This window comes from Zingiber officinale, chromosome 8A (genome assembly GCF_018446385.1).
Source record: "Zingiber officinale cultivar Zhangliang chromosome 8A, Zo_v1.1, whole genome shotgun sequence".
Lineage (NCBI taxonomy): Eukaryota > Viridiplantae > Streptophyta > Magnoliopsida > Zingiberales > Zingiberaceae > Zingiber > Zingiber officinale.
The window spans coordinates 21,231,099-21,302,143 of record NC_056000.1 but is presented as its reverse complement, the minus strand read 5'-3'; the positions used below and the strand labels follow the sequence as shown (position 1 = coordinate 21,302,143).

The window sequence follows — 71,045 nt, the reverse complement described above, 5'->3', positions numbered from 1 at the left end:
TCCATATTTGTCTTCAAGTTGTTCATATACTTGCATATCTATTGTGATTGCCCCATAATAGATGCATAACATAGAAAGATAGTGGGCAAGGAAATTGGAGGGAGAGAAGGAAATAAGTTCATGGCACATTCACCAGCGAAGAAAGGGCCAAAGGATTCTAGGAGATTTGAGTGTCGCTTACATTTGACAATATTGCAACTACTGAAATTTGTCGTTATTTACAATGTGCAAGACTTTAGCAATTAGGATACTGCCATTACAGCACACCATCGCAAATGTTGTAAATATGTTTACGATGATAAATACCGTCACACAATGTGTTGTTTTGTAGTTAGTTACTCATTGAGACCAAAGTCATAAAACTGATCTCTGTGTAGGACGAAATTCGAATGTCTAGGCAACCGTGACAATCAGCTCACATATTAGAACAACCTCCAATGAATAAGAACTAAGAAAGTATCACAAATCCATAAAACTTAATAGTTTTTAAGCAATCATTGAAAAAAGGACAAACCTGCAAAACGATTCTCTAAACCTTGAAGCCCAACTCATGCATTTCCTTGTCATATTTCTTCATTTCCCCTGACAAATTCCTTATCTTCCATGGCGTGTATATCAACAAGAAAATAAACAAATCATAGAAACTTAACATTAATGCCATAAGAATGTATAAAGGGCGAAGGCAGAAGATCTTGATGTCGCAGAAATCTTGATTGTGCAGAAGATCTAGATGTCGCAGAAATCAAACAGGTATTAGGATGCAACCTAAATAGTTGCAAATGCATATCTGAGAAAACTATCATAACTTACCAAATCCAATGGATCACAGAGTATGTTCAGGGGCATGTAGATCTAAACAGGGACAGTGTCTTCTAGTTTCAGAAACTAACAGCTTTTCATAAAACAGAACTAAATCTCAAGGATGAAGTAAAAGCGATAACTTACCAAAGAGTATCCGTGATTGCTTAATTCATGATCAGCCATCCTAAAACATCTAGTTGTCTCAATGAAAGGCAACAGTTTAGAACATAAGAGAAGATATCACCGCCTTTCCCCAATTCTTCAAATAGAAAATCTGAAGACATTCAGCAGTTAGTTTCCACAAGCAACTAAAGGGGTGGAACATATCAAGTATTTCAGAACATGTACCAAGTCTAATTTATGCCAATAACCATGAACTGTTTAATTCTCTTGGTGATTTTATCTTTGCTTTAGCTACCAATAATCCCCGCATGAACAATCCCCATCCTTGAAATGGTGGAAGCGGTTCAAATCCCTAACAACTATCTCCCTTCCAACAATCCTTGAGATATATTTTGTTGCCGTATGACAATCAACACATACTCGAAGGTTCTTTGTTACTCTAATGGTAGTTCCTGGAGGAGTTCTTATTATGCCAAATGCTATTGCAAGCCTTTCACTGTGACCGCATAGCATATGCCTCTTCTGCTCTTCTTCAACATCATGCAGCACATCCTCAGTGTTAGGTACATAACCATCACGTTTCATTAATTCCATTAAAACTTCTAATGCCTTCATTATCTCATTATACCATGGGTGAGATGTATCATGCGCCACAAATCCATGTAAATCATTTTGCACTTCGATCCAGCTACAAGCCGGTTGCTTCTTCATCCCCTTGTGTTTCATCGTCATTCTTACTTTGGTCGCTTCTTTCCATCTACCAGCAGCTGAATAAATATTTGACATGAGAACATGCGATCCCAAGTTTCTGGGCTCAATCTCAAAGATTTTTTGAGCTACTTTCTCAGCTAATTCGGCATTCTTATGAACCCTACAAGCTGCCAGCAAGGTAGACCAAACACTTGCTGTAGGTTTTATGTGCATAGTGGAAATAAAATCATAGGCTTCATCCAGCTTCCCAGCTCGACCAAGAAGGTCAGCAACAGCTGCATAATGCTCCAATCTGGGAGTGATCCTGTAATCCTTAGACATTCTATGGAAGTAATCCCAAGCCTCGTCGACTAAACCAGCATGGCTACAAGCAGTTAATACTGCCACAAATGCCACATGATTAGGCTTCACATTTTCCATCTCCATCTGCTGGAACAGTGATAGTGCTTTTTTTGCTGGTCCATGCAAGGCATATCCCATAATCATTGCAGTCCATGAGACGATATCCGGAGATTGTATCCTGTCAAAGACTCGCCGAGCAATACGATTATTTCCACATTTCACATACATATCAATAAGCGAGCTGGCTACGAAAGCATTCTTATCGAATCCACCTCGAATGACATAACCATGAAGCTGCTTTCCGAGATGCAATGTAGTCAAGTGAGCACAAGCAGGCATGATGCTTGAGAAAGTCACTGACATTGGCTTTATCTGAAGAATCAGCATCTTTCGGAACAATTTGAGCCCCTCATCAAACATGCCGTTTTGTACTAGACCAGCTATAATCGAATTCCACGATATCGAATCAGGGTTGGGTAAATTATCAAACACACGGCATAAATATTCCACATTTGTGCAGTTGCCATACATGTCGATCAAGCTACTCCCGATGAACACGTCTGAATCCAATGCGTGCCTTATTGCAAAGCCATGAATCTCCATTCCCTTGTAATCATCAACATATTCAGCAAAGATTGGAAGAATGCTCGACAAAGTGAATGAATCAGGCTTCAGACCAGAGACGCCCATGTTCCTGACCATGGATAAAGCTTCAAAATACATCCCGACTTCCGCAGCTCCTGCAATCAAGGTGTTCCACGAGACGACATCTCGTTCAGGCATTTCGTCGAACACCTTTCTGACGCTTCCCAAACAGTCAAATTTTGGCAAGCATTTAGAAACACCATCTGTGGTCGTCCGCGCGTGGTCGTCGGCATCATGGCATAATTTGCAGTACGTGTTCATGAGGGCATTGGAGGAGAAGAGGTCGGAGAGCCAACCGGAGCGAATCAAGAATCCGTGAAGGGTTTCAGCGAGGCGCGGGTCCCTAAGGGCGGCGGAGGACTTGAGTACGGAGGGGAGGAGGGCGTGGGGTAGGGGAGCACCGGAGGAGCGGAGGCGGGCGAAGACGGAGAGGGAGTGGTGGAAGAGGCCGCGGGCGGAGGAGCAGCGGATGACGGCAGCGTAGCAGGCGGGGGAGGGGGCGGGAGGAGAGGCGAAGGCGCGGAGGGCGTCGCCGACGAGGCCGAGGTAGGTGTAGAGGGAGAAGAGGAGAGGAGAGGGGCGCGGGTGGCACTTGAGGAGGAGGGCGTGGAGTTGCCGAGCGTGGGATCTGGTTTGGACGGCGTCGGAGGAGGAGGATGGAAGGAGGAGGAGGAGGGAGTCGAGGAGGGAAATGGAGTGGACGGCTGAGTGCTGCATTTTAGAGATGTGCGTTGCCCACGCTGATATGCAAAAACGAAGAGGCGGACGCTCTTTTTTTTTCAAAATAAATCAAAAAACGATCTATAATATATTTTGGGCAAAAATGACGTCCATCGGTTGCTGCGTTTTCGTCACGTGGGCATTTCATTTTTTTAATTAAAGGCAAATGAATTGGGCATTTGACCAGATAGAGACTAATTGCTGGCGTCTGTAATAATAATTTTTAACATTTTAATATTGTTTATTTAAATAATAATTTAATTAAAATAACATTTTAAATAGTAAAATAAATAATTAGGACTCCCTGATACATTTAATTGTTAAATATGAAACTAATTGCTAGCTTCTAATGATTTTATATCATTTTAATTTAAAAAAATGAATGATAACTATCTAATATGTACAAAAATTAATTGCTAGTTTTTAGTAATTTTATATCATTTTAATTTTAATTTTAATTTTTTAAATGTTAATTTGATAGGGATTTCAAGACATTCATTATATTTTAAATGAACATAATTCAATAATTTAATCATAATCTAATATGTATAAACTAACATATAATTTACAACTACTTGCTAAATTATACATATGTTATAGAAACTAACCAATAACTTCTAAATCTAGGGGTATTTTTAAGATAAAATATGAGAGGGATGTTTATTTAATTCTTTTTTTTAAAAAGAGACCCTAATATGATATTTCTGTTACTTTGAGGGGTATCTATCCTATGTTGTTCAAGAACTTCTAAATTTATCCAAATAATCATAATTTTTAGTCACAATTATTATCATTGACTCCTTGATTTCATCCTCTTTAATCTGGTAATTTTAAAAATAAAATTGATAAAAGTTAAACTTGACCGTATCGATTATGAAAATACTCCTCAAAGAAATGCTACTTTAACATACAAACAATGGCATCCACTTGGTCAAATAAATTTAATTAAGTTCTTATGTCAATCTCTCCAATCTAAGATGAAAATCAATCAAAAGGAGCACAACATTCTCAAAATATATCTGCTTTAGGATCTCTCTCCAAATCAAAATTGGACTTGATATCCATGGCCGACTTAATCCCTTGAAAACTTGATAGGCAAATATTACCAAATCTAGCTTAGATTTTTTTTGAGTCATCCAATGTGAATATCATATCAAACCAAGCCTTCTAATAATATTTTCTCACCAACTCTACCCCTCAAGGATCTACAACCCATCCCTTTCGAAAATTTAGGTGATGAATGCATTAGAACTCACATCTTTGAATCATCCGATTAGACAAGTCTTATACACCTAAATGGGTCCCTTCTTTTAGGAATTTTTGTTTACCAATAATCAAGAGAGTTTTAAACAGAAAATATTTGGAATTCAGATGTTTTGCTGATCTCTGAATCAGAAAAATATTAGTTCCCGAGAAAAAAGAAAATTACAAACAGGAATGGAATTAGTTTTCCTGGATAAGAATCAGAAAAAATTCATTCTGCAATGCAGGAAACAGCCTGAGGCTCTGAACCGTGGAAACAGACCTGAATACCACGAGCAAAATGTCAAGAGTCATGGGTCACAAGAATACATTGTAGGCCAAGCTCTCAGAACTCAATCGAGTCAATTTATTTGTTGCAAGAGGATCCTTCTTCACCAACTCTGCTATATAGGTATACCGAGGTTTTCGTAAATAAGAATGAACGCATAGCTGACGAGAAGCAGATATATTACCTAATTCACAGTGGCTTTAACAGCTTTTTCAGCTGCATCATCCAAATCTTCTGCTGTGATCAATGTCATTCCACTATCCTGTGAATCAGTACAAATCTCTCATGTCTCCTTATTTTACTTCTACTGTATGCAAACAGGGGGAAAATAATATGGGAAACAACTAATACCTTGAGAATTCGCTTTCCTTGATCTACATTTGTGCCTTCTAAACGAACAACAACAGGTACTTTAAGTGAAACCTAAATAAGTAAAGTCTTAGGCATATCAGAACGATGAGTAAGACAGACAGACAGACAAAAAAACAAGCACTAAAATCTTGAAGCTCTGGAAACTCCAAAAGAAACAAGACGTATTCATCATCTCAAGCTCTGGAAGCTCCAAAGTAAACATTCTACCAAGGTGCTTTGCAGCAATATAATAGACCCAAAAATGCAGAATGTAATGAGATCCACCAACCTGTTTGGCTGCATTGACAATTCCACTTGCTATCACATCGCATTTCATAATTCCTCCAAAGATATTTACCAAAATGGCCTTCACTTTATCATCAGATGTTAATATCTTGAATGCTTCAACCACCTGAGCAACAATTTATATCTCAATTAACATTAGGAAAACAAACAAAAATTTGAGAATATAATCAAATAGTTGCGACAAGCAAGTGACAGGAGACGGATATTAGACAAATAAGACAAGAAACTTCTACAAGTGTTTACTAAATAAGGATATGATTAAGCAATAGAAGAATGAACAACACATGTTTACATGAGAATTCACACCTGGCCTTCTGATGCATTACCATCAACATCGAGAAAATTGGCAGGTGAACCACCATGCAGTTTTATTATGATTAAGCAATAGAAGAATGAACAACACATGTTTACATGAGAATTCACACCTGGCCTTCTGATGCATTACCACCAACATCGAGAAAATTGGCAGGTGTACCACCATGCAGTTTTATTATGTCCATTGTAGCCATCGCCAACCCAGCACCATTCACCATACATCCAATCTCTCCATCAAGACCAATATAGTTGAGATCTGCTTTGGCAGCAGCAACCTACAGAGCATAAGAATAAAGAATTAAAATCTAAGATTCAACCATCTTCAATTTTATCAGCAGCAAGGATGCAAGCACAGTAGAAAGTGTAACTCAAGGAATTTCATCTAGTATGAAATCCTACACTTGAAGTTGTAAATAATTCATGAGATGACCAAATTACAGCCAATAATAAATTTATTCAAACCTCTCTAGAGTCTTCTTGTGATGGATCCCGTAGTTCAAATATTTCCTTATGACGAAAAGAAGCATTGTCATCAAAGTTCAACTTTGCATCAGCAGCTACTAATTGTTTATCCGCAGTCTCAGCAATTGGATTTATCTAATCAAGGTCCTATAGTTTAGCATTCAGGAAATAGCAACAAAAAGGGAAATAGAGAGCACTTAAATGCACTAGCAGAAAGGAAATTTGTCCAGCACACCTCTAATAACGTACAATCACATTCACAGAACAGTTGATAAAGTTTTTTCACTTGTTCTATTGAAGCACTTCTATCAGCTACTGTAGGTGCCAGCCCATCAACAACTTTAGCTGCATCTTCATCAGTAATTCCCTTGAAAACATCAATTGGGACCTTTGCATGGGAAGCATAAAGTTAGATTCTGAAACAAAAAATTTATCAATTTTTAAAGGAAAAATATAACTTTTTATTGTGATGAACAGAACCCTTTGAGTCCTATTAGAAAACAATCTTCCTGAATCAAGAAAAGTGGCAAAATCACCTTAATAATCATGTCAGGAAACTTTTCTGCAAGGTCTTCAATGCTAGTTCCTCCCTTTTTACAGGCTATAATTATCTGGGAAATCATAAAAACTATTTAGATAAAGATGTTTATTGCTGCAAAGTGATGTCAGTATAAAGACTTTATGATCAATTATAACTAAGAGTAAATGTCCATTGAGATTCCGTGTAGCAGTTGAAGGATTTAAGCTTGTATTCAAACAACCTTGCAAACAATATAGGGATTAGGGCCCACAACATATAAGCTATTACTTTGACTTTTAATCAATATATTTTATCAATGAAGAAAATATTTGTAATAACTAGCATAACAATTATTATGATTTTTTTTTCTTTGGCTGCTAGAATTGGAGCAATATCACTGTCTAATCTCCATAGGCTAATTAACAATGTGGGTAAACACTAGGAAGTAAAATTGTCCTTTATTTTCCTAATAAAAAACTGTGGCAATGTTATATTATTCAGTTCTGAGGAAGGACATATTGACCATATTTAGCAATAAATCATAGAACAGCAAACAAGTACTATAAACAAAACTACATCAGTCAGAAACCTGTCCTTCCTTTTCTTCCTCAGTCTCTCTCTTATGCTCTATCTACATGATTATGGAGTCACCACAACAGCCAGATAAAAAGCTTTAACAGCTCAAATTTGATTGAAAGCAGCCATAGCACCTTCAAAACAAGATTAGCTGAGTATTTATCCCACTGCCTATTCTCTTATAAAAGGACACATCTCTACCTCTATATGAAGACTCCCACTTACATGCGAGCTGGTGGACTTGATAGGAAGCATTGTTTGAAACAATTGACTGACACAAACATTTGGACTGACTCAAAACCTCCTGTTTGCACTTCGAACTTGATTGGATGATCACTTATCCCAAATTATTGAAAGGATTTCTTTCAGAATGAGGAAGAGAGATGAAATACAAAAAGAAGGGTATAGGATTAGTAAAAGAAAAGAAAATATGAAATGGTAACAGCATAACACAGATATCATATGACTGTACTGGGTGCCCGACACTGTTTAGGCGTTACACAACAACTACCCAGCGAGAAGGATTTTTCCATTAAAAACTTAATGGCCCATTACTCCAGTAATTACTAATACTACCCAACACATAAATCATCTGTAAGGTAGGCAAACCCACAGTATAAGGCCAATCGAATTATTCATATACCCCTAGAAATACAATCTTTTTGTTTTTTGGTCAAAGGGAGGTTATCCCTCAACAAGCAAGGTGTTTCTGGGTTGCTAGCAAAGTAACCATCTGCAAGGTAGGCAAACCCACACTATAAGGCCAATCAAATTATCCATATACCCCTAGAAATACAATCTTTTTGCTTTTTGGTCAAAGGGAGGTTATCCCTCAACAAGCAAGGTGTTTCTGGGTTGCTAGCAAAGTAACCATCTGTAAGGTAGGCAAACCCACACAATAAGGCCAGTCGAATTATTCATATACCCCTAGAAATACAATCTTTTTGTTTTTTTGGTCAAAGGGTGACCAATAGGCCTATCTGTAACAAATCTTTAAAATTACTAACAATTAGAAAAAATGAAGTGATAGCAAAAAAAAGGAAAACAACACAGGCCTTCTCATCTTCTCCTCACTACCAATTCTATTCTTATTATCAGCCACCTAAAATTAACACAGCCCATTATGATTGAACCTGAACTTTCTTAATGCTAATAAGTATGGATTTGGCTTTTTTATTTAATGCAGATATTTGGGTTGGAAGTCCAACATGTGTCTATTCAACTTTTACACCATCCAAATCTAAATTCAGCTAGAACCAATTAGCATCCCATGACTCCATACAAATACCCCTAAAATGTTCTGAAATGAGAAAACAACTTCATATCATTCTACCCAAACAACGAGTAACCATCCTAGAAAAAATCTAATACAAAATTTAGTAACCACTGATGTGATTTATTGTTGTTATATTGAATAAAAATCAGTTCACGACTCTTATTAATTAAAAATGAATACAAAATCTGTAACCTACTCCTAAAAACAGATATATTATTAACTATATATACAGATTTAAATTGAATTAAATAATCAAAGTTTCAACACTGAAAACATACTGGACCAGCAGTACTACGGTCAAGGGTGATAGCAAAGTACATCTCATTTACAAGGGATAGCTTCTCACAAAGGTAAACCTGCAAAAGAAGTAAATATATTACACTGGAAATCTTTGTAATAGCTGACAACACTAGCAGAAAAATGCTGATCGACTTCTAGTAAAGAACCTTATGATCACCAACTTAAATTTTAGGATGAAATGCATCAAAAGGAGAACTGAATATCATCAAGAACAATACTACTTCCACATAAAACTCAGCCAGAATACATTTAATCCCACTAGAAGTTTGACGCCCTTCTTCAAGCTCAAATATAGTGGGAGAGTGACTCAATACTGGGTCTATACTAAGACACAATGGCAATTCCCACTGTATAAAGAACAAGCTTTGATAGAATTTATCATGACGGAAACCAGCCAAATGAGAGGAGGTCAATTAACTTAATAAGAGTTGAACTATTTGAGCTGAAATGCCTAAGTTACAGTTGATGATAGTTCTGCCATCAAGGCATGCAACGTAATTACACAACAATGTTCCCTTTGTGACTAAACTAGGTGTGTCATCTTCTCTTTGAAATTTTTTTATGCAATTCAATCATTAGTTTCATTATATGTGAAATTTATTTGGCAAGGCAGTACATTTTTAGACTACACCTGATTGCAAATATGTTTCAGTTGTCTAAACTAAAAAGTACTTGACAATGCAAGTATGCAACAAACAAGACAAGATGATTATGAAAGTTGAGAATGATCACCAGGTAATTTAAACAATTTGTTTTCAGCACATCACTTAGCTTTAAATGAATTAAATGAACTTCTAACCTTGCTCACAATCTTTCCTTGAGAACCAGTTTGCTTGGTAACAAGGATCTGGCCGAGCATTTTTTCTGCATGCAATATTTAGTTATAAATAACATGCAAATATCTTATCCAAATATTTGAATACCTACTTAACAAAAAGTATCCACAAATCTGATTCTTCAGAGTTACATTTCATAAAGCGTAATAAATGAAATAATTAACACATAAAAAGAATTAAAAAAATTTCAGAAACATGAAAGGACATATAAGTCCACCAACTCTCCCAAGCTTATTAGAGAATTTTTGAAACAGTCCCAGAAATACTACATTTAAATAGTCAAACTAGTAGTCGACAGTAAATAAAGATCGAAAGCTTGTGAACTTTAACTGGTACATCATTGAGCCATTATTGAAAAAAGCTAAATATCAGTAACAGAACTATTCTTATACCTACTAAAAATACTTTATAAATGCACATAAATGATGCATGACTAGATGAGAAAAAGGGGTAGAGAGGTAAGATACAAAGGAGGAAGTTGATTATATAAGAATTCAGATTTTAGACAGATGCTGCTTAAATTTTAAACCAATAAACTACCTGCTAGCGAAGACAACTCACTGCCAACAAAGCAAAATACTCCACAAATTTTTGAAATTGGTTATTAACTAATTAATCAAGCCACCACCACATCAGTAACACGCTATGAGAAAATGTTTAAGGCTTTATAAACATCACACTCACTCATTATATCCACAGTATCACTTAGCAATCAGACTCCTGTTCCTGTATTGTTATACAAAATCAAATACGAATGATGTATGCTTAACATCAATCTAGCTTGATTCTGCTCTTTCTAGATTATCAATGCAAAATAAACATGTTAACTAAATGGGCATAATCTTTGAGCAAAAAGAGCAAAAAGAGCAAAAAAAAATTGTCAGTTACCAGCTATGCCTGGAACCTCTTCAGTTTTAACAATATGCACTCCGCCCTTTAGTCCACTTTTAAAGGTCCCCAAACCTCTCCCGCCAGCAAGAATTTGACTTTTGACAACAACCTATGGAAAGGCCACAGAAGTTCAATTTTAAGTGTTGTATTCTTCAAGTCAGTCTGTAATTCTGTCTCCAATTGCAAAATGAGAAAATTGGGAATGCAAATGATTTAACAATAAAACAAAATCATTGAATCTACACCAGCAATATCTTACCTAGCAAAATCTCTTTCACCATATATATGATATTAAAAAAATTCCAGCTAAAATACCATCTCATTATTTCATTCATGGGCATTTGATTTGCTGCATGAGTGCCAGCAACCGATAAGTGAATTTGTTTAGAAATTATAGCATAAAGTATCAGATAATGTCATTGTCATACCCAATGTTTGAAAAAGTGTCCTAGGTGGCTGCCTAGGTAAAATGGACCAGGGGTCACTTTGCCTAGGTGGTAGGCAGCACCTAGTAAGTGGACTATTTAAAAGTCAGTCTAGCTGGATCACCAAGGTAACCAAGGTAGACTGGTTTGGGAAGTCCAATCAGGTTTAGGATAAAAAAAGTGTTTTTCTTAAGTGATAGATTCATTTGTCAAGAGAAACTAACATTAACTATTCGTAGTTACAGTTGGAATTTTCAGGGATAACAAGACTCCCTCTTCACATTAATTTTCTGGGCAGGATCTCCTCTTCTCTAGATTTATTCTTTTTCTGGGCAGGATCTCTTCTCTTCTCTAGATTTATTCTCCCTCTTCTCTTTTTTTTTCTCCTCATATATTTCTCACATTTTTCAGAATTTATTCTCATCCCTAATTTTTTTCTCAAATTGGTGACTATTTTACTTCTCTTTTTACCACTATTCTCTTATTAGGTACAATGTGAAATATGATGCATTTTGTTATTATTACATGTTCTTACAATGTGGAACATGATTAAGAATTTACAATTGCAAATTTGAGTATACAACATTTTTAATAATATTTTAATGATGACTACCTAGGCCCCTGCCTAGGCACTAATAGTGGAATGATCGCCTACCACCTAAAACTGTCTTTTAATATCTTGGTCACACCATTTACTCCCTACTTCCAGATTTAGACAACAACAAGAAGTAAACTACTGGTTAATATTTTTTTTGTTACTGCCCTGTTTCAACCAACTAATCACTCTCACTAGTTGACTAAAAATAGTCGACTGATAATGAACAGAATATCCCGAAACAGATATTTCAGTGACATCACTGCTTTTTAAATTCTCTGTATTTGTTTCATGCTTTTTATTTCATACTAACCTCATAGAACGCAACACAAAGTGGATACCAATCAACTGATCACTCTCACTAGTCGACTAACTACATGAACATAGTAGACTGACATCATGACCAGTCGATTGAAAATGAACAGGATGTCCAGAAACAAATATTTCAGTGACAAACTATTTTTCAATTCTATCTATTTTTGTTTCATGTTTTCTATTTCATACTAACCTCACAGGACCCAACACATAGTGGGTACCAAATGTATCTTAGGATTATTTTATTGGCAGATAAGAAGCAAGAGCACCAAAAGTGAATGGTTGATCAACTGAAAATAAATGTGTGCGGATTTAAAGGAGACGGAGAAAATAATAATTGCAAAATCAACTGAAAATACTAATCTCAAAAAATAGCTTATAGTGATCATGTAAAAGTTAGTCTGCTTTGTCTTATTTATGAGCACACCTCTTTCTCGTTTGGGAAAACAGATTTGACAGCCTCCTTCACCTCTTCAATAGATGCAACAGCCACTCCCTTTGGCACATTTATCCCGTACTTGCTCATCAATTCCGCACCCTGTCACAGAAGCAAAAGGTTTTTTCTGCCGTCAACAGATTCAAATTCGTCGCAGCATTTGATCAATCGTGTAAAGACTAAAAAACGCTAGTAAAAGGATGAAACTATAAAAATGGCCAATGCAACCTAATATATCATATTAACAAACCAATACTTACTTTAAAAAAATAGATTTTTTTTTACAAAAGAAGAAAAAGAAACAATCTTGATTATCACACACGTAATACAAAGGATCAGGCTTTTTCCCTCCATGTTTTCAGATCCGAAGCAAAATAAAAACAAACAAGACAAATCAATTGAAAGGAATAAGGGAATGACACGAGAATAATTAATCAAGGAACCTGGTACTCGTGGATGTTGAGCCGCCGCAGTTGCTGATTCTGCCATCTCCCGGCGATGGAAAGAGAGCCAGCAATGAGCTTCCCTAGCGATCTCCTCATCCTTCCTGCCAAGTGGATCAAAGCACACAACAGATCGTCAAAAGAGGAGGTGAGACAGAAGACGGAACCGCAATAAACTTTCCGTATCGCGATTCACTTTTACTGAACACGAAGTTGGAAGAATCGTGCGAACGCGACGAAAACTAGAGAAGAAGACTTACAGGCTTCGCAGGAGCTTCTTCTGGGCGGGATCGAGGGGAGGATGCGTCGCTGCGGCAGGTCGATGCAACCAATAAGTAATTAGGTTTTCGTAGATACGTGTCTTTTAATTAATTAGGGATTTTTATAGTATGTGATTTTTACTATTATACCGTGCTTAATTTATAATAATCTACCGTAAGAAATGTTTAATTATATCATCGCTTTGTTATAATAATATTAGGTGGATTTGGGTAAAGGGTATGGGGAATGCGGAATTAGGTTCATTCATGAATTTTATATTTGGCGGATGGAAGTGAGAATTAATATTTCGGTAATTTATCAAAACACGTACTACGGTTAATGTATTTATCAAAAAAACATATCACAGTTTTATATTTATCAAAAGGCGGAGTTTACCAAAATCAATCCCCAGATTACCCCTCTGGCTAACCTGGCAACCGCCTTTTTCAAACACACTTTTCCAAGCATCCAAGCCGAAAGTAGAATACAAAAATAATTTATGGTTCGGATACACGTCTTCTCACCGTCTCTCTCCCTTCGTCCCTCTGTGTGGTGTTATAAACTTTGAAAGAAAAAAAAATATGAACCCTGCGCTTGCCATTACTGCTCGTGGCGGTTGACGATTGCAATAGACCAGTTAGGTTTATGACATAATTGCGTAAGAGTTGCTAGAGGAAACCAAGGACAAATTAAGTTAAGAAGGTCAGCCGAGAAGGACAAACTTCTTGCAAGAGGGAAATGAGTAGAAGCACACATTTAAAGATTTAGACATGTATGTATGGATTTTTTTACTGTAAAATAGGGTAGTGAAGGTAAATAAAAAGTACACCATTTGTCTGTGAAGGGTGGCAGCAAAAAGTGGTATTATGGTTAATTTTGGTTGTGTGGGGAATAATATTCAATAACACCTGAATTATGATGTAATAGAAGACTTAATCGATTTAATTCATGTTAGTTTTTGACGTTGATAGTTAAGTTTGGCTAGGGTTTAGTCAGTGGTGGTCCTAGTTTACAAGAAGTATCTGCTTCAAAAGTGGCTTGATATCTATGAGATCAGGCCCATCGTGGGCCTGATATCATAGATATCATGCCCAACGTGGGCCTGATATCATAGATATCAGGCCTAACGTGGGCCTGATACCTATGATATCAGGCCCACGTAGAGCCTGATATCGATAATGTGTTATGTGGTTAAAACTTTACTTTTACATCAGACCGTTCCTAGTTTGAGCAAAATTACAATTTAACTACAAAAAATGATTATGTAGTTGCAAATTTACTAAAATAGTTTTTTAATTTATTTATCAGGGATGATCATATAACTGACGAAATTCTATATGAGATATGGAATACTCTTGATGCAACTTCTAGCATTGGACATGCAGATAATGTAGGAGAAGTATCCAGAACAAATATTCCATCATCTTCACAGTATAATTGTGTGCATAACACAAATAGAAATACGAGCAGTAATTTCACATTTGATCTAAATGAAGAAGCTAGTATTCAAGAAGATGAGGTTCTGAACCCGTGTGCAACACTTGTTGATTACTATGAGCCTAGTTGGAGTGAGGAGGAAGGGTATTATAACCGAAATGGAGAGGAAATGCAATGCAATACAAATGTACAAGAATTCTTTGCTGATGATATGCAGATTGAACAATATGAAATATCTCAAGAGCAGTATAGTGACTTAGAGGAGGAATTCCCAATAGCTGATGATCCATATATTCTAAATTCTCGATTGCTCCAAAGGCCAATTGAAGAGGCAACAGATCAGCATGAATTTTTTGTAGGACAGATATTTCAGTCTCGACAAGAGTTCAAGAATCAACTTGTGAAGCATGCCATGGTTAAACATATGAGATATAACCCAGTTGACACTAGAAAAAATAAAGTAAAAGCTGTCTGCTTCAATCAACCGTGTAAGTGGAGAGTAGTTGCCAGGGGGGATGTCGAGTTCATTGTTACGAAATATATAAAGGAACACCAATGCGGCACCATTAGGGAAAGTGCTGATCATCAAGCATATTCTTCATCCTTTGTAGCTTCTTTTGTTGAAGAGCAATTTCTTGCTAATGAACAATACAAGCCAAGTATGATTATAGCAGATATAAAAGCCAGGTTCGGAGTGACCATATCCTACAGAAAAGCTTACATAGCTCGAGAGAAAGCGATGAAGAAAGTTGTTGGAGATTATGATCAAGCATATAGAGATCTTCCACTATATCTGCGTGAGTTAAGAGTAAGAGATCCTGAAACCTATGTTGCACTACACAGGAATGGGGATAATCAGTTCCAACGATGTTTTTGGGGTTTTGGAGCTTGTAGGAGAGTATTTAGGTCTTATCTGCGTAAATTAATTGGAATTGATGCCACACACCTAAGAGGCAAATATCCGGGTGTGTTGTTGATGGCTACATCAATAGATGCTAATGACAATGTCCTCCCAGTAGCCTTTGGAATCGCTGAAGTTGAATGTGGGTCTGCATGGGAGTGGTTTCTGGATCATATGAAGAGATTCTTTAATGTTGATCCAGAGTCAATGAGTATAGTATCAGATAGACATTGTGGCATTATAGCAGCAGTTAGGAAAGTATACCCTACTGCCCATCATGCTTTTTGTTGCCACCACATGTCTTGCAATATGGTAACAGATACTGGCAGTAGGTCAGGTTTAGGGTTGTTTTGGGCAGCTGCTCGAGCAAACACAACACTACAATATGATCTCATAATGCAGTCCATGCTTGAAAAACATCCAGATGCTCATAAGTGGCTTCAGAACATTGACCCTAAAAGATGGGCTAATGCACACTTTAGTGGGAGAAGGTACACAATGCTAACCACCAATTGTGTAGAGAGTTTAAATGCTTTGTTCAAGGAGACGCGTGAACTTCCGATAAACAGGTTAATTGATAATACCAGAAGAAAGGTAGCTCAATGGTTCTATAACCGTAAGGAGGAAGCGTCGAAATGGTATGTAGCGTTGACACCTCATGCTACCAAAGAAATGCAATCAAGGAGAGAGAAAGCTAGACGATATAAAGTCCACCCCTACTCTCAATCCGAAATGGAAGTAGAGACATGGGGTGCTTCATACATTGTTGATTTGAAGAGAAAATATTGTAACTGTGGGGAGTTTCAAATTTCAGGATTGCCTTGCTCACATGCAAATGCCGTCATAATTCACCGGAACATGGATACACTCCCATATTGTGAGCATTACTTTCATTCACATAATTGGAAAACGACATACATGGATCGTATTTACCCCTGTCGAAGCAAAGAATTTTGGCCTAGGGGTGTCAACAACATTATAGTGCTATATCCACGTAGCCTTGTGCAGCCTGGTAGGCGAAAGAAGGCAAGGATCGAGTCAAAACATAATGGGAAGGTAAAAATCAAATGCAGCAGGTGCAAACAACTGGGCCATAATCGGAGGACCTGTAGAATGCCGCCAGCCCCTGGATCTTGACTGAATTGTAAATTCGAGGAGTTGAGGCATATGTTTTGTATGAAGTACATAAATAGGTTTGTAAGACAAACAGTTGTTAAAAGTGATGTTTCTGTTATATACGTTTATGGAGTATTTAGTTTGTGTTACAGTTTTATGGTAGGTATGAGAAGTGTAAACCATCACCTGCAAGGCAGAAATAATACTTCACACCATATCTCCATTGTGTCAAATAAAAATGTGATACATTTCAATTCAACAGGAAGGGGTTCGTAATTTCAAAGTCACATTAATATGTAGTGAAATATAGATGTGTTAAAACATGCACAAAGGGAGTGTAGTAATCGATTCCATAGGGTAGAAAAGAAAAGGTGTGGACTGTTCCGTGCCAACTGGCACGGAGCCATACTTCGTAATCCATGGTGTATAAATTATGTTTGACAGCATAAATACCATCTGCCCACCATGACCTTCACAGGGACTTGATTTCATAAAATCCAAGGGGAGGGCCATCGGGTTTTGGTCAAACTCACGATGGACCTGACACACTGATTGGACCCATATCGCTAGTGGTATTCAGGTTGCAAGGACTCGAATCCGGTGGCAAATAAATGTTTAAATATTTATAGGTCTTGGGAAAATTTTAAAATACAATCAGCCTCCGTTGGACCTGATATGCTTGGATATAACGTGGGCCTGATATCCAAGCATATCGAGCCCAAAGGCGCTTATAAATGGCAACTGGCACAGAGCCATAATTCGTAATCCATGGTTTATAAATTATGTTTGACACCATAAATATCATCTCCCCACCAAGACCTTCACAGGGGACTTGATTTCATGAAAATCCAAGTAGGGGAGGGCCATCAGTGGGTTTTGGTCAAAACCCACTGATGGACCTAGACACATCGGATTGGACCCATATCAGCGCTAGTGGTATTCTGGAGTTGCAAGGACTCAGAATCTGGTGGCAAATAAATGTTTAAATATTTATAGGTGCTGGGAAAAATTTAAAATACAATCAGCCTCCGTTGGGCCTGATATGCTTGGATATCAGGCCCAACGTGGGCCTGATACGCTTGGATATCAGGCCCAACGTGGGCCTGATACGCTTGGATATCAGGCCCAACGTGGGCCTGATATCCAAGCATATCAGGCCCAAAGTCGCCTTGGCACTTATAAATGGCAACTGGCACGGAGCCATACTTCGTAATCCATGGTTTATAAATTATGTTTGACACCATAAATACCATCTCCCCACCAAGACCTTCACAGGGGACTTGATTTCATGAAAATCCAAGTAGGGGAGGGCCATCAGTGGGTTTTGGTCAAAACCCACTGATGGACCTAGACACATCGGATTGGACCCATATCAGCGCTAGTGGTATTCTGGAGTTGCAAGGACTCAGAATCTGGTGGCAAATAAATGTTTAAATATTTATAGGTGCTGGGAAAAATTTAAAATACAATCAGCCTCCGTTGGGCCTGATATGCTTGGATATCAGGCCCAACGTGGGCCTGATATCCAAGCATATCAGGCCCAAAGTCGCCTTGGCACTTATAAATGGCAACTGGCACGGAGCCATACTTCGTAATCCATGGTTTATAAATTATGTTTGACACCATAAATACCATCTCCCCACCAAGACCTTCACAGGGGACTTGATTTCATGAAAATCCAAGTAGGGGAGGGCCATCAGTGGGGTTTGGTCAAAACCCACTGATGGACCTAGACACATCGGAATGGACCCATTTCAGCTCTAGTGGTATTCTGGAGTTGCAAGGACTCAGAATCTGGTGGCAAATAAATGTTTAAATATTTATAGGTGCTTGGAAAAATTTAAAATACAATCACCTCGTTGGGCACGATATGCTGGATATCGCCCAACGTGGCTTTACGCTGATATCAGTTCCCAACGTGGGCCTGATATCCAAGCATATCAGGCCCAAAGTGGCCTTGACACTTATAAATGGCAACCGGCACGGAGCCATACTTCGAAATCCATGGTGTATAAATTATGTTTGACACCATAAATACCATTTCCGCACCAAGACCTTCATAGGGACTTGATTTCATGAAAATCCAAGTAGGGAGGGCCATCGGTGGGTTTTGGTCAAAACCCACCGATGGACCTAGACACATCGGATTGGACCAATAACAGTGGTATTCGGAGTTGCAAGGACTCGTAATCGGTGGCAAATAAATGTTTAAATATTTATAGGTCTTGGGAAAATTTAAAATACATCACCTCCGTTGGGCCTCGATATGCTTGGATATCGAACGGGCCCGATATCCAAGCATATCAGGCCCAAAGTCTTGGCACTTATAAATGGCAACTGGCACGGAGCCATACTATGTAATCCATGGTTTATAAATTATGTTTGACACCATAAATACCATCTCCCCACCAAGACCTTCACAGGGGACTTGATTTCATGAAAATCCAAGTAGGGGAGGGCCATCAGTGGGTTTTGGTCAAAACCCACTGATGGACCTAGACACATCGGAATGGACCCATTTCAGCTCTAGTGGTATTCTGGAGTTGCAAGGACTCAGAATCTGGTGGCAAATAAATGTTTAAATATTTATAGGTGCTGGGAAAAATTTAAAATACAATCAGCCTCCGTTGGGCCTGATATGCTTGGATATCAGGCCCAACGTGGGCCTGATACGCTTGGATATCAGGCCCAACGTGGGCCTGATATCCAAGCATATCAGGCCCAAAGTGGCCTTGACACTTATAAATGGCAACTGGCACGGAGCCATACTTCGAAATCCATGGTGTATAAATTATGTTTGACACCATAAATACCATTTCCGCACCAAGACCTTCACAGGGGACTTGATTTCATGAAAATCCAAGTAGGGGAGGGCCATCAGTGGGTTTTGGTCAAAACCCACTGATGGACCTAGACACATCGGATTGGACCCATTTCAGCGCTAGTGGTATTCTGGAGTTGCAAGGACTCAGAATCTGGTGGAAAATAAATGTTTAAATATTTATAGGTGCTGCGAAAAATTTAAAATACAATCAGTCTCCGTTGGGCCTGATATGCTTGGATATCAGGCCCAACGTAGGGCTGATAATATAAAAAGTAATATTTCAAATTAATAATAAATAATCTTACACATAAATCGAGGCGATTAGATAAAATAAATTAATGAGATATCAGGCCCAAGTTTCAATCTGCAAAAGCGCACACTCTCCTGCTTCGTTCTTCATCTTCTTCTCGAAGCCATTCAACGCAGCTCCGGGCCAAAACCCACTCTTCCTTCACCGGCGTTCAAGAATCATTTCCGTACGGAGGTCGGTTGCTCATTTAGGTAAGCTTTCTATAACCGGTTAACCTAGGGTTTGTGTGGGTGTGTTAGAATAAGAGCGTAGAGTTTTTCTGTGTTTGGTTATATAGTACGTAGGTTCGCAATGGCAACAAAAGAAGTCTCCACAAGTCTGTGTGCTGATCGACCAACTTATCAAAGTTACGTCAACAGAGGAAGAACTAAAAGAATGAACTGGAAAAGTACCATTTGCCACTTCAGAAAGTTTATCTCTTCTGTTAACCCGACTTCAGAACAAGAACAGATGATTCGAGGCACACCTTTTTCCTGGATCCTCGACCTCCCTGATAGTTCTTTTGTAAGAGCTCAGGTACAAAATATGTTTGATAACTGGGATCATGAGGAAAAAAACTTTATCTTCCATGGGAAGAAGCTCAATTTTACAAAGGTAGATGTGGGACTGATTCTTGGCCTACCCGACAATGGAGATATAGTTCGTCTCGATTTAAATGAGGCTTCAAGCGCACTGTACATGGAGTTTTTCCGAGAATCGGATTGTTCTGCCAAACATTTAGAGAAACTGATTAGGAAGTATAGATCAAACGACAAGCTGTACTGTCAGCTTTTTATCCTGTATTTTTTTACAACAGTTCTGTTCTGTGGGAGTAGCAGTGTTCTCAGAATACATGTGCTCTCCCTAATTGACTGTGTAGATGATTTTGAGAACTTAGCTAGGTTTAACTGGTGCAATGCAGTATACAGTTTCATGGCTCAACAATTAGGCTCCATTGGATTGGAGCTTACATTAAGACCAAAACCACAGGTTGCTGATGCAACGCCCAAGGCCCCCTTGCTAAACGGATTTCCAAATATTTTAGCTGTAAGTCCGATTACATATATAGCAAGATATGTGTAAAGAATATGAATTACTTTTATAATCATATTGTAGGTATGAGTGTGTGAGCACATCAGCATTATTGATCCAGACCATCCAGAAAAATTGCCAAGAATACTACGATGGAGGTGGCCTAACTATCATGTTGACACAGTAAAAAAAATGATAGACCGTGTAACTGCAGATAAAATTTTAGTAGAGTTAATTCCGACAGAATCAGAGTTTAATTTACTACCAAACCGGCCTCAGCCATCTGAGTATCTTGAGTTGGTTGGCCAAGGATCTTTACATCAAGCCGAAGAAGGCCAACTCCAGTGTGACGATACCGTAGATTGTAGTTTGTGCAAGGAAAAGGATAACAAAATTGAGAGTTTAAAGCAAGAATTATATAAAGCTTCTCAAAGTTTGGAGGAAGCTAATAAAAACCTGGCAACGGTGATAGAAGAAAAGGATAGTCTAGTAGCAGCAAAGGATATTGTGATTGCTGATATGGAAGCTATGTGATCCGACGGTAAAAATCCGGAACCTCGTAAAGAGTCAACGCTGAGGGGAGGTCAAAGGGTCCAGTGGCTCGCCGGAAAAGGGCGAGCCGACCGGACTCAGAAGAAAGGGAAATCTGATAGTAAAAGGCACCCTGGTAGGGACCAGGGGTCCGACGCTCAAATAAAGCAATGCGTAATGACCGAGCGGAAGGAGGTGCCGCCCGGACGGCGTAAAGAATCAAGGCCGTCCGGACGGCGTTCATCGCCCGCCCGGCGGGCCGGGCACCCCAGTCAGACGGTGGGTAAAAGACGGGGACATCTTCTGACAGCCGTCAAGTCGTATGGCTGTGCCATACTTCTAGTCCGACAACGAAGAACATGCTCGGACTGTGGCAGCATGGTGTCGTAAGCTCTCCGACAAGTGCATACCGTGGTATGGGTTGCTGACACGTACGCACCTCGGTGGGCGTGCATCGGTTCCTTCTCCATCCTATATAAAGAGGCTATTACTTGGCGAAGGTACGCCAACAAATTTGGGCACCACTTTCTCCACCACTTACGACTTGCGCGGGGACACCCCCGCCCCCCGGCTCGGTTTTGTTGCGATTCACGGAGCACTCGAGGATCCAGCAGAGCGCCACGTGCCTAGCGTCCGTGACTCTTGGTTCGACAGATCAAATTGGCGTCGTGGAACGCCTCCGCATCCGATCAAGACAATGGGCGAGGCGGACGACAACACACGTGGCGCTTTCAACGGAAAGAACTCGATGCCACAGGTCGAGATAAGGGCCGCCAAACTCATGGAGCAAAACAAAAAGCATCCGAGCGGCAGGAGCAACAAGCAACATCTGCGTCGGTGGCCGAGCGGAAGCACCTCCAGCCACCGTCGCATTCCATCGGCCTTATTTCGCACCCGAAGCCATACCCGAAGAGATAGAGGATCTTCCTCGGATGAAATGCCAAGGCGGGATGACAGGGGAAAGCTCCCCGAGCGGACTCCTCCCGAGCGGATCAATCGCCAATTTTCGGAGGCTATCCTACGAGACCCTCCGCCCAAGCACTACGTGCCTCCGACGATCGGCGAATACAATGGAACAACAGACCGGGAGGATCATCCGGGTAAGTTCGATAACACAGCACCTCCATCGTATACAGATGGAGTAAAGTGTAGAGTCTTCCTTACCACCCTCTCGGGATCGGCTCAACGGTGGTTTCGGAGGTTGCCGGACGGATCCATCACGAGCTTCAAGGATTCGAACGGCCTTCCTCCACCACTTCGCCAGTAGTCGGCGTTATCAAAGACAAGTGTCAACTTATTCGCCATCAAGCAAGAGCCGAGAGAATCGCTTCGAGGTTATATTCACGATTCAACCAAGTGGCGATGGATATCCCCACGACCACATCGGAGACGATGATGAATGCCTTCACGCAAGGCCTTGTGGATGGGGACTTCTTCCGGTCACTTCCGAAAGCCGCCCGAGATTATGATCACATGCTACATCGGGCCAACGAATATATAAATGTAGAAGAAGCATGCTTCGGAAAAACTCGGTAGGCCAAGACTGCTCATGCCGAGCGGAAACAAGACACCGCTCAGACCACCCGGAGGACCGAGGCGAAGCAATTCGATCCTCACGCCGGATCGCACGCAAGAAGTGGTGCCGCCTAAGCCAAAGAAGAGGTGGACCCCTATGTTCGCAAATTCCACCAGACGGATACGCACAACACGAGGGATTGCAAGCCTTCCCTTTGTGTCCAACCCTGTGAACGACGGTCACCTCCCATCGACAGGAGACGTAGGACTCATGAAGCTGACCGGACCCGCACCGAGGGGCGACATCAGCAGACACCCGATCGACACTGATCTCCGAGGCAGGAGAATCGCCGGGCGTCCAGAGAACGGTCACGACCGTCCGCTCGAGAGGAGGAAAATAGGAGCAATACTTCCCGGGGTGAGATCAACGTTATTGCTGGTGGGCCGACCGGAGGAGACTCCAACCGAGCCAGAAAGGCGGGCGTCCGGCAGCTGCAGATCCACGCGGTCGGCTGCAGCCAAGAGCGGGCAAGTGGACCGGAAATCACTTTCGGACCCGGGGACTTAGAAGGAGTAGAAGTGCCCCACGACGACGCGCTGCTCATTAAAGCGGTAATAGCAAATTACACCATTCACGCATATTTGTTGACACAGGAGCTCGGTCAACATCATATTCAAGAAGGCGTTCGATCACCTGCAAATGAGCCGAGTTGCGCCCATGACGACCCCGCTCTATGGGTTTACGGGCAACGTGTCGGTCGGGCAAATCCGGCTGGCCACCTCACCGGGAGAAGAGCCGCTCAGAGGACCAGACAATAAACTTCGTGGTGGTCGACTCTCCTCATCCTACAACGTCATTTTGGGACGGCCAGGCGAATTCCGAGCGGTTGTCTCAACCTTCCACCAAAAGATAAGTTTCCCGTGGAGGACAAAGTAGGAGAAGTGCGGGAGATCAGCTAGCAGCTCGGCGGTGCTATATAGAGATGATCCGAGCGGAAGCTTGTTCCGCTCAGGCGCCCGACTTGAGGTACACGCCATAACCGAGAAACCTCCGCTTTAATTTATGATGAAAAGGAGGAAGTCCAGATCCATCCGACCCGATCGGAGGCCACGACTTTTATCGCCTCGATCTGGAAGAAGAAGGAGAAGCGATCCAATGCCTCCAACGAAATCATGATGTCTTCGTCTATCACATGAGTTACCCGGAATTTCGCCGAGCCTAGTGCAACATGAATTGCATGTCCGATCGAGCTCGGCCGATGAAGCAGAGAAAAAGGGACTTCAGTGCCGAGCAGAATGCCATTATCCGGGCGGAGGTGGAAAAACTTCAAGGCCGACAGATACGCGAGTGCCCGAGCTGGCTGGCCAACGTAGTCTTGGTCTCAAGCCGGGCGGCAAGTGGAGGGTCTGCATCGACTTTCGAGATTTAAACAAGGCATGCCCCAAGGATTTTTATCCGCCCCGGATAGATCATTTGGTGGACTCTACGGCTGCGAATTAATTTGCATGCTTGACGCCTACCAAGGATATCATCAAGTGCCGCTCGCCCGGGAAGATCAAGAAAAAGTAAGCTTCGTAACGGCCGACGGCACATATTGCTACAATGTGATGCCGTTCGGATTGAAGAATGTCGGGGCCACCTATCAACGCTTGATGAACAAGGTGTTCAAGGAGCAGATCGGGCGGAATCTGGAAGTTTATGTGGACGACATTCTTATCAAATCCGTCCGAGCGGCCGATCTTTTCAAGGATATGGAAGAAACCTTCCGAACGCTGCGCAAATATGGAGTCAAGCTAAATCCCCAGAAGTGCCTGTTCGGAGCCAAAGGAGGGCGTTTCTTGGGGTACATAGTGACCGAGCGGGGAATCGAAGCAAACCCCAGCAAGGTTAAAGCACTGCAAGACATGCCGCCCCCAAGAAATACAAGAGAAGTGCAAAGGTTGACCGATCGGATAACTGCTCTATCGAGATTCATCTCCAGAACCGCCGACCGGAGCCTGCCATTCTTTAAGATCCTGCGCAAGGCCACTAAGTTCCAGTGGGATGAAGAATGTGACCGAGCATTTGAAGAGTTGAAGACATATCTTAATTCTCTGCCAGTGTTAGCCAAGCCGGTCGGGGGTGAGTCACTTTATATGTATCTATCGTCAACTGAGCATGTTGTAGGCTCAGCACTTGTGAGGGCGAACGGCGAAGAACAGCCGGTGTATTTTCTAAGCCACATTTTAAAAGATGCTGAATCTCGTTACACTGGGCTCGAGAAGTTGGCCTTTGCTTTGGTTCTAGCCGCTCGGCGCCTGCGACCGTATTTCTTGGCTCACACCATTATTGTCCGGACAAACAGTCCACTCGGAAGAGTGCTGTTGAATCCAGAAGCGTCCGGACGGCTTATCAAGTGGACGACAGAATTAAGCGAATTTGACATCCAATATCAGCCCCGCTCGGCGATTAAAGTCCAATCCTTGGCTGATTTTGTGACCGAAGTGCAAAGGCCAGAGCCGGAAGCTATGTGGAGAATATATGTGGATGGATCCTCCACTCGGCTCGGAAGTGGGATCGGAATATTACTACTCTCACCTCAGGAAGAAAAGATGCACCTATCCGTCCGGCTAGATTACAAAGCTACTAACAATGAAGGGTATGAGGCCCTCATGCCGGATTGCGGCAAAGACGATGTGGGAGGCGGTCGGGTGACACTCTATTACGATTCACAGGTTGGCCACTCGGCAACTTTCCCAAGGCACCTTTGAAATCAAGCGTGTTCGGCTCAAACTCTATTGAGGCCTTTGAAAACTCAAAGCTACTTTCCGAGAGGTGCTTATTCGGAAGATCCCACGCGGAGAACCAGGGCCGATGAATTAGCCAAACTCGTGAGCTCAATACCGGTCGCCATTCAGCAACCAATTGAAAACGCTGCTGGTGGCGCATGTCGACCTGATGCAAGGCCTCGCGTTTCCAAGTGATTGGAGGACACCTCTTATAGAATTCCTCCGTTCAGGCACCACACCATCCGATGAATATGCAGCCCGGCTCCTCAGAAGAAGAGCCGGTCGGTTTACACTCATCGGAGATCAGCTTTACAAGAAAGCTTTCTCGCGCCCTTTGCTGAAATGTGTAAGCTGAGGACTCAGCTTACATCCTCCGGGAAGTACATCAAGGATCATGCGGGGTCATCCGGGCGGACGCTCATTGGCCAAGAAGATCCTTGGTCGGATACTTTGGCCAACTTTACAAACAGATGCTCGGACGGTATCTACATGCCTTTCATGCGGAAGTATCACAACTTCTCCCACCGACCGAGGAGATGAAGGCATCAACCATCTCATGTCCGCTTCGATCAATGGGGAATGGATATTGTGGGTCCATTTCCGATGGCGGCAGAGGAAATTTTACTAGTGGCGGTAGACTATTTCTCCAAGTGGGTGGAGGCCGAGCGGCAAAGATCACCGAACAAATGGTTAAAAATTCATCCGGCAACACATCATTTGTCGGTTCGGTGTCCGACAACGGGTGGCAGTTCATAGGGAAGATGTTAGAGGATTGGTGCAAAAGCTACGGCATTGAGCAACATTTCACGTCCGTGGCCTATCCTCAAAGCAACGGTCAAGCTGAAGTCGCCAACCGAGAAATTCTTCGTATTCTGCGTGCTCGGCTCGACCATTTGGGAGGGAGTTGGCCGTCGAACGACGCCAAAAGAAGGGACGGGAGTCACCCCGTTCCATTTGGTATATGGCGGTGAGGCTGTCATACCGGTCGAAGTCGGCGTTGAGTCAGCCCGGATCCAGAGCTATGATGATGACAACGCCGAACGACGAAACATGGAGCTGGACTTGGTAGAAGAGGAGAGGGCAAAGGCGTCCGTTCGGCTGATGGCATATCGTCAGCGGATGAAGCAAAACTACAACCGGCGCGTAATTCCCAGATCGTTCCAAGTCGGCGATCTTGTCTGGAAGAAAGTCAAGCCGGTCGGCGACGTCGGCAAGCTTGAAGCTCCATGGGCAGGCCCTTTCAAAATCATCGAAAAGCTCCGCTCGGGCGCGTATTATCTGGAGGACGAGGACGGACGGCAGCTAGATAGGCCGTGGAGCGCGAACCACCTCCAGCCTTACCGGGCAGGGTGAAAGGTGTATCACTGTAAATCACCCTGTGTATTTCATTTTTCGACTAAATACTTGAAATGCAGAGATGAAAAGTCAAAAGAGCGAATATAAGGCATTATCATCATAAACCGAAGGCCCCCGAGCCGATCGGCCGGGAGGTTTATATCCGAGCCGGGAGAATATAAGCAGCGTTCGAAATCGAAGACCCCGAGCTGTTCGGCCGGGCTGCATACTAGTGTGGCAGGAAGGAAACCAAAGCCTGGCGCTGTTCAGGATGATAGAGGGAGGTTGTTGCCTGAAGCAAAGGCCTGAGCCGGTCGGCCGGGTATATGGTTTTCCGAGCCAAGTGCTCGACAACGAAGGCCCCGAGCCGCTCGGCCGGAGGTATACGGATCAAATTGGCGCCAAGCGCTCTAAAAACGGAAGCCCCGTACCATTCGGAAGGGGGTATATTATCCGAGCCACAAGCTCAAAGTCGAAGGCCCCCGAGCCGATCAGCCGGGAGGTTTATATCCGAGCCAGACTCGGAAGCGAAGGCCTGAGCCGCTCGGCCAGGTACATTTTAGCCGAGACTACCTCGGGGAGGATTATATACGAGCCAAGCGCTCGATGTGAAGGCCCGAGCCGGTCGGCCGGGTATATGGTTTTCCGAGCCAAGCGCTCGACGACGAAGGCCCGAGCCGTTCGGCCGTGTATGTAGTCTCACTTGGAAAACCGACGAGCACCGTCGTTAAAAATCGAGAGCCGCGCCGATCGGCTATAAATATCCGCGCCGTCGAGCTCCGACGATAAATATCGAGAGACGAGCCGGCGTCTATAAATAATCCGAGCGGATGAACCGACGAGCACCGTCGTTAAAAATCGAGAGCCGCGCCGATCGGCTATAAATATCCGCGCCGTCGAGCTCCGGCGATAAATATCGAGAGGCGAGCCGGTGATAATCCGAGCGGATGAACCGACAAGCACCGTCGTTAAAAATCGAGCCGCGCGATCGGCTATAAATATCCGCGCTCGGCGAGCTCCATCGATAAATATCGAGACGTAAATAATCCGAGCGGATGAACCGACGAGCACCGTCGTTAAAATTGAGAGCCGCCGATCGGCTATAAATATCCGCTCCGAGCTCCGGCGATAAATATCGAGAGACGAGGCGTCTATAAATAACCGAGCGGATGAACCGACGAGCACCGTCGTTAAAATCGAGAACCGATCGGCTATAAATATCCGCGTCGAGCTCCGACGATAAATATCGAGAGCGAGCCGGCGTCTATAAATAATCCGGGCGGATGAACCGACGAGCACCGTGGTTAAAAATCAAGAGCCGATCGGCTATAAATATCCGCACCGTCGAGCTCCGACGATAAATATCGAGACGAGCAGGCGTCTATAAATAATCCGAGCGGATGAACAACCGACGAGCACCGTCGTTAAAATCGAGAGCCGCGCCGATCTATAAATATCCGCGCCGTCGAGCTCCGGCGATAAATATCGAGAGAGCCTATAAATAATCCGAGCGGATGAACCGACGAGCACCGTCGTTAAAAATCGAGAGCCGCGCCGATCGGCTATAAATATCCGCGCCGTCGAGCTCCGCCGATAAATATCGAGAGACGAGCCGGCGTCTATAAATAATCTGAGCGGATGAACCGACGAGCACCGTCTGTTAAAAATCGAGAGCCGTGCCGATCGGCTATAAATATCCGCGCCGTCGAGCTCCGCCGATAAATATCGAGAGACACTTAAAGTTGGGACGAGGGAAAAATTTCTTGCTAAAATAGAAAGGAGCAGAAGATTATCTAATATGCAAGCCAAAAAAAGTCATTACATAGATAAGTGGGGCCGAACGGCGGGAATTCAAAAAAGTTTACAGAAACGCTCCTCACACATCGAAATTAAAAAGAGCGTCGGGGATGGCATCCATCACGCTCGCCAGATCCTCGGGGGGGATAGTCAGCTCGGCAGACAGGTGACCTTTGGTCTTCAGATAGCCCACCGCCGCCTTGATGGCCTCCTCGAACGTGAGGGATATCTTGTCGGTAAACTTCTCTCCGAAGTGTTCCGAGCGGAGGAACGCCTTCCTCACTTCGTCCGAGCGGGCCGACTCCCCCTCTTGATACTCCTTGAGCGCGGCATGGGTAGCGTCGCTAGCAGCTTGGAGATCCTTCAAGTCTCCATCGAATCTTTGGAGATCAGCCGAGCGGCTCTCTCTTTCGGTGGCCAGCAGAGCATCCAGGTCCTTGATGCGTTGCTCCAGCCCCCGGATCTCCACCTTCATGTGGTCCATATCGTTGATGGCCTGTTGCTTCCGAGTGGTCGCCGTCTGGATCTCCTTGTCTCGCTGCTTAATCATTGTTTCAAGCCGAACGACCTTGCTCGCCAGATCAGAGGCTCGTTTCCGTTCGGCTTCTAGCGATTCCTTGGCCTTCTCCAGAGCGGCCGTCGACTGCCTGGCGTCCCCCGCTGTTTTTTGTTTCTTCAGTTCCTCCTCCAGCTCGGCCAACCGATCGCTAATGGCGATCTGCTCCACCCAGTTCTACCAACAAATGTCCACAGGTTAGAAACCTAATTCGAATATGCAAATAAAGAAAAGGAGAGCATACCCCGGTGGCCTGTTGAAGGTTGCTATCGCCGAGCTGCCCGGGAGTCATCTTGGCTATGCGACGCCGAGCATCTATCCATGCTTGGGCGAGAGGGCCCGTCAGAGTAATCTGCTGCTCGGGGACCACTGGCCGATCAGTAGCAGCCATGTACGCCTCTGAGGGGAGGCGCAGAACGGTCTTTATCAAGTTTTGGCCGCTCGGCTCGCTCTGAGAAGCAGCGGCCTTATCGGACGGCCCACCGGCAGAAGAGGAGGGAAGCTCACCCATACGCCTGATACGGCGCAAAGTTCTGGAAGGGCTGGACGGCGGCACCTCAGAGCTGGCCCTCGGAGAGCCCTGAGGAGTTGGGGTACTCTCGAGGGAAACCGTCCCGGACAGCACCGGTGCGCCCGCGCTCCACTCGGGCAGTGGCTCATCGAGGTTAGAGGCAGGGGCAGATTCTGGTCTTCGGCGTTTCCGAGCGCGCAGCGGCACATCATCGGCCGAACGGCCCTCCACTTCAGCTTCACTCGCAGGTTCTATATTGCCCGTGGCCTCATCAGGAGGGGCAGGGGCGTCCGGGGCTTCTGGGACCGTTGGCGTCCCCTCACCTTCTTCGCCGGCCGGATCAGCCGGAGCAATGCCCCGTTCGGCGGCCTCCTGGCTCGTCACCGCCTCAATCCGAGCGGCCTTCAGTTTGAGCTTCTCGGTGGCTCTGGCCCGCCACATGACCTCAGCTGCAGAAGCAGAGAATAAATCAGTTAGAACAAAATAAAGGGGAAGATAGGGAAGCTTACTCATGCTACAAGGCAGATCGGCTGGTGTAGAAGACAAGCCGAATATATGCATTACTCCTGGGAGAAGCATCTTGTCAATGTGGTAGCGCTGACCGACTAGCTGTTCGGCTGCATGGAGATAGTCTGCGTCACCTCTAAACTTGCCGAGCTCCGGTTGCGCAGGCATAGCCGTCTGCCACTTGGTGCGGAAAGTGGGCCGCTCGGGAAAGCGTATATAGAAAAAATGCTCCTTCCAGTGTTTGTTGGAGCTCGGCATATTATCGAAAAGGACGAAGCCTATCCTAGATTGGAAAACAAAGGTGCCCCACTCGGCTTGCTTGGGATAGTAGAAGTAGTGGAAGATTTTTGGGGTTAAGGGAATGCCGTTCAGTTTGAACAAAACTACCACTCCGCTCAGCAATCTAATAGAATTAGGAACTACTTGGCCGAGCGGAATGCGGAAATAGTTGCAAACTTCTAAGAAAAACTTGTGAGGAGGAAAACGTAGTCCGGCCAGGAATTGATCCCGGAAGAAGACAACAGTGATCGTTAGGCCGATCGGAAGGCGTGGCTAACACTATTTCGTGGTCGGTCGGTAGGTCATATGCTCGAGTGAGGCGCATGGTGTCTTCCTCGTCGAATCGACTTTCCATGTTCGAGTACCAAAGACCCGGAGCACCGCCGGTTGACTGCGAGGTACTGGTCATGATCGAAAGGCCAGAATGCGGGATAGAAGAGGATGGTTCAAGCAATGGAAGAAAACCGGCTGAAAAGGATGATTAACAGAAAGAAGAATGCGTCTGAAGCGAGAAAAAGGCTCTTACAGGCGAGGAAGATGACCGGAAGAAGCCGTGTGATCGTCGGAAAGTCTGAGAACGAAGTCGCCGGCGAGAGGGTGAATGACAGGAGTTTGGAAACGAAGAAGACGAAATGCGGCGGAAATGAAGTCAAGGGTCTTATATCGCCGGCCGGAAACGATCTCCACCGTCCGATCCAGGTCGTCGATATCGAGGTTGTCATCGGATCGTCCGTTTCAAACGGCGGCTGTCCCATCGGAAGTGACGTAACCTCCATACTCTGACAAATGCACGGTCGCCACGTGTCAGCCGATTACTAGCCGCATTTAATGAGCTCCCCTTACCGTGCGCAGAGCACGTGAGGGGTAGTGTGGGAGAACAACGAACATCGATTCCCAGAAAATACAAGGCATGGACAAAGTATCGCCGGACAGACAGATATCGCCGCACGGATGAGCATCTTTATGCCTGGCCGAGCGGCCTAAGGCAATGATCATTGTTCGACAGATCGGCAGTCCAGTCAGTCGGACTTTGCCTCCTTCGACTAGACTCGAGAGGAAGGCAAGTGATCCGGCGGTAAAAATCCGGAACCTCGTAAGGAGTCAACGCTGAGGGGAGGTCAAAGGGTCCAGTGGCTCGCCGGAAAAGGGCGAGCCGACCGGACTCAGAAAAAAGGGAAATCTGATAGTAAAAGGCACCCTGGTAGGGACCAGGGGTCCGACGCTCAAATAAAGCAATGCGTAATGACCGAGCGGAAGGAGGTGCCGCCCGGACGGCGCAAAGAATCAAGGCCATCCGGACGGCGTTCATCGCCCGCCCGGCGGGCCGGGCACCCCAGTCAGACGGTGGGTAAAAGACGGGGACATCTTCTGACAGCCGTCAAGTCGTATGGCTGTGCCATACTTCTAGTCTGACAACGGGTGGTCCTGCCGTCCCATCAAAGAACATGCTCGGACTGTGGCAGCATGGTGTCAGGTAAGCTCTCTGACAAGTGCATACCGTGGTATGGGTTGCTGACACGTACGCACCTCGGTGGGCGTGCATCAGTTCCTTCTCCGTCCGAAGGTACGCATAATACAAATTTGGCAGCCACTTTCTCCACCACTTACCTGACTTGAGCGTCGGAGGACCGTCACCGGGGCACCCCTCCCGGCTCGGTTTTGTTGCAGGTTCGCCGGAGCACTCGAGGATCTAGCAGAGAGCGCCACGTGCCCAGCGTCCGCTGACTCTTGGTTCGGACAGGATCACTATGCTTAAAGAAAAGGATCAACAAATAAGTGAACTGCGTAAAGAACGGGATACGAGTGGCAACAAGGCTGACACTATAAATTCTGACGTGGATAACAGAATTTTAACTATAAAAGACAAAATCATAGCCGATGCCGAAAATAAGATTAAAGAGCTCCAACAAGTCATACAGAGCATATCAGGGGAGCCAAGAGCATCAGAAGGCATAAACCAAGCATCAGAAGGCATAGACCCTAATCTGCTTATAATTCCAACTAATTTTCGGGTAGGCCCCAAAAGAAAGAGAACCCAGAGAAGGTTGATATCCCAATGCACCAAAAAAAAAGGCAAACAGGTTGTTCTTAGTGTCGAACCAGATGCTCCTGCACCATCAAAGACAGAAAATACAAGTTCATCACAGATAGAAACACAATGTCATGAAATTAACAAGGTCAAAACCAAAATATTGAAGGTACGGTCGAGAGTAGGTAAGTTGTTATTTTAGAATCCTTAATGACATAGTATTATTTTAATTATCTCAGCAAGCAAAAACATTTTTTTAAAAGAGCAAAGATGATGTGATAGCCGATGCATTGTTGAAGCTCAGTCAGTTAAGGTAACGTAGTTGTCAACCTAAATTCTTAACCCACATGTCAACAAAGGATTATTATTGGAGGTTAATGATAATTTTTTTATTTTCAATTTATTAAATACCATTGACTGTATACTTGTGTGTAGAGTGACGGTGCAACCAATATGGGCAAATGATAATTTCTCCTTAGATATGCAATCTTTTATGACAATATTTGATTGGACACAATATATCAATGGGGATTGCATAAATGTTTATTGGAATATTCTTGCTAATGAAGCCAAACACTCTAACTCACCATACCACCCATCCATATTTTGTGGGGTTGGATTCCCAGTATGTCCCTTATCTCATTGTAAATTGTTTAAATTATATATTGGATGCAGTCACCATAATAGCTCTATTATTTGTATAGGACTTGTTCGGAATGATGCACGTGGATGCATTGAAACAAACTGCAAAAACAGATGACGACAAGGACATTAGATATATTTTTTGTCCTTTACATAACCAAGATGATCATTGGCATCTAATGGTCATGGACCTGGAGGAACGACAAATAATTCATTATAACTCTCTTGGCACCACAGAAAATTACACTTCTGTTTTTAATCAAACTGTAAGTAACAAATTTCTTATATCCAATAATCATTGTTTATGTATTAATTACTATGGTTTGATATTTGTAGGTGTTGTTTTTTAAGGAGCTGAACTGGCCATACTATCACATATGGCATAAAGGTTTAGAACCATTCTCCGGGAGAGAGTATAAAACGATGCAAGTTATTGGCCCCACACAAAGCAAATCGTAAGTATTAGTGTATGTTCCATAATAATTTTATTTGCCTTTTCTATGATGGATTGTGCATTTGTTTTGTAGGTTGGATTGTGCTTTTTTTATAATGCGCTATGCAGAGAGTTTGATGTTCCGGAGATCTACAGACTTTGTACAAGCTGATATGAGAGCTTATAGATTTAGACTTGGACACAAAATCATGTCTGACAAAAATTTTAAACTATAGAAATAGTGAACAATTGTAATAATTTATTGTAGTAATGATTTACTGTTTGTGTAACTAAAATTTATGGTGAATAAAATTATTGTAAATTAAATTTATAAGAAAGGATACCATACCAAGGCCGCTTTGGGTCTGATATCCAAGCATATCAGGCCCAACGGAGGCTGATTGCATTTTAAAATTTTCCCAACACCTATAAATATTTAAACATTTATTTGCCACCAGATTCTGAGTCCTTGCAACTCCAGAATACCATTAGCGCTGAAATGGGTCCAATCCGATGTGTCTAGGTCCATCAGTGGGTTTTGACCAAAACCCACTGATGGCCCTCCCCTACTTGGATTTTCATGAAATCAAGTCCCCTGTGAAGGTCATGGTGGGGAGATGGTATTTATGCTGTCAAACATAATTTATATACCATGGATTACGAAATATGGCTCCGTGCCAGTTGGCACGGAACAGTGCACACCTTTTCTTTTCTACCCTATGGAAGGTGACTATTAAAATTGAAGTTATTTTATTATTTTGATCAGGCCCCTGTAAGAATGCTTGGAGTTTATATTAGGGGGAGATAGAATACTGCTTTATTAAATGATATTCATATCAGGCCCACGTTGGGCCCTCCCCTACTTGGATTTTCATGAAATCAAGTCCCCTGTGAAGGTCTTGGTGGGGAGATGGTATTTATGGTGTCAAACATAATTTATAAACCATGGATTACGAAGTATGGCTCCGTGCCAGTTGCCATTTATAAGTGCCAAGGCGACTTTGGGCCTGATATGCTTGGATATCAGGCCCACGTTGGGCCTGATATCCAAGCGTATCAGGCCCACGTTGGGCCTGATATCCAAGCATATCAGGCCCAACGGAGGCTGATTGTATTTTAAATTTTTCCCAGCACCTATAAATATTTAAATTATTATTTGCCACCAGATTCTGAGTCCTTGCAACTCCAGAATACCACTAGAGCTGAAATGGGTCCATTCCGATGTGTCTAGGTCCATCAGTGGGTTTTGACCAAAACCCACTGATGGCCCTCCCCTACTTGGATTTTCATGAAATCAAGTCCCCTGTGAAGGTCTTGGTGGGGAGATGGTATTTATGGTGTCAAACATAATTTATAAACCATGGATTACGAAGTATGGCTCCGTGCCAGTTGCCATTTATAAGTGTCAAGGCGACTTTGGGCCTGATATGCTTGGATATCAGGCCCACGTTGGGCTTGATATCCAAGCGTATCAGGCCCACGTTGGGTCTGATATCCAAGCATATCAGGCCCAACGGAGGCTGATTGTATTTTAAATTTTTCCCAGCACCTATAAATATTTAAATATTTATTTGCCACCAGATTCTGAGTCCTTGCAACTCCAGAATACCACTAGCGCTGAAATGGATCCAATCCGATGTGTCTAGGTCCATCAGTGGGTTTCGAGCAAAACCCACTGATGGCCCTCCCCTACTTGGATTTTCATGAAATCAAGTCCCTGTGAAGGTCATGGTGGGGAGATGGTATTTATGCTGTCAAACATAATTTATACACCATGGATTACGAAGTATGGCTCCGTGCCAGTTGCCATTTATAAGTGTCAAGGCGACTTTGGGCCTGATATGCTTGGATATCAGGCCCACGTTGGGCCTGATATCCAAGCATATCAGGCCCAACGGAGGCTGATTGCATTTTAAATTTTCCCAGCACCTATAAATATTTAAATTATTATTTACCACCAGATTCTGAGTCCTTGCAACTCCAGAATACCACTAGCGCTGAAATGGATCCAATCCGATGTGTCTAGGTCCATTTCGAGCAAAACCCACTGATGGCCCTCCCCTACTTGGATTTTCATGAAATCAAGTCCCTGTGAAGGTCATGGTGGGGAGATGGTATTTATGCTGTCAAACATAATTTATACACCATGGATTACGAAGTATGGCTCCGTGCCAGTTGCCATTTATAAGTGTCAAGGCGACTTTGGGCCTGATATGCTTGGATATCAGGCCCACGTTGGGCCTGATATCCAAGCATATCATGCCCAACGGAGGCTGATTGCATTTTAAATTTTTCCCAGCACCTATAAATATTTAAATTATTATTTGCCACCAGATTCTGAGTCCTTGCAACTCCAGAATACCACTAGAGCTGAAATGGGTCCAATCCGATGTGTCTAGGTCCATCAGTGGGTTTTCACCAAAACTCACTGATCCCCCTCCCCTACTTGGTTCTACCTGAAATCATGTTCCCTGTGAAGTTCTAACTGGGAAGATGGTATATTTGGTGTCAAAACGTATTTATACCCCATTTCTAATAAGGTATTGCTCCGTGGCAGTTGGCACGGAACCTAGTGACGTGCTCTGGAAACCTCCGTTGGTCCGAGCCTATTTGATTTTTTAAACAATCCCAACCGTTACCATGATTTCAGTTTTGAGAAGATAGAAATGGTGCGCATTACAACTTATATACATTGTCTCTTTCCACTGATAAGCACCAGCATTGCATTTTGTATTTTGTGATTTATATTTCTGACTAATCACTATGCAATATTATTAATATTCCAGTGACAGTTTCTAATCTTCTCATACACTACATACCACCGTATTATACAACAAAGACTACATACAAAGATATTAAAAGTCCTACACTACGTAATAATTGCATTTACAATCTATACAAGTTTTTGCCTTACAAGACTGGATATTTAATCCAATGTTTGAAAATATTTATCCCTCAAAATTGCTACCATTACATCAATTCTAATCTTTTTCATGTCTCCTTGTTTGAAGTCCATCTTCATATCATATAGGAGACATCGAATGTATTGCATCACAAAGAAGCCACAGTCAACGCTGTAAAGAACAACATTTTAATTGTCAATAATTTTTATCAATTATTTATATTCACACCTTGTGCTCGATTTACCTTGCTTGTTGTTGTGGACATTCAATTGTGCGAGAGACCCATCTATCAAACGGATAATGTCTTTCCAAGTTTGGATGAATAGCAGCAACGTGCTCACGACTATATAATTTAAAATCTGATACCTGAACATTGAAGAGGAAATTTTCATTTTCCATCAACTAGCATTTATATTAAAATACAAACAATATCATTATTATTAGATGCTCACCGCTGCTTCAAATTCATATTTGTATTTACTTCCACTTGCAAGAGAATTGTACTGATTGAACGTCATTGATTTGGTGTCGACCACCAGCAAGTGGAAGTGTGCATTATCACTGCACAAAGGTATAAATATATACCTTACCTCTTCATCTCGTCTATCCGTCTTTATCATGTGTTCGAAGGCAAACTTACTTGACGATTTCATTAATGACTACAAATATGCAAAGTCATACATACATAACCAACTAATAAAAAGAATTCTATTTTTAACTATAATCAAATCAATTCCTTACTGTGAAGAATGTTGAACAATATATTGACTTGTTGTATGTGCTTCCAGACGGAATGCCCCTAAATAAAATTTTACAATACGTGTCGATTACATCCCCTCTTGTCAACATTTCTCCATTCACACCAGATAAAAGGGAATACAAATTTAAACAAAAGGGTGGTTCCTCCCAAACTATATCATTTGTAAACCTATAAAGTAAACAAATCACAGATTATTTTTACAAATTCCTTTTTGATAACCTTAGCCCAAATATGTAATCAGATATGCATATATTATACTTTACTATTCAACTATTTAATTTACGTACTTTATTTCCTCCAAGGCTTTTAACAAGTACGCCACCTTTTCGTCTTGTTTTTTTTTCTTGGAAGACTTAAATTGCTTCTTCACATACTATGCATACAAACAAAAAAGGCAATTAGATAATCCATTATATCTAACAAATTGCAAAGAAATTTGCATATATCGTCTTACAGCAATTGCTTGTTTCCTCATTTTGTCATATTTGGCAAACATTTCTACATCCTTGTCTGCCTCTTCATCAGATTTATCTTCCATCATTTGTACAATATTAATTTCTTCTTCCATTTCATCCAAACCTATTTTTCCTTTCCCCTTGCCCACAACAACATATTCTTTGACAAATTTTTTTCCTTCTCCTATACTTGTAACTTTTTCCGCAGGCTCACTTATATGTATATTTCTACGCTGCCTCTTAGGTAAAGTTTTGAGCCACAATGGACTATCAATTGGAGTATCCCTGTAATCATAGCAACTTCTGTCACGTCCTCTCCTACTTCTTGTTGTAACACCTACAGGTTCAATTTGAGGATCGTCTACATACTCGCTATATTGAGATTCCATGCCTTTTTTTTCAACTATTTTAAGTAACTCTTTCACCCTCTCCTTCAATTGCATGTTCTCCATTGTTAGCTCTTTATTTATGTTTGCTTGCATAATGCAATTACAACAATCCTTATTAATCTGCATTCCTCCTACACTCACTTCAATTTGTGATGCCTCCATTGCATGTGGACTGTCCTCAACGCCAGCAAGGTTCTCAACCAATGATCTTTCATCTTGGTTAGGGATTAGGTTAATTACAACCTGTAAGAATATTAAACCACATGTTAAAACCATACTTTTTTACCAAACTATAGTCAAAGTATTCTAAATTTACCTCTTCAGATGAAACTTGGTTAATCATTTCTCTCACCTTACTAATATGTGAAGGAATATTCCTCCACTTATTTATTCTGGCTCCTTTTATTTTGTATGGTTTTTGGATTGGAACATGCTCCAAAAACCATGCCTGATTCACCATGACAAGGGTTAACTATTTTATAATTGTTCGCAAAATATTAAAAATTTTCACACAAATTAAACACTTACTGCCAAAAGACCAGCAAATCCCTTTAGGTAAGGGAGGTTGGTGTTAGCATGTTTTGTCTCAGTTGATGAAAATATGTCCCCAATCTTAGGTAATTGTGGAGCCATAAATTCATGGATTGATTCAACCCAGTTGAATCTATCAAGATTCTCAAAATCATCTACTATATCTATAAGACTTAACGGGACCTTATATGTACTAGAAGAAAATAAGACACAAACAAATATATACAAAATATAGAATTTGCAAAATAATAAAACATCATCTTCGACTTCAACGCGATTGCCATAAAATTTAAGCAACTCCTCAATTCTTGATCTAGTAGCTTCTTTTTTGTTTGAGAAGTAAGTTAGAAAAAGGTCACTGGATGCTTTAGCTGAATCAATCGGAATTGAAGCTCCTTGGTCTGCAATACCGAGCAGCAATGAAACGTCTCCTCTTGTGAAGCAAACCGGAACACCTGACCAAGTTAAATTATTATTAGAATTCTACCAACACATACAAAAGTATTAGGAACACCGTGGACATGATACAATGTCATATCAAGAACTGATACTCCATCGTATCAGGCCCACGTTGGGCCTGATAAGATGCCGTATAGGGCCCACGTTGGGCCTGATACGATGTCGTATCAGGCCCACGTTGGGCCTGATACGGCATCGTATCAGCCCCAAGTTTAGCAAACGCTTAAATTTTACTATACAACTACTTTGTAATTAAAATACAAATTTATAAATTGTACCTGAGAATCTAAAAGTTTGACTACTTGAATCCCAATTTTTAAATATATTTACCAAAATCCCACGGATGTGCTGCATATCTTCTATGTCCAAAAAAATACGAAAGGGTGACTGTTTGATCAGCACTATGTGTCGGTCATGTAAAATAACACCGCCTCCATGCGTTCCTTTCTTCGTGGATGGTTGAAAAAAACTTTTAAAGTGACCGAGGACACTGTTCCAATGCAGTTTCTGTCCAACATCAACTGAACCCTATACTTTATAAAAATAAAAAAATTTAAATCATACTAGTTCAACTTCTCAATATCACAGAGTTTGTAAAATGATAACCTTTACAGCTAATTGATGTGGCGAGGATGATGATTCGCCCGATCGACGTCTTTGCGCCATTATGATACTAGCTGATTAATGTAATGTAAACCCTAGAATCCTTCACTGATGGCTCATGAACACTCTTGGTTTTTAATTAAACTGAAATGCTAGCTAGATGGCGCTTAAGAAAAACTCGAACTGATGGCTCACGAACACTAAACTAGGGTTTCACAAGACCGAGCTACACTCGCATGTCACGAAGGAGGGAAGTACCCTAATGATCGTTTTTTTTTTAATATCTAAGTTTTTTAAAAATGTGGTTCGGATGCCTGGGAATTGATGACTGATCAGAGGTGTTGGTTGGCGGTAGGGTTATATTCGGTAATATACATCACTTACCTGCGCCTTTTGGTAAATACAAAACCGTAATGCGCTTTTTGGTAAATACATTAACTGTAGTACGCCTTTTGGTAAATTGCCGTTAATATTTTGAAATAAAATTTAAAATTTTGAATATTAATGAAATACATCTCCACAGTTGATTTCACCATAACAAAAAAAACTTGAATATCATGTAAATTATTTTGGATGAAAATACTCATAATATATTTATTCAATTTTTCTTTCATATTATTTTCTTCTTTTTTTTTTCTCTCATCATACTTAGATCCTCTCTTATAACACATTCTCTCTCTCTCGTGTTCTCTCCCATCACATTTTCTCCCTCATTATATTTTCTCTCTCCTCATCCTCTCATCACACTTTCTCACTATTGGTGTAATTTTCCTAAGTCAAGATTAACCAGTTTAACTAATTTTGAGTTGACTCAAGTTTGAGGCTTAATGTTTGAATTTTGATATTTGACAATATATTAAGATTACAGATCTAATCGTCCGTTTGAGGAGATTGTTGGTGTAATATCTCTCTAGTCAAGGTTTGACCAGTTTGATATGAAGAAGAGTCAGTGGATCAAGGTTGACCAAATACTTGACTGAAAAGTTTTAACTGGAGGTTAGGCAAGGGTAAAAACAATAGGATGGTTGGTAGAAGAAGAAGAATCGAGTAGGTTAAGGTTAATTGGATAATTGACTTGAAAGCCCTAGTTAGTGAAGTCAGATAATTGGAAGTCTCAGTTAGTGAAGCCGGGTAGATGGACATCCTAGTGAGTGAAACCAGTTGGAAAACTCTAGTAAGTGAGGCTAGGCAGATGGAAAATCCTGGTAAGTGAAGTCAGACAAAAAGCCTTAGCGAATGAAGTTAGGCAGATGAAAGTCTTGACGAGTGAAGCCAGGTGAAAAAACCTAGTAAGTGAAGCTCAGCAGTGAGGAAGTCCTGGTTAGTGAAGCCAAAAAGTTGAAAGTCCAGGTGGGTCAATGGTTGACCGAACACCTGGTGATTGGAAATTCAAATGGATCAAGATTAATTGGACATTTGACATGAGGAGGTAAGTCCAAGTAGGTCAAAGGATTGACCAGACACTTGGCACGAGAAGAAAAGTCCAAGTGAGTCAAAGGGTTGACCGGACACTTGGTACAAGAAGAAAAATTTAAAATGATTTACCGGATACTTGGTGAAAAAATCCCAGCAGGTTAAGGTTAACTGGATGCCAGGCAAAGAGAAATCTCAACAGATCACGATTAATCGGATGTCGGACAAGGAACCCTATAACTCAAGTTTAAGAACTAGGGTTGCTAAATCACTTAAGATAAGCGATTCGGCAGACTGTAATCAATTACGATATGCTTAATCAATTAAGCTAGTTTTATGCGAGTGCATAGAAAGGTGTCTAATCGTACCCTAATCGATTAGACATATCTTAAGTAATTAGGACAATCACTTGAGAAACTTTCTCGCACAAACAAAAAATTTCTTAATCAATTAGGCTAACCGATTAGAAAGACGTAATCGATTTGGGTAATCAATTATGCTTGAAAACTAATCGTTATGAGCCCGATAAAAGGATTTTGACATACGCTGTTTCATCACCCGTTCTCTTCCACTCTCTTCACCGAGCTTACAAGGCATCACACTGGTTCTTAGAGACTTAGAGAAAAATGTTGCTGTATACAAATAAGAAGAAAGAAGTTACGGTTTCATTTGCTATAAATTCAACATTCCACTCGCAAATAACAAATTGAGTATGGGTATCAAATACTGACCATTGTCCTATAAAAAGCCCTGAGCAGATCAGCATATTCAAATTTAAAATAAGTGTATTCGAGGTTCTAATTTAGAAATGCTCATTTGAATATATTTTCAGCAAACTAACGAAATCTCAATATATAAATAATTACAAAATAGACATTTTTTTTCTTTTTAAAAATCCCTATATTTCTGACGGTAGAATTCTTACAGCTTTTGCTGGATTCCGGATACATGTATCTGAAGCACAAAACATTCACGTATCGATGTAGTAGCTTCCGATCCGTCTATTTGATAGGAAGAGAGATCAAATCACAAGTAAAGTTTCAGTTGTTCCCACCTCTACAAACATCACAAGTGGTGTAGCCCAGACCTTCGCAATATGGGCATTTTGCATCCTCACCAGCCCACTCTAGAAACTGGATGTAGCCACAAGAAAAATAAATGGATAATTAAATAAGTTAATGCAAACAAATGAGATAATCAAATCAACATGAACGGACCTGTGGCTCTATATTTGGTTCCCCAGATCCATCACATTCTGCCAGACGCGAGAAACAGAAGCATACTAAGTTATAACTTCACTATAACAAAATCTGATGCAAGATATTAAAACAACAAAAGATGACTTTGGGATTTGATATACTGGGGATTATGGATATGAGAAATTTTTACATGACAGATGAATCCTAGACACTATACAGTTTTCAAGGAATGATAAAAAGAATCACATTCCAATGAATTTCTAGAAAAGTAGGCATATCTCATGGAATGACCATTCTTGCATTTGGTTGCAAAATGAACCTTTAATATTCATTAAGCCAAAGCTGTTACTAACTGTTAATCCTCCAAAGTTGTTCTTTTTATCAATCCTTGAAAACTTATCCTGATTAACTAGGTTTGTGGCCATTCTTTTAAATCCAAAACCAACTAGAATTTTATAGATTTTTATTTCACCTCTTATTCTCCTATCAATCACCATTTTCCAAGATCTAACAATATAACAAATCTTTCCTAGAGGAAAGATTCATGGGGAATCTGGGAATCTTCTTAATTCTTAGTTTTATTTAATAACATAGTTCCCAAATTAGATCTTGATCTCCTAAACTCTTTCAAGCTCCAACAGTGATGCATTTGGTTTTACCCACTATATTGAAATCTAATTTCTGATAAATAACAGAAACATTTTTCAACTTTAAAGTCACAAGTATTTTTAACTGCTATAGCAATGGTAAAAAAGCAGTAGTGTTTGTGACATATGTACTTCCAAAAGCTTTGACACAACACTATCATAGAAATAAGTAGAAATTGTTTGGGATACCTGAGCACATCACTCTACCTTCCCCACGACAAGAGAGGCACTTTGTATGGCTTACAAATTTGGTATTGGCAAATGGTTTACGCCTACCAATAAGCCTTGATGGTTCTTCCCATCTGTTCTCCCCAAGAAGAAACACTCTTCGCTCAGAAACTTTATGTTGTGCATCACCATCTTCTGTTACTGCTTTCTGCTGAATCTCTGTGGTTTCTGCTATAGAAGCCACTACTGCTCCATTTGCACCATCCTAGAAGAACAATCTCAATAATCATAACTTCAATTAAATCAACATTTAAAGTGCAAATTGAAAATCTAAGTCATGATGGGAATGAATAATTGCCCCCAAAAATTGCATGAGACCAATCAAAGTCTAGTCACTAGACAATACTTGTACCATATAATATACTATATAGAACTAAAAATACATACTGCATTGAACTTGGAAGCAGCATCTCTTGTACTCTTCTCCATGAATAACCATTCCAGAAGATCCGCTGTCATAATTCCATCTTCAGGTGCTCCTACAGTGGCCTGCATCAAAACATTACCTAGATATAAAAGAAACATTCTCTGAAATGTTAAGTAGTTTATCAGAAATTTCTGTGCATATAAAATTTGACAGATATCAATAGTTTTTTTTTTTTTTAACTCAACATATGTTTTTTTAACTACTACCGACGGTTACCTGCCAAGTTCTCACAGCACGCTCTGTTCCACTTGAGAAGGATGAATATTCCATATCTTCTTCGCCTGAATAAAAACCCAATCTTTGCAATGCTTCCTGCTCAATCATGGTTATACAAGTAAATTATCTTGCAATATTTCATTGTTTGCCATGGTAGCAAATTTGCTAAGTTTGTATGCTGAAAGGCATGGAGCTAGGCATTTCACATGCACAGGAATAACATGAGGTAAGCACTGATATTGCTATATATGAAAGGATGTTGATAAACTGGTCTGTGAGTTCATTCCTTCCAAACATGATCTTATATGGATAGACAAAATACTAAGGCAAGGATTCCAGGGACAACATAATAACTATGCCAGACATGATGAATTTCATGTCTGGCCTTAGTTAAAGAATAGAAGTTGAATAAATAAACTAATTGGATCTCCATAAGAAGCTTGATCCGATCTTGTGTAGTACACTGAACACAAAGATCTGTTGCAGTAGACACGAAGGGTCTGTTGCAGTAGATGAATGTGCATAGCTGAATGGTAAACAGGTAGATGAATATTGTCTAATTTCTCTTCCACTTGTTTCCCTTTTGGATAGATAAGTAAAAGGAATCATTCATTTTGCTTCCGCACTTAAATGAGCATGAACTGAGTCACATCCTGACTCAACTAACTTGTTTGATACACAGCTCACACCACCTAACAAGCCTAAATAGGTTGGCACGTTCAATTTGACTAAGTCAACTGGCATGCATTGTTCCACGAGTCAAGGGAAGCTATTTTGGTGAGGGAGAGTAATTTGATTTCCAGACGATTTACATTTGGAACCAAAATGGTGGATGAGAGATCTTTCATTCATTTGGTTTTCCATCCTCTTTAAGATATGTATGTTAGTGTAAGCTCTAAGGGTGTGTTTGGTTCAGGGTTATCTTTGATAACCTTGGTTATCCATCCAAGGTTATCAACCAAAACCTTGTTTGGTTTTGGTAATTGATGATTCCTAAGTTATGATATATGCCTAACACATCAGCAATTTGGGCATATAGCCCGGAATCAGAAAACCCCATAAAACTAGGGTTTTCCTTGATTCCCTGGTTAACCAAAAATTTAAGACAATATTACCCCTCGAATATAATCAAACCCTCCCGATTCACAAAAAACCCTAGCCTTTCGCCGCTCCTCCTCTCGCGAACACGCACGGAAACCCTAGCCTTTCGTCATTCAAGAGTTGATTGACTTAGGACATATTATATCATGTTTCATTACTAAAAGGCAAGAGTTATTATATTTACTACAGATCTGTGCTAGATGAATAAGGATAATAGTGTCTAAGGTTAATATGTTCTAGTCTACGACATATCAATTGGTTGAATTGATAGTGGGAGCTTGTGTGTGTGTGTGTGTATATATATATGGACACTACTCTTAACTATTCCTAGTCAAACATTAATATGCAAGGACAATATTAATACGTTAAGACTAGCATGTAAGTCAATTGATGACTTAATCTCACAAGTCATGGATATGAGATATCAAGTCGACATATGAGTATATATTAGAAAATATGTACTAAATTGGCCCGTTATGAGATGTTTCATGGATCGTTATATGAGTGTTATAAATACTTTTATAGTGACTATTGGTATGAATAGTCCTTAGATCTGAAGTCACTATGATTCCCTACATAAGGAGTTGTGTACTTTGGTATCGACAAACGTCACATTTGACAAGGTGGATTATAAAATCGATCACTGGGAATGCAATAAATTATGCGGAGGGATATGAGTGATGTAGATGGGTATTTGTGGACCCCTTGATTAAGTAGGACATAAGAATACATGATCATGCTTAAATCAATCAATATGAGATATTGAACTTATTTGATTGAGTGTGTCTACTTAGAGATCAAGAAACACAAAAATTGATAACAGAATGACACAGTCTATGTCTCATTGATCAATCTAGGTATTAAAGATAGAAGGATAAAGTTATACAAGATAATAAACACAGAAAAGTTAGATCGGATCTCAACATTCTCGTCACTTGAGTAGCAATAATACATTGCTAGATGCCACTTATTGTTTATGTATCTAAAATGGTTTTAGATATATTGCCAACGTTGCGAGAGTCTATTGGGTCACACACAAAGAACATGTTGATTTGGAGATGGGTTTAATTTAGTTTGACTGAATTATTATGGGCCTTAATATTATTGGGTTACTCATTGAGTTAGACACATTGGATTGGATTGAGTCTAATCCGAATTTGACTCATTGAGTTAGACTCAATTGAATCCATTCATTGAAGAAGGAAGGTTAAAAGACAATGATGATTAATTTGGATTAATCATGCATTAATAAGAGGAAGACCAAAAGGGAAAAAAACCCTTCATTGGATGAATATAAAAGGATTTTTGGCATTGTATTTTATACATGAGACTTATCATCTTCTTTTTCCTTATCTTCTTCTTGGCCGAAATTTCCTTGAGGGGTTGCTAGCACAACCGAGGTTGTTTCTTCTTTGAGTCGTGAGTTCGTGAAACGAACGGGAGAACGTGTTCGTGTGGATATCATAAAGGCGCGAACACGATCGCGTTGAGATCTGCATCCAAAAAAATAGTTAGGGAGTTTGTGTTTATGCAACAAAGGTAGAACTCTCAATTCAACTAGTATACGATTTCCTTAGCAAGGATCTTCTGGAAAGGATCTTGATAATATTCCGTTGTGCTTGTGTTGTTTTACGCTCAAGATCCTAACAATGTATGCAAGAAAGTCAAGGGACATAGTGATATTTACCCACACAAGAATCTAATTTTTGATGTAGTGATGTCGGCTTACATTTAAGATCTAAATAATGCGCAACCAGAAGATTGGGTAGGATAAGACCTGCAAGCGGTTAGGAGGACTGTGCTCTACTCAGATTTGAAATATAATAAACCATGAATCCATGATCTCACCGTATAAAAGAAGAAATATCTCATGAAAACCATATGAGAAAGAAGTTGAGCTATCAGCAAATGCTTGTCAACCAATCAGACTTGAATAATTGAATAATTGAACAGCCCAACACGAAAAATAAAAGGTATGAGAGAACGGTGAGGACCTGCATCAATCGAACATCGTTTCCCTCTGAGCCTCTCCTAAGAGCCTGCCGTCCAAGCGACTTCTTCTTCTTCTTCTCATCTACCACCATCTCTCTCTTCTCCACAGTGGACTCCGAGACCCTAACTTCTTCGAGGATCAATTCCTGGACCTCGGTCTCCTCCACTAGCGCCGACCGAGGAAGGTTACCCACCGGGAGCTCCTTGCTCGCCGCGGCCGCCACGATAACGGCATCGAGACTCGGCCGGTCACGCTCCAGCGCCTCGATCCGGTGGCGGAGGGCCGCGATCTCTCGAAGGAGGGAATCGCGCTCGGACACCCACCTAGACTCCTCCCGAACCCACCTCTTCTCCTCGCGTAGCCACCTCTGCTCCTCGCGCAACCAACGCTGTTCTTCCCGCTCCCAGGAGGAGGAGGTGGAAGGGGAGACGGAAGCAGAGAAGGGATTTCTCGGCGACGGGACACTGCAAGGGTTCTTGCGTGGTTGTCGCGGGAAAGAGAAGCTGGAGTTGGTCGGCGGCCGGTGGAGTCCGGGGAGGAGAGAAGCAGCCATCGGGGTTGCGTTGGGTTGGGAAGGGGCCGAGATAGAGGCGGGGAAATGGAAATGGTTGGGATAATTTTTTTCTTCTTCCGGCAGTTAATCGGATTTCGGATTGAGGTAGGTAGCGTCGTGGGCATGCACTTCCACTAGATCCGATCCGATCCGATCCGATCCGATCTTCCCAAAGCTAAAGCACCTGTTCAATATTTGAATTATCACTTCTATATATTCGAGCGATCCGACCCGTTTCTTCCGAAAGCTCCATTATCCACAAATGGATTAGCCACATCCCCTTGCTGTGCCTCACTCGAGATTCAAGAATCTAGATTGAGCAATGGCGACCGTGGCCTGCCCCTCCGCCCGCACCGCCGCCTTCTTTCCTCCTCGCTCCCTTTCCCACCCTTTCTACTCCAGTTCCGTCCCGAATATGCCTCGCCGTCAGTTTCTCGGTGCCGCGTTCGACCTCCGCCTTTGCTCCTTCCGCCCTGCCAACACCCGCTCCTTCTCCGTCCGGATGTCCTGGGATGGCCCCCTGTCCTCCGTCCGCCTCATTATCCAAGGGAAAAACATCTCCGTGCGTCTTCCCCCTTTTCTAGATTCGTTCCGCTGCTGGATTTCGTAGGGCTTGATTTTAGTGCTATTTGATTGCTCTTCGCCAGTTGACAGATGCACTGAAGAAGCACGTAGAGGATAAGGTAGGGAAGGCTGTGCAGAAGCACAGCTACCTCGTCCGGGAGGTCGACGTCCGGCTCTCTATTCGCGGCGGGGAGTTTGGACGAGGCCCCAGGCTTTGCCGATGTGAGGTATGCGCTCAAATTACCCCATGCCATCACTTGTTTTTTGTATCCTTGAATTTGGATGGCATGCTCGAAAAGTTTCTAATTTTGCCCTTTTGGTTTAGGTTACTTTGTTCAGCAAGAAGCATGGGGTGATTCGGGCGGAGGAGGAAGCAGAGACAACGTACGGGAGCATCGATTTGGTCTCCTCTGTTCTGCAGAGGAAACTGAGGAAGATCAAGGAGAAAGATACTGACCATGGACGCCACATGAAGGGGTTCAATCGCCTAAAGGTTCGGGATACAGAGTTGGACATAGTTGAAAGCTCTGACGAGGAGGAACAAGACATAGTGGAGTCTTCACCTGCAGAAGAAGACGTAGAACAACTGGGCAAGGTTACATTTTTGCCGTCCTTTAGTATTTTACTAATGCCTTTCTCATATCAGAATGGAATTTGCATTCCTCTGAAAAGGCAGTTGTATATTTATTTTATTCTTGTTTTTAGCAAGTCTAGTTCCGTAGGAAATTATGCAAATTTTCTAATATTTCTGTTGATAATTTTATCATTCAGCGTTATGAGAGTGACTACATCCATTCAGTAACTACAATATAACAGCCGAGTATAATTTGATTACAATAGTAGTGCACTTTCAATCGGTGAGAAGTTCTTGGGTCCCTTATAATTCATGGTGTTTTTCTTATGGTTGCTGAATATGAGTGTTTCCATATTTCTGACTCTAGCTGTGATCAGTAGGTTTTAGATATACTTTGAGTTTTGGTTGTTTCAGTTCTACCGTACACGCTATAATGATATAATGCCTAGTTGGCTGAGCTATTGTCCACCTTAATACTTTTTCAGAAAAAGTAGTGTTCTATTCTATGTTTTGGTTAACTTTTGGCAATGAGATTTTTATGTTAGTTTGCTTGCGTGTGCTCATTGTTAGATTCCTTACTTACCAAATAACTTAAGGAATCTGTTCTGCTGATCATACTCTCCATTTTCTTTTCATGTGGTGCTTTAGTTTTGTATAAATTGACAGAATATGTTTTCCTGAATCAAATCATATCAAAACATCTAAACAAGCTGATACCTTTTCTTGAATTTGCATGACATTAGCCTTGTTTTAATCATATGAGAAAGGCCCATCTCTTTATGCTGATGAAGTTCCAAACATGTCTTCACTTATCTATCAGTTGCCATCTATTATTAGGCCTGGTTGCAACTTGCTACTGTAATTCTTTATTTGGAACCACCTAAATTATCACAAAATCATTCCTTGAATTCCTCCTGACAAAGTCTACAAACATCCCTTGGTGTTTCTTGGTAGTTGTTGACTGCCACCAGAGCTCCATAAATCAGATGGGCAATAAGTTCACGCATAATGGTGAAACGATGATGTTTCTTCTGGCCCATTTAGCATATCTCAGCGAACATTTCCTCCTTTTTCTTACCTCTCCATCTTTTAGTTAACAACTCTTCAGCTTCTGCTCAGAACAAATAATTGTACTCATACCATTTTTTTTTTCCTTCATGGCTTACCAAATTCTTCGTGGTGCAATCAGTAAAATGTGAACTATTTGAGTGGGTTATGATGATAGTTCCTTCAAAGAATTCATTTTATTTTATTTTTTTGCTGTATTCTCTTCTAGTAGAAGTTTTAAACTCATACAGGATATCAGAACTTATGAAATAGAAAATAACTCAATTTCTGTATCATGAGGCCTGCTTTAATGCCGGGTAGATGCTCTTACTTGGAATGTGGACATTGTACAATAGCTCTTCGATCCATTTTTAATTCTCCCACTTAAAAATAAAAGGCACAATCACAAAAATGGTTTGGGTGAGCAGTAAAAGTCTAGAATAAAACAGGGAGCCCATATGTTTGAAGATTGTTTTGATCATCTGATGTATTTCTGGATAAATTTTTGGCACAGAAAATCTATTTTTTTGCAGACTGAGTAGTAATGGAGATAAGTGTTGTCTTTTGGTCGGTTACCTATTCTTAGATAATATCTGAAGGTAAAACTATTATAATGTCAAATCATGAGTGGATTAGGAGCTAAACTAACAATAGCTTCTATTTCTGCACTATCTCATGATTTATCAATTGCAGAAAGCATTCTGCCTGTTGCATCCATTTCTTGACAGTCACTCTTTTGCTCCATTTTTAGATTGTGCGCACAAAGTATTTTGACATGCCGCCACTGTCGGTCGAGGAAGCAAAGGAGCAGCTCGAGAATCTGGATCACAGTTTCTATGCTTTCAGGAACGAGGAAACTGGTACTTTTCTACTAGTTTTGTATGAGTGGCTTAACTTTTTCCTGCTGCAAGACAGCATCTGATTGCTCTTGTTCAGGTGAAATAAACATCTTGTACAAGAGAAAAGAGGGCGGATATGGCCTGATAATTCCAAAAGATGAACAAGTGCCAAATACCGCATCAGCTTCTGAACATACCATAGAAACTGTTATCGCAGAGAAAGCAAATGGATGATGCAGGAAGCTACACCTTATTGGCAATTCATCACTTGCTTCTCGAGCTAGATTACAGGAGAATCTAGTGGTTGGAGAAGTATCGCTTCTTCTATGATGTGCGAGGCGCACCAGATCTGTTTGTTTATACAGACAAACTGGGATTTTAAGCTTGCACTTTTTTATCTAATATTTTCTCGCTAAAAATGTTTGGATTCGGGGAGAGATATAAATCCAATCATTGGCTTTGATGTAATAGACCATGCGGCATAACCTTCTTTAGATGGTTTCTTAAATTTAGTGTATTTTTATTTTTATTATATATATTTTTAAAAATCTACCATGTCAGCCACAATTGATGTAAAAATCTAGTGTTAACTTTTATTTATTCCTAGTTAAAATATTGATGTGCTATGTAAGTGACGTTGGTCAGTATAATACAATTATGGATCAATGATTTAATGGCAGAGATCATTCTCTTTTTGACTGATGATTGATCAATGAGCAATAAATTTTGATACAATGAGTAATAAGTTTTAATATGAATAATGAATACTATACTAGATTGGGAATATATGTATTATATTATTTTTAAATCTTTCGTAAGAACATGTAAATATCGTGGTAAAATGAGTATCTTTGTGACTTTTTTTTGGTTAGTCTGAATATTTCAAGTCATCCTAATGAGAAACGAAGAACTATATCATATAAGAATTATTCTAATTTTATTTAAGCAGAATAACTAAAGTTTAGTCAACTAGATTGATGGTTTCAACTTTCAATTTAGCTTTCAATCCATTTATATGTTAATTTGATTAGTATCAACTATAAAAGAGAATTTATTTTAGTTTAATTTGAATTAAATGAAATGGCTAATTAAATCTTAAATCTAGTTCAATTTGTAACCAAATCAGTTTGATTCGTATCTGATGGATCGAAGCAATTTATCTTTAAAAAACAAATGAATTTCTTATCGCAATTTAGAAATTAGCATCTATTATGAAAATTATAGTATAAATTGTTTGGTACAAATCACGATCTGATAATTTTAGTATAGTTCAATTTGATCTATTTGGTTTAGACAACTCCATTTCATCAACCAAATGAACATATCCATAATTTTATTCGAGGACAACTATTTTATTCTTGATCTATTTAATTATATTCCAAGAATCGAATGCACCATAAGTATTTCTCAAAAGTTTTGATTAAAAGGGAAAAAAAGAATAATTTTATTGGATAATGTAAAGATAAACAGGAAACGTGAATCCATTATACTCTGAAAAAGGTGCCTTAATCATCATGTGATGACTGTAGGCTTCTCTCTGCCGGTGAATTCTTCCAATTTGGAAATCGACAATGCCAAATCTAAGAAAAGAAATAAATCATCAGTAAATGTTCTCTATTATGGTAAAAGACGATCTCAGAACTCATTTCCAATGATAATGAGTTCACTAACCTATCAAAGGCTTCAAGGCTGTTTGTGCATCAACATCATGCATCGCTCCATCAGGCTCGAATTGTTCAATATAAATGCGAATTGTAGCACCCGCAGATCCAGTGCCCTGTAAAAGTGACATTGCGCATTGATGCACTAGGAATCAAGTTCATTCAAATGAGAAACAAGAGTTAACAATGATAATGAGAAGGTATATTCATTACTGATAGCCGATATATGATCCTTGATCCATCCGTGAAAACAAATCGAAGTCCTTGTTTAGATGCCACACTGCCATCCACCTGGTTCAGGAATCATAAAAGTATTGATTAAACAAATTCTCTTTAGCTTTTTGCCGATGAAGATGCCTAAATGTTGCTGAGTAATATAAAGAAGTAACCAAGCTTACGACATACAGGATCAGTGTAACTGAAATCATCAGCAAAGTCGAGGGTGTAATTTCCTGAAACAAGAGCAAGTAACAGGAATGTGAAACAGAGGAGGAAATCAATTAAATAATCCAAGCCTATTCAGTTTATAGATGCGTACCATATTTTTCGCCCTGCTTGGTTTTAGAAATGATATCTCTAAGGTATTCCATCATTTTATTGGCTCCACTAGATTCACATTCCTGATAAAAGCAGGATTAGGTGCAGATCATTATGTTTGATGGAGATGGCATTTACTAGACTTTAACCTCATAATCATATCTAGAAAAGAAGTTTCTGCCATAAGTAGCCCAATGCTCTTTTGCAATGTCTGCAACCGAAACCAACTTTTCCCCAACTTTTTTGTCCTTGTTCTGGTAGGCGATGATGGAAAGCCAAGCAAGCACGGCCCTGAATGGTAAATATGTTAAACAAAAATGAAACAAATGCTCCAACTCATATGTAAACTTTCAAGTACTAGTGACAAAACCAAAAGTCACTACCAAAATAAGAGACGACATATAAATAAACATCAAGTACATATAGCAAAGCTTACCATATCCCATCTTTCTCTCTGATATGATCAGAACCTGTTCCAAAACTTTCTTCCCCACATATAGATAACCTCCCTGCGTCCATAAGATTCCCAAAGAATTTCCATCCAGTAGGAACCTATATGCCGAAAGATGGAGAAGAACTCAAACATATGCTTATGGGGCATTGCAGGAATACAAATGCAGAGAGAGCCTATGACGCTCTTCAAGTGACATGCTTCTTTTACATGCATACACAATGTTCAAGATGTTAATGATCTGAAGAGTTGCAAGTACCTCAAAGAAAGGAAGATTCAGTTTTGACGCGACACGATCAAGAGCTCCACTTGTAGGCATAGACCTAGCAAGTCCCTAAACAACAATATATGATAGTTTTTTTAATCGTAAGATAGTAGTTACAAACTACTTTCTCCAAGAACACATGTTTTACCTTAGGACCATCTTTGAAGTAGGGGATGGCTGCCTGAGCATTAGCTGCAATAATAGCAACAGAATCTGAAGGCGTGATGAAAAAGCCTCTTCCAAGTATCATATTTCGATCACCATCACCTGTTAGCAATAAAACATCTTTAGAAGCAAGCAGCCTGTTATAATGCATACCTATTCACATTTACAGAAATCACCATCATAGGAGCCCGTAAAAATTGGTATGGAAAAAAACTAATCATGATCCTCAGTGGCCCACTTAATAAGAGGTAAAATTAAACTACCTAGCTCTGGAGGTCCATTTAGTGGAGTTTCAAGTTCTACAAGTAAGTTAAACACTCTCAGTTAAATGTACAATTTTTTCTCCAATTCAGGAAAGTACATCTCAGGAAGTAATGAAACAATCATTGGAATTATGTTGGCATTTTGGAAGAAGAAGTAAAATCAGAGGACAAAAAATGGAAATTTTCTCTTTCGCAAGAATGAAATGGAATCACCATCTCCAAACAGAATGATGACAACTTAATGAGTTCATTTATCTGTATGTTTAATTTTAAAGATGTATCATCTGACAATCTTATCACTAGGTCCTTTGTCTTCTTGTGAAGTTATATGTTACTCTAAATCTGAAAAATAAAGATAAAAAATATACCATCACTTGCTGCTCCAAAATCTGGTGCATCCTTTGCATACATGATGTTAACCAGATCTTTAGCATACCTGTTTCAAATTAGATGAGAATATGAAAATTCTAATGGTACAAACAAACAAGAAATCTAAGCTCTCTTACGTAAGATTAGGATCTGGATGGCCATGTCCAAAATCTTCCAAAGGAACTCCATTTGAAATGGAGTCCTGCACAACAACAAATCGTCATGGTCATAATGAAAACCGAGGTTACTCATATATCATGCAAAAAATCAATTTCCAAACCAGACTAGCTCCCAGGCGATCCACAAATATAGGTTTGGCATAAGCACCAGTCACTGCATGCATCGCATCAAAGCTGAACCTGAAGGAAGTGGTTGATAATTTAAAAACAAAGCCAGCATAAAGAAAGTAAGTTTATTCACGAAGCCATGTAGCCTAAATGACAACCATGTTTTTTGAAAAGAACTGTCAAAGAAGAATAACCTTCAATAGTTTGATTATATAATTTCAAGCAAAGCCTGTTTATTATATAATTTCAATACCAGAAGCCTCAATGAATTAGATTAATAGACCTTAGAACATACAATATTTTCAATACCAGAAATTTTCATATCTTTCAAGTTTAAGATTGTATTGAGAAGGAAACTTTAATCTACCTTCTTAGTATCATTAATAGCTTATCTTTCTTTTTCTCTTTTTCTTAGGAGATGTTATGCAGAGATTAAGACCCTAATTAGGACATAATTTTACTAGTTTAGAACTTTAGATCATCCAAACATTAATTGTTTATATCATCCACGCAAACATCATTAAAAAAATTACATCAGATGGCTTTCATCTTTGCTTGCCTATTTGTTTCAGCAACATGGTTATGTGGCTAAGTGGAATAGTGCAAGCATTGACAAACAAACCAATTTTAAAAAGTTGATGCCCAATTAATAAGAACTTGAAAAAAAAACTGAGTTCTTCCCTTATCTTTAACTGTAGAATTCAAAACAAATCAGAGTGAAACTAGTATTTTGTAGTTGTGCATCTGAACACTTATTCATGGTAGCCCTTAAAAGGACCCTGATATAAATTGACGGTACTTTTGTTTGTGCATTTGGGGCTTTCACTCATAGTCAACCCTCACTAGGACCATGCCAGTCACAGCCTGAAAGGTAACCAAATTATAGACGAAACTTATTACATCTCTACACTTAATTGGTAATTCCAATGTCATGCAAGCTTATAACATCTACTCAGGCCTAGAAAAAAACTGTTCTCTCCCTACACTTAGTTGCCAATTTCAATGTAATGCAAATACAACATCGACTCAGGCTTAAATTCTAGACAAAACTATTTATGCACTTAATTGCCAATTAAGTTTCATGCAAGCTTACAATATCTAGTGAGACATACAGCACAATAGGGAGCTAGCAATGTAAGCAACCATAATAGGGTGGCTCTTCCAAGCTATTAACAACAATGAGCTCAAGTAGTCAGGATCGTGATCTTCTAAAAGCCAATATGGAATAAGAGATAGTAAAGGAAGACATTATGACAAAAAAAATTACCCAAGCAGTAACAGATTGCAGCTGTTAAATCATTGAAAATAAATAAACGCATTGAGATAATTGACTGAAAACATAAATATAGGATAGAAATTAGGAAATGCAAGAACATCTTTGATATGGCAAAAAATGATGTACCACATGCATCTCAAGTCAAGAAAGTCTTAGTGATAGTGAGATATGAGCAAAGTGCTTCCTTCTGTAAGTAGTAAACTTATAGTTCACGTTAATGTTAACTGAAACCACCCATCATATTGAAAAAAACCTTAAACACTGTTCTAAACTATTAGGATTTATATAAATATATAATCATGTACCCAAAATCAGCCAGTGAAAGATCTTATCACCCATCATGTTGTGAAAACCCTTAAACATCATTTTAAACCATCAGGATTTTGTTTGGACATATAAATCATGTACCTGAAATCAGCCCGTGAAATAAGATCTTTGATAAGCTGAAAATCAAAGACTTCCTACAAAAATGGGAGCAAGATGTTACATAACTTCTGAGCACTAAAAAGTCAGTGCAAGCATTGTTATGTGACACCATCTAGAGGTAATTCTAGTTGGGCATATACCTCCATCAACTCCAGGTAATCAGAAACAGGATCAACCACCTCCACTGTAAAATTACCATATCTTACAGCGCCAACAGAGGAGAGATCAACATCTGGAATATCTGCTGTTTTTATCTCAGAAATCTGCAGTTAAGAATTGCAAAACATTTCAAATTGAGAAGAATATAAATGTAACAGTAGCCGCAAAGAGAGATCCTAATCCAATTGCGGATGCACTATAACCATAGTGATTAAACTATAAGAGCAGCAAATGTGTATGAATATTATAACATTTCAAATTTTCATGATTATCGATATCAGTACAATCTCATAGTGGAAAGGCCCAACTTCCAACATGTCCATATGATCTTAAGAAACAACTGAAATAGTTATTGACTAAATAAGAAAATCACGTATGCTGCAAAAATAGAGTTTACGGTATGAAATTGTTGGCAAGCCAAGCTATTCAGCAAAGATTGCTGCATAATATTTCATAGAGAATGTATCTGAAAGCATCCTGTTGTTCTTACAAAGTAAATAGTTCAGTTTTCAGTCACATTACTTGCTTTCTAATTGCACCAACTTCAACCGGATCTATACTCAAGCAAAAACAGATAAGAATAGTTGATGAATTTAAACGAGACAATTTTGGAATGATAATGTTATCAACGAAAGATCATATATAGTTTACATCCTACCAAAGATATGAGTGTAACTAGATTACACCCTTAATTTGACTTAGATAAGCAAAAGCTGAAGCGAAAAAAAAGGACTACAAACTTACAGAAAGTGTGTTTCCATAGATTTTGTCAGTTATTGATTCAGGCGCAGGTTGCCCACTGCTATAATTAAACTGCAAAAATTTAACAAGAGGAACATGATAATGAAGAACTCATCATCTTAAATTCAAGAATCCTGTCTTTAAAAAAAAATAGAGGAAGCTTTGATGCCATAATGGCATGTGTTTACCTTAATACCCCAGTCATATTCTGGTCCACCGGGATTATGGCTTGCACTCATTATGAAACCACCATTAGCCTGCTAAGAAAAAAATTATTTAACAGAAATAAAAAAGATAGAAGTTTGAAATTTAATTAACACATACCTTTTGCTTACGAATCACAGCTGAAACAGCTGGAGTAGACATGAGACCATCCCTACCAAGGCATCGCCAGTATTTAGACATCAACTTTATGATACACATTTGAGAAACAGTTTCTTAGGAAGAAAATGACCTTTGGCCAACTTCTAGAAAGGAAAAAATCCAGCAATATTCACGCGCAGCTCCAAACATTTGCATTCAATTAAGCATTTTTATGAATAATTAGGAGATAAAATAACATTCAAAATGTCCTTAACATATAAGTTGCTCGTTTAATTGGTTGTCAAAGGCATCCCAGCAAGAGTTGCATTTGAGGTTCATAGATTAAAGATTGGGAACTAAATTGGGTTAGAATGAAGACTATATTGAAGCATCTTAAAATTATTGCTAGTCAAACCACTAAAGGAGAATGAAGATCCGGCCTTTGGTACAGTATAAGATAAGCATCCTTTAAGTTGTATTAGGTAACCAAATCAACCAAGCCTCTTAATCCAAATTCTTTCCTAGAATGTAGCTATGATCAACAGAAATTCTAAGCGTATACACCGATTCACCTGCCAACAAGTATCTTTCCAACGCCATTCCCAGCTGCAATCTTGATGATTATCTGTATCCACCGGTTGAAACCCAAGATCAATAGATCATAAGAAAGCAAGAAACAAATTGCTAAGACAACAATAGGAACGATCTACGTATCAATCGGACAAATTTAACAACGATAAAGTACCTGAGCAGCCTCTCGATTAAAATATCGGCCATCGCCTCCCAACACGAGCACGCCGTCCTTGTAATCCTCAAGAGGCAAAGAATTAAACAGAGCCTGCACCAACAGAAACCCATTAAGATTTGAATCTTCCAATCACTCATCGCAAACAATTCAAACAGAAGGAATTCACATACCTGAATCCAGTTGGCCAGGTAATTCTCTTGTTGAAAGACCTTAACCTAAATCCACCACAAATCCAAACACAGCCTTAAATTCATCAATCATAAAAAAAAAATAAAAAATAAAACAAGTACACGGTGTGGGAGTGCCAAAAGGAACCTTCTTTCTGAGTCCGCTAGTCCCAGTTTTCTGCCCTTCGACCGGCTTCGTGGGGATCGCTTTGATCTGCAAACTCTCGGCTATTACTGATCCGACATCATTGTGCAAAAATAAAGAAAAGCGAAAAGAATAAAAAAAAAAGAGAGATACCTGTTCAGAGGCGGTCTGGACGGAGGCTTTCACTACGAATCTAAAGCTACTGCAGGAAATGCAGGAAGGTAGAAGTTTCCGTGGGAGGAGAGGCGAGCTCGAAAATGATGCCGCGAGGCGCAGCGATCGGAGAATGGAGATCGAGGGGAGCGTTGATCGAGCGAGTGCCCCTTCCAATTTCAGAGACGGAAGGGCCATCAGGAGCTATCTCTTCTCCGCCAACTAAGCTATCTCTTCTCCGCGTTGAAGAGGGCGCTATGTTCCTGAGCTATCTCTTCTCCGCGCTATCTAGAGGGCGCGATGGAGAGAAGCAAATAAGGGAAAATCTCTTCTCCGCCAACTAAGCTATCTCTTCTCCGCGTTGAAGAGGGCGCTATGGTTCCTGAGCTATCCTTCTCCGCGCTACCTAGAGGGCGCGATGGAGAGCGGCAAATAAGGGAAAAGGTTTTATAAAACGACAGAGGATCAGGTCTTCTTGAAAAGGTTTAAAGCATGCCACCTGTATATAAACATTCCAATTGAACTAAATAAAATATTTTTGTTTAAAATATAGCATTTTTAAATATATTTATTTGCAAAATATTTTGAATCGTTGATTATAGATTTATAAATAAAATATTTTAAATATATATAAATATTTTATTTAGATATTGAAAAAATCAAATTGAGATTATTAAATAATTATAATTAAGTTTATTTAAAATATAGTTATTTTAAGTTTAAGTTTGTAAATTTATCTTATGGCAAGGTGAGTTTTAAAATTGATCCTTAATAGTTAGAGCATTCATCCTCATTAAAAGAATATAGGATAAAAAAATACTTTATTAAATATAGATATCCATTTTCATTTTATCATACATCCGTTTCTTTATAATTTGTCACTATCTATTTTTTAATTATTTTTTATCTTTTCTTTATTTTTTATATCAGACATAGGAGAGAAAAATTATTTTATTATTAAAGAGATGGAAGAAATACTATTTTAATATTTAAGAAATGAAATCTATTTATTAAATTTAGAGAATTATTATTCATAAAATATATATTTAGGGAATGAATAAGGTAGTTGATGTAAATATTTTTTAATATAAAATGTAAAATTTAAAATAAAAATTTATTTTAGGATAATTGATATGGATGTTCTTAGAATTTAATTCGATTTATTAGAAAGTTTATTTTTTTAAAAAATATCAATTATTTTAGATTGATTTTGAATTTTAAATTTTATTAAACTATTTTTTATTAAATAATAAAATTGAAAAAAATTGTATCGAAATAATTGATTTCATATAAAAAAATTATCGGTTAATAAAAAAAATAGATTTGTCATTGGGATGAAATAAAAGAGATGAGTATTCCATTAATTCGGTTTATAAATTAATCGAAAATCAATTTAGTATTTGTTAATTAAATCAAATTAATATTTTACTAAAATCGAATTAACCGAATTGATTATTTCAATTAACACTAAATTAACTAAATTTATTTAAAATAATAATAATAAAATTATATAAAATTAACATTAAATTAACTAAATTAACCGAATATCATAACAGTGGGGGGGGGGGGGGGGGGGGAAGAAGGTCTGTCGAGCTTGTGAAATGATAGATGTAATATTTAAGCATTCGAAATTATATTTAAAATTAAAATTTATTTGAAAATCATGATGAACAGATGGATATATACAGACAAACTAAACTAAACTAAATAAAAGCATTTATATATATATTTTAAATATCTTGAATAGTACATTATATAGATTTATAAATAAAATATTTGAAATAGATATAAATGTATGCTATCATATGAATTAGATATTGAAATAATCAATTTAGAATGATAGGCTTATCAATTGTAACCACGAGATAGTTTCAAATTCGTGAAATCTTACTATTTTATTAAAAATCTCCTCCCTTTACTAACTAACTTTGGTGAAGCCTAAAATGAATTTACGTTACTGTACTTTTTTCTATTCACACTAAAAATAATTCCAAGGTTTATTAGTAATTCCACAAGAGAAACAATAAGTGATCTAGAGTTCGAGACTCAGCTACGACGTATTATTATGAATTTTTCTCATCATTAATTTTCTCTGGTTGTTTTATATAAAAAACTAAAGTTCTCTTTAGTCCCACATCTTAGAATTGATAACACTATAATCAAAGAAGTTTCTATAAATATTTTAAGCCGACAATGTTAAAAAATATACTTTTCTTAGTTTCTTTTACTAAGATAAGTATAATATTAAATTAAAATAATTTTTTTCATAGGGAAGCTCATTACAGTATTTTATTGCTGAGCCCAAATTATAAATGTATTTGATTGAGGATTATCCATGATAATATTAGTTATTCATTTAACATACAATTCAGAATAATTTTTTTATAATTTCGGAGTTAATGAAGGTGAAAAAACTTTAAAAAAAAACGAAAAACATTAAAAAATAATTTAAAAAAGTACAAAACGGTAAACAAAATGTAAAAAATATAAAAAAAATAAAACCCCTAAAAAAATAAAAAAATAGAAAACGAAAAAATTAAAAAAATGTAAGAAAAGGAAAAAAATAAAAAAACACATAAAAATAAAAAAAACGTTAAGAAGAAAAAGCAAAAAAAATTTAAAAAAATAAAAACGTAAAGTTTAAACACAATAATATTATTATTAAAATGAAAATCTCATAAGGGTAAATCGAGAAGTGCACGAAAAATAGATAGTGACAAATGATAATCCTACGATTATGTATCACATTCGGAGAAAAAAATCTTTTTTTACAAATACGTGTTCACTAGAAATCAAATCGTTAATATTTAGATAATAATTGAATGTTTTTCCACTCTCTTTATATATATATATATATATATATATATATATATATATATATATATATATATATATGAGATTTGTTATGCTACGGACTATTGCCTACGGATTGCTACGGACCTTGCCATGTCATTTTTTTTTAATTTTTTAAATACAATCTTTTCTCTTTTCCTTCGTTCTCGCACTCACCGCACAGCTTCGCCTCCTCGCGCCAGCCACCCTTGCGCCCGCCGCCGACCGGCCTGCCCACCACCGGCGGCCTCTGGCCGCCTGGACCCACCCACACTATAGCCCAGAGGTGAACCCGTCGGGGATCACGACATGATTCCGGCCGCGATCCACCGCGATCACGCTAGATTCCGGACGCGATCGCGACCGGAATCCGGTGGGATCGAGGCCGGATTCCAGCCTGGCCGCGTTCGAGACCGAAATCCGGTGGGATCGAGGCCGGATTCCAGCCTGGCCGCGTTCGAGATCGAAATCCGGCTGCGATCGCGCTGGAATCCGGCTGCGATCGCGCTGGAATCCGGCTGCGATCGCGCCGGATCTATTTCCTTCGTTCTCGCACTCACCGCACAGCTTCGCCTCCTCGCGCCAGCCACCCTTGCGTCCCCCGCCGACCGGCCTGCCCACCGCCGGCGCCCTCCGGCCGCCTGGACCCACCCACACTATAGCCCAGAGGTGAACCCGTCAGGGATCACGACATGATTCCGGCCGCGATCCACCGCGATCACGCCAAATTCCGGACGCGATCGCGACCGGAATCCGATGGGATCGAGGCCGGATTCCAGCCTGGCCGCGTTCGAGACCAAAATCCGGCTGCGATCGCGCTGGAATCCGGCTGCGATTGAGCCGGATTCCGATCGCGATCGTGCCCGGAATCTGGCGAGATCGCGGCCGGATTCCGGATGCTTCACGACCGAACTCGATCGCACCAGCTTCCGACGAGTTCGCGGTCGGATTCCGGCGCGATCGCGTCTGCAGGGCTGCCGGGCCATCGGCGGGGGCGGTCGGTCGACGGTGGGGCGTGAGGAGGCGCGGGGTGACGCGCGGTGAGTTCGGCGAGAACGAAGGAAAGAGAAAATTTTTCATTAATGAAAAATAAAAAGCGGTTTTAAAAAATAATTAAAAATAGGAAGGCAGCGATAAAAAATAACCACGTGAGTTTGTCCGTACGGTTCCGTAGGAAAAGGTCCTTAGGATATCAATTATATATATATATATATATATATATATATGATCCGGTAGTAAGAACAGGGGACCCCGCCCTGTGGAGTCAACGACACGTGGAAGTCACAGTGGCAGTTGTCCATCCAGAGAGGGTCGGGTCCGACCGGCCGGCCGGCCGCCCGCCCGGTGGAATCGAACGTCCGGAGAGGGATGGGTCCGATCGGCTGGCCGACCGGACGATATTCGGCTGATGGTTAAAGGCGCCCTGTCGAAATCAGGATTCCGGCGCTCAGTGAAAAAGGTCGCAGGGCCGAGCGGACTTCACGCTCGGCCAAAGCCATAAGGTAACACTGCTAATAGTCTCCACAAAGCATGTGATGGAAGATCTACCCAAGTAAACCACCGCATATGTCCAGCCGGATGTTGAGGGAGCTGTCCGCCCGGAAGCCAGATCTGGAGCAAAGGGGAAAAGGACAAGGAACGTCTTTTTCTGACAGCAGGTATGTTTCACGTGTGGGCCATGCTCCAAATCTTGTGACAGGGGATTCCGCTGTCCCATCGAGGACATGCTGAGACTGTAGCAGTATGGGTTAGGGAAGCTCACTGACAAGTCCTTACTGGAGTATGGCCATGGACACGTGTACACCTCGGTAGGTGTACACTCACTTCTTCGCTGCCCTATATAAAGGCCCTCATTCTTCGCCGGAGGTACGCATTCTACGAGTTTTGAAGTCACTGTTTCTTTCTTGAGCTTCGCCTGACTTGAGTGTCGGAGGGTCGCCGCCGGGAACCCCTTCCCGGCCCGACTTCTGTGCAGGTTTGCCGGAGCTTCGTGCCACCAGTCGAAGATCCACGACAGCAGTCGAAGAGCGCCCCGTGCCTAGCATCCATTGATTCAGCATTCGGACAGGATCAATCTGGCGCCGTCTGTGGGAACGCTCCTGCATCCGAACGGAAACAATGGACGAGGCTGGACGACAACACACGGTGACGCTTTCGACGGAGGAACTCGACGCCTTGATCGAGATAAGGGCCGCCAAGCTTGTGGAGGAAAAACAGAAAGCCACAGCCGAGCGGCCGGAGCAGCAAGCAACCTCAGCTTCTGGTGGCCGAGCGGAAGCACCTCAAGCCACCATTGCATTTCATCGAGCCTTATTCCGCACCCCCGAAGCCGCAGCAACTAACAGAGATCGGGGATCTTCTTCTGATGAAAGGCCTAGACGGGATGACAGAAAAGGAAAAGCCCCCCGAGCGGATGCATCGCCCGAGCGAATTAACCGCCAATTTTCGGAGGCCATTCTAAGAGACCCCTTGCCGAAGCATTACGTGCCTCCGACGATCGGCGAGTATAATGGGACAACCGACCCGGATGATCATCTGGGTAAGTTTGATAACACAGCTACGCTCCATCAATACACAGATGGAGTAAAATGCCGAGTTTTTCTTACTACTCTCTCGGGATCGGCTCAACAGTGGTTTCGGAGGCTGCCGGACGGATCCATCACAAGCTTCAAGGACTTCCAAACGGCCTTCCTCCACCATTTTGCCAGTAGTCGGCGCTACCAGAAAACGAGCGTGAGCCTGTTCGCCATCAAGCAAGAAGCCCATAAATCGCTCCGAGCTTACATCCAGCGGTTCAACAAAGTGGTGATGGACATTCCAATGGCCACTTCGGAAACTATGATGAATGCCTTTACACAAGGCCTCGTGGATGGGGACTTCTTCCGCTCGCTCGTTCGGAAGCCTCCTCGAGATTATGACCATATGCTACACCGGGCCAACGAATACATCAACGTGGAGGAAGCGCAAGCGGCCAGGAAAAAAGAAACTCCAATCGAGCGGGCTCCTCCTGCCGAGCGGAAACAGCACGCCGCTCATCAGCCGCCCAGAGGACCGAGGGCCGAAGCAATCCGCTCCCCCCATACCAGGTCTCACGTGCAAGAAGTAGCTTCCGCCCGGCCCAAGCCAAAGAAGAAATGGACCCCGATGTTCTGCTCTTTCCACCGGACGGACACGCACAACACGAGGGATTGTCGCAGTCTTCCCTTTGTGGCTCATCCCGTTCCCCGGAATGGCGGCCGACGGTCTCCCTCAGTCGACCGACGACAGAGAACTCATGAAGCCGACCGGGCGCGAGCTGATAGGCGACAGCAACAGACTCCCGATCGGCATCGCTCTCTAAGGCAGGAGAATCGCCGAGCGTCAAGAGAAAGGTCTCGACCATCCGCTCGGGAGGAAGAAAATAGAAGCAATACCTCCCGAGGCGAGATCAACATTATCGCTGGCGGGCCGACCGGAGGGGACTCCAACCGAGCGAGGAAGGCGGGTGTCTGGCAGCTCCAGATCCATGCAGTCGACTGTAGCCGAGAGCGGGCGAGTGGACCCGAAATCAATTTTGGGCCCGGGGACTTGGAAGGAGTTGAAGTGCCCCACGACGACGCTCTGCTCATCAAAGCGGTAATAGCCAACTACACTATTCATCGCGTTTTTGTTGACACAGGAAGCTCGGTCAACATAATATTCAAAAAGGCGTTCGATCAACTATAAATTGACCGTGCCGAGCTGCTGCCCATGACAACCCCCCTCTACGGGTTCACGGGCAACGAAGTCCTGCCGGTCGGGCAAATCCGGCTAGTGTTGGTTGCTACTCGGAAAACCTATAGGTTCCACTGTACAAAAATTTTGTACAAAGGTCTGAACCTTTTCCTAGCTACCATGTGTTCTTTTAAATTAAATTTTGGATCGCCTGCGGAACTTAACACGTTTGATCCAAAATTTAATCTATTTGTTCTTTTAGGTTTTGACTTGGATCTCCTGCGGAACTTAACACGTTCGACCCAAGTCTCCTCAAGTTATTAATTCCATTAAATATTAATTTTCATAAAAGGTTCCCAGTATTGACGTGGCGAGGCACATGACCTTCTTGGATATGGGAGCAACCACCACCGACTAGACAAAACTTTTAATAGAAAGCTAATATTTAATTTCCTAAAATAACTTTAGGTTAACCAAAGAGAACAATCAAATCACAAGGAAAAGAAAGAAACAAAAGAACACAACTTCGAAAAAACATATTCGAAATACTAGAACGTAAGCCTCTTGTATTTGGTATTATTTCCATAAATAACTAGCATGATGTGGAAATAGAAATTACTAGTTATACCTTGTAGAAAAAACCTCTTGATCTTCTACCGTATTCCTCTTCTAACCTCGGACGTTGTGTGGGCAACGATCTTCCAAGATGAGAAACCACCAACCACCTTCTTCTCCTCCAAGCAAGGTTCGGCCACAAAAGAAAAGCTTTACCAAGGAGAAAAACCAAAATACTAACCAAGCTCCAAGAGATGCTAGCTTTCTCTCCTTCTTCTTCTTCTTCTCCGAGTAGTATCCGGCCACCACAAGAACTCCAAGGGAGAGGGAGAGGTTCGGCCACCACAAGAGGAAGAGAGGGAGAGGGTAATGGCCGGCCACAACACCAAGGAAAAAGGGAGAGAAAACAATAGAGGTTGTTTTTTGTAAAGGCACCCTCACCCCTTCTTTTATATTCCTTGGCCTAGGTAAATTAGGAAATTTAATTACAATAAATTTTCCTTAATTTCCTTGACTTGATTTAATTGAGAGAAATAAAATAAAATTTCCCAAATCAATTTCAAGTGGCCGGCCACATCATTGGAAAACAAAAGAGGACAAGTTTTAATCAACAATTAAAACTTCCTAATTTGTTTCCGGAAATTTTAAAAAATAAAATTTCTCTTTAAAATCTCTTCATGGTTAATAAAAGGAAATATCTATAATTTTAATTTTATTAACATGTGAATAATTTTAAAGAGAAAATAAAACATCTCTCCAATCTACAAATAAGGAAAGAGATCTAATCTCTTTCTTTAATCTTTTGTAAATCTTTTACAAGAGAGATATTTAATTCTAATTCTCTTTAAATTATATCTTCCACATTATAATAAAAATTAAAATTAAATTTCTTTTTTAATTTATTTTGGCCGGCCCTACTAGCTTGGGTTCAAGCTAGGGCCGGCCACCCAATAATATACCTAGGCCGGCCCTAGCTTGGTTCCCAAGCTAGCTTGGCCGGCCCCTTATTGGAGGGTATAGGAGGTGGGTATAGGTGGGTATAGAACTCTATAAATAAGAGGCTACGATAGGGACCGAGATGAGGAATTGGTTTTGGTCTCCCGATAAAATTAAGCATCCCATGTTCGCCCCGAACACACAACTTAATTTTATCAATGATAATTCATTCCACTAGAGAACTATCATTGAACTACCGCACCAATCCCAAATTACATTTTTGGGCTCCTTCTTATTATGAGTGTGTTAGTCTCCCTGTGTTTAAGATATCGAATGTCCACTAATTAAGTGAGTTACTGACAACTCATTTAATTAATATCTAAGTCCAAGAGTAGTACCACTCAACCTTATCATCATGTCGGACTAAGTCCACCTGCAGGGTTTAACATGACAATCTTTATGAGCTCCTCTTGAGGACATTATCAACCTAGTATCACTAGGACACAGTTTCCTTCTATAATCAACAACACACACTATGAGTGATACCATTTCTCAATTTATCGGGTTTATTGATTCATCGAACTAAATCTCACCCATTGATAAATTAAAGAAATAAATATCAAACATATGTGCTTGTTATTATATTAGGATTAAGAGCACACACTTCCATAATAACTGAGGTCTTTGTTCCTTTATAAAGTCAGTATAAAAGGAACGACCTCAAATGGTCCTACTCAATACACTCTGAGTGTACTAGTGTAATTATATAGTCAAGATAAACTAATACCTAATTACACTACGACCTTCTAATGGTTTGTTCATTTCCATTCTGGTCGTGAGCTACTGTTTATAATTTATAAGGTACTGATAACATCATCTTCTGTATGTGACACCACATACTATGTTATCTACAATATAAATTAAATGAACAACTACAAACAAATGTAGATAATTAGACCAAATGTGATTCTTTATTCATAATGAATGTTTACAAAGCTTAGGCTTTCAGTATACACTCCAACAATCTCCCACTTATACTAATGACTAAGCTGCCATATTTTCTACCATACATCTGATTCCCATTCCCTCCACATGCCGATCGAAAGCTTTCGCCGGAAGGGCCTTAGTGAAAGGATCTGCCAGGTTATCCGCTGATGCAATCTTGGCGATGACAACTTCTCCTCGCTTCACGATATCTCGTATCAGGTGGTACTTGCGCTCTATATGTTTACTCGCCTTATGAGCTCGTGGTTCCTTCGAGTTTGCAATTCACAGCTATTATCACAATAAATTGTGATGATCTTGGGCAAACCAGAATCACATCTAAGTCCATTAGAAAGTTCCCGAGCCATACGGCTTCTTTAGCCGCCTCGAGGCTGCACATACTCAGCTTCCATGGTTGAGTCCAAACGCATTCGCTTAACACTCCTCCATGAAATGGCTCCACCTCCTAAAGTAAACACATAGCCCGATGTAGACTTACTATTGTCCCTATCTCATTGAAAATCAGAATCTGACCACAGGGAGCAAATCATCTACTTGGTAAACTAGCATATAATCCCTAGTCCTTCTCGGTACTTTAATATATGCTTTACATCCAATGTCCTTGTCCAGGTTACTCTGATATCTGCGACCATGCCTACGGCAACAGATATCGGTCTCGTATATAACATTGCATACATTAGGCTTCCTACACCAAGCATAAGGAACTGCTTTCATGTCCTCTATCTCTTTTGATGTCTTTGGAGACATCTCTTTAGATAGAGCTACTCCATGTCTAAAAGGTAAGAAACCTTTCTTGGAGTCTTGCATGCTAAAACGAGCAAGGATTGTATCTATATATGAAGCTTGGGATAGACACAACATTCTTTTCTTGCGATCCCTTATAACTTTGATCCCAAGAATGTGTGCACATTCTCCTAAGTCCTTCATATCAAATTGTTTGGACAACCATACCCTTACGTCTGATAATACCTTGACATTGTTGCCAATTAACAAAATATCATCTACGTATAGTACAAGAAATACCACCACGTTTCCGTTACACTTCTTATATACACAAGACTCATCCGGACTTTGAATAAATCCATATGACTAGATTACTTCATTAAACCGGATGTTCCAAGACCTTGAAGCTTACTTCAGTCCATAAATGGACCGATTGAGCTTGCATACTAGATGCTCTTTGCCTTTTTCAATAAATCCTTCTGGTTGCTTCATATGGATGTTCTCTTCAAGACTTCCATTAAGGAAAGCTGTCTTGACATCCATTTGCCAAATCTCATAATCCATATGAGCAGCAATGGATAAGAGTATCCGGATAGACTTAAACATGGCTACCGGTGAAAAGGTTTCCTCATAATCGATTCCCTCTTTCTGAGTGTACCCTTTCGCAACAAGCCTAGCTTTGAAGGTTTCTACCTTCCCGTCTGTCCCTCTTTTCCTTTTGTAGATCCACTTGCATCCAACGGCTTTTACACCATCAGGTGGTTCTACAAGCTCCCAGACCTTATTAGAGTACATGGACTCTATTTCAGAATTCATTGCCTTTTGCCAAGATGCTACATCTATATCTTGGAGTGCTTCGTCATATGACCGGGGATCAGGTTCATTTTTACCCGGGATCAAGTCCGAAGACTCTCCCAAAAACATGAATCTTTCAGGCTGCCTCACAACCCTCCCACTACGACGAGGCACTATCTGTGGTTGTGTATCGTGTGTGACACGTGTTGCAGTCTCTTGTGGTACTTCATCTTGTACTGTTGGTACTGAAGTAGACATGTCCTCTCTAAGTTCTTCTAAAACAACTTTACTACTGGGCTTGTGATCCATTATATAGTCTTCTTCTAAAAACTGGGCATTGGTGCTAACAATGACCTTCTGGTCTTTAGGACTATAAAATAAACCACCTTTCGTTCCTTTGGGATATCCTACAAACACGCGAACTTCTGTACGAGATTCTAACTTATCAGCATCCGGTTTCAGCACATGTGCTGGACTACCCCAAATCCGAATATGTCTTAGACTGGGTTTTCGCCCATTCCACAATTCTATGGGAGTAGAAGAAACTGATTTAGAAGGTACTAAGTTCAGAACGTATACTGCTGTTTCCAGAGCATATCCCCAAAACGAATTTGGTAATTCTGAATAACTCATCATCGATCTAACCATTTCCATAAGAGTCCTATTCCTTCGTTCTGCTACACCATTCTGTTGGGGTGTTCCAGGTGCAGACAATTGGGATTGAATCCCAGCCTCTGATAAGTAATTCCTAAACTCTCCTAAGAGGTATTCGCCACCACGATCAGATCGTAGTGTCTTGATACTTTTACCTAATCGTTTCTCCACATCAGCCTTGTATTCTTTGAACTTGTCAAAGCACTCGGACTTGCGGCGCATTAGGTAAATGTATCCATATCTTGAATAATCGTCTATGAAAGAGACAAAATATTCAAAACCTCCTCTTGCCTGGACAGACATAGGACCACACAAATCAGAGTGAACCAACTCTAACACTTCTTTGGCTCTATACCCCTTGGCCTTGAACGGCCTCTTGGTCATTTTACCTTCTAAGCAAGATTCACAAGTTGGAAAATTTTCCAACTCTAATGAACTCAAAAGTCCATCGGCTATAAGCCTCTGAATCCTACTTAAATTAATATGACCAAGTCTTAGATGCCAAAGATATGCTTGGTTCATTTCTGAAGGTTCTTTTCTCTCATTAGAATTAGAAGATGAGTTATAAATTTCCATGTTTTGCTTTGTGGAAGAAATTGGATTTAAAATATACAAATTGCCAACTAATGCACCAGAACAGATAATCACTTTATTTCTTTTAATAACTACATCGTTACTGAAAGAAACTGAATATCCATCTATAAACAGTTTAGAAACTGAAATTAAATTCTTTCTAAAACTGGGTACATAAAGACAATTTCTTAAAACCAAATTCCTATTTCTACTAAAAGATAAGTAGACGTCTCCCACTGCAACAGCTGCCACCTTAGTAGCATTGCCCATGTAGACGGTAATTTCTCCTTCAGATAGTCGTCGGGTTTCCTGGAACCCCTGTAAGGAATTGCAGACATGATCAGTGGCTCCCGTATCTATACACCAGGTGCTAGTAGATAACACCGCTAAACATGTTTCAACAACTAGAGTATGAGATATACCTTTGTTTTGGTTCCTACGAGGACAGTCCGCCTTCCAATGTCCTGCCTGCTTACAGATGAAGCACTTGCCCTTTGGCTTCTTCATTCGCTTTAAATCCCGTACTCGAGATTTATTCACTTTCTTTGCTGAACCAACTTGTTTCTTCTTCTTCTTTC

At 40.6% G+C, this 71,045-nt stretch overlaps 5 protein-coding genes across 9 annotated transcripts; 1 reads left to right on the top strand and 4 right to left on the bottom strand.

The window, feature by feature from the left end:
* Positions 1 to 438: 438 nt before the first annotated feature.
* Positions 439 to 3,397, bottom strand: LOC122007914 (putative pentatricopeptide repeat-containing protein At3g23330). 3 transcript variants are annotated; one of them, XM_042563453.1, is made up of 4 exons: positions 1,150 to 3,397; positions 946 to 1,075; positions 811 to 869; positions 439 to 726 (listed from the first exon to the last, which is right to left on the bottom strand). In XM_042563453.1, exon 1 carries the CDS (start codon positions 3,337 to 3,339, stop codon positions 1,216 to 1,218), a length of 2,124 nt encoding a protein of 707 aa, XP_042419387.1. In that variant the 5' UTR covers positions 3,340 to 3,397; the 3' UTR covers positions 439 to 726; positions 811 to 869; positions 946 to 1,075; positions 1,150 to 1,215. The 3 variants fall into 3 exon arrangements, with proteins under 3 accessions (XP_042419387.1, XP_042419386.1, XP_042419385.1); XM_042563452.1 differs by having other exon boundaries at positions 811 to 852; XM_042563451.1 differs by having other exon boundaries at positions 811 to 1,075.
* A 1,288-nt stretch (positions 3,398 to 4,685) lies between these two features.
* On the bottom strand, positions 4,686 to 13,311 carry LOC122007913 (succinate--CoA ligase [ADP-forming] subunit beta, mitochondrial-like). Of its 3 annotated transcripts, none has more exons than XM_042563449.1 (14): positions 13,181 to 13,311; positions 12,921 to 13,024; positions 12,469 to 12,579; positions 10,704 to 10,815; positions 9,779 to 9,843; positions 8,958 to 9,035; positions 6,844 to 6,918; positions 6,543 to 6,695; positions 6,308 to 6,442; positions 5,956 to 6,120; positions 5,514 to 5,636; positions 5,225 to 5,296; positions 5,058 to 5,135; positions 4,686 to 4,988 (listed from the first exon to the last, which is right to left on the bottom strand). In XM_042563449.1, the coding sequence occupies exons 2-13, from the start codon at positions 13,017 to 13,019 to the stop codon at positions 5,058 to 5,060; spliced, it is 1,266 nt and encodes a 421-aa protein (XP_042419383.1). In that variant the 5' UTR covers positions 13,020 to 13,024; positions 13,181 to 13,311; the 3' UTR covers positions 4,686 to 4,988. The 3 variants fall into 3 exon arrangements, with proteins under 3 accessions (XP_042419383.1, XP_042419382.1, XP_042419384.1); XM_042563448.1 differs by having other exon boundaries at positions 4,686 to 4,985; XM_042563450.1 differs by having other exon boundaries at positions 4,686 to 4,867.
* Positions 13,312 to 41,936: 28,625 nt separating this feature from the next.
* LOC122007909 (protein disulfide isomerase pTAC5, chloroplastic-like) lies at positions 41,937 to 47,623 on the bottom strand. Its single transcript, XM_042563445.1, has 6 exons — positions 47,010 to 47,623; positions 43,915 to 44,010; positions 43,659 to 43,760; positions 43,233 to 43,476; positions 42,415 to 42,452; positions 41,937 to 42,330 (listed from the first exon to the last, which is right to left on the bottom strand). Exons 1-6 carry the CDS (start codon positions 47,559 to 47,561, stop codon positions 42,238 to 42,240), a joined length of 1,125 nt encoding a protein of 374 aa, XP_042419379.1. The 5' UTR covers positions 47,562 to 47,623; the 3' UTR covers positions 41,937 to 42,237.
* Positions 47,624 to 47,719: 96 nt separating this feature from the next.
* Positions 47,720 to 51,149, top strand: LOC122007910 (ribosome-binding factor PSRP1, chloroplastic-like). The gene is made up of 5 exons (XM_042563446.1): positions 47,720 to 48,123; positions 48,209 to 48,352; positions 48,451 to 48,720; positions 50,498 to 50,606; positions 50,683 to 51,149. The coding sequence occupies exons 1-5, from the start codon at positions 47,884 to 47,886 to the stop codon at positions 50,817 to 50,819; spliced, it is 900 nt and encodes a 299-aa protein (XP_042419380.1). The 5' UTR covers positions 47,720 to 47,883; the 3' UTR covers positions 50,820 to 51,149.
* Positions 51,150 to 51,986: 837 nt separating this feature from the next.
* LOC122007908 (phosphoglucomutase, chloroplastic-like) lies at positions 51,987 to 59,123 on the bottom strand. Its single transcript, XM_042563444.1, has 22 exons — positions 58,702 to 59,123; positions 58,552 to 58,617; positions 58,407 to 58,451; positions 58,234 to 58,326; positions 58,061 to 58,113; positions 57,510 to 57,561; positions 57,374 to 57,442; positions 57,189 to 57,257; positions 56,426 to 56,548; positions 56,268 to 56,320; positions 54,577 to 54,655; positions 54,434 to 54,498; positions 54,296 to 54,363; positions 53,648 to 53,766; positions 53,494 to 53,568; positions 53,220 to 53,335; positions 52,933 to 53,074; positions 52,785 to 52,866; positions 52,652 to 52,698; positions 52,460 to 52,537; positions 52,257 to 52,362; positions 51,987 to 52,165 (listed from the first exon to the last, which is right to left on the bottom strand). The coding sequence occupies exons 1-22, from the start codon at positions 58,897 to 58,899 to the stop codon at positions 52,098 to 52,100; spliced, it is 1,866 nt and encodes a 621-aa protein (XP_042419378.1). The 5' UTR covers positions 58,900 to 59,123; the 3' UTR covers positions 51,987 to 52,097.
* Between the last annotated feature and the right edge of the window lie 11,922 nt (positions 59,124 to 71,045).

Excerpts from the sequence above, each read along its gene's own strand:
- LOC122007914 (XM_042563451.1), bottom strand. The coding sequence starts at position 3,339 with ATGCAGCACTCAGCCGTCCACTCCATTTCCCTCCTCGACTCCCTCCTC.
- LOC122007913 (XM_042563449.1), bottom strand. The coding sequence starts at position 13,019 with ATGAGGAGATCGCTAGGGAAGCTCATTGCTGGCTCTCTTTCCATCGCC. Across the intron at positions 9,036-9,778 it reads AAGGAAAGATTGTGAGCAAG|GTTTACCTTTGTGAGAAGCT; the intron begins GTTAGAAGTTCA and ends CTTCTTTTGCAG. Across the intron at positions 6,443-6,542 it reads GTGATTGTACGTTATTAGAG|ATAAATCCAATTGCTGAGAC; the intron begins GTGTGCTGGACA and ends GACCTTGATTAG.
- LOC122007909 (XM_042563445.1), bottom strand. The coding sequence starts at position 47,561 with ATGGCTGCTTCTCTCCTCCCCGGACTCCACCGGCCGCCGACCAACTCC. Across the intron at positions 43,761-43,914 it reads GTGCTGTGAGAACTTGGCAG|GCCACTGTAGGAGCACCTGA; the intron begins GTAACCGTCGGT and ends GTTTTGATGCAG. Across the intron at positions 42,453-43,232 it reads AGGTAGAGTGATGTGCTCAG|AATGTGATGGATCTGGGGAA; the intron begins GTATCCCAAACA and ends CGCGTCTGGCAG.
- LOC122007910 (XM_042563446.1), top strand. The coding sequence starts at position 47,884 with ATGGCGACCGTGGCCTGCCCCTCCGCCCGCACCGCCGCCTTCTTTCCT. Across the intron at positions 48,124-48,208 it reads TCCAAGGGAAAAACATCTCC|TTGACAGATGCACTGAAGAA; the intron begins GTGCGTCTTCCC and ends GCTCTTCGCCAG. Across the intron at positions 50,607-50,682 it reads TTTCAGGAACGAGGAAACTG|GTGAAATAAACATCTTGTAC; the intron begins GTACTTTTCTAC and ends GCTCTTGTTCAG.
- LOC122007908 (XM_042563444.1), bottom strand. The coding sequence starts at position 58,899 with ATGGCCCTTCCGTCTCTGAAATTGGAAGGGGCACTCGCTCGATCAACG. Across the intron at positions 57,562-58,060 it reads GGAAAGATACTTGTTGGCAG|GGATGGTCTCATGTCTACTC; the intron begins GTGAATCGGTGT and ends ATGCCTTGGTAG. Across the intron at positions 53,336-53,493 it reads TGAATCTTCCTTTCTTTGAG|GTTCCTACTGGATGGAAATT; the intron begins GTACTTGCAACT and ends TTCGGCATATAG.